This window comes from Primulina eburnea, unplaced genomic scaffold, assembly GCF_022965805.1.
Source record: "Primulina eburnea isolate SZY01 unplaced genomic scaffold, ASM2296580v1 ctg128_ERROPOS2300000, whole genome shotgun sequence".
Classification (NCBI taxonomy): domain Eukaryota; kingdom Viridiplantae; phylum Streptophyta; class Magnoliopsida; order Lamiales; family Gesneriaceae; genus Primulina; species Primulina eburnea.
This window is the reverse complement of record NW_027330812.1, coordinates 525335-597423: the sequence shown is the minus strand read 5'-3', so window position 1 is coordinate 597423 and position 72089 is coordinate 525335. Positions and strand designations below refer to the sequence as shown.

Here is a 72089-nt window from a genome sequence, read left to right as displayed (position 1 = left end):
TTACAACAACTGAGGCAGCGAGATGAAGAAAAAGAAAATTTGAACTTTGAATTGGATGGGGAAGGAATATGGACATATCAAGGGAGATTGTGTGTGCCAAAGCAAGGAACGATCAGAACCGACATTCTTATTGATGCTCATGCTACTCCCTATTCGATCCATCCAAGAGGCACATAAATGTACAAGGATTTGAAACCATTATTTTGGTGGCCAAGTATGAAAAGGGATATTGTTCAATTTGTTGCACAATGTCTAACTTGTCAACAGGTCAAAACTGAACATCAAAGACCAGCAGGACTTCTGAAACCACTACCCATTCCTGATTGGAAATGGGGACACATCACGATGGATTTCATCCTTGGTTTTCCAAGAACACAAAGAGGATTCAATGCTACATGGGTTATTGTGGATCGACTTACGAAATCAGCTCACTTTCTTCCGGTGAAGACCACATACATGATGAATCAATATGCTGAAGAATACATCAAAGAGACAGTGAGGCTTCATGGCATCCCAGTGTCCATTGTATCAGATAGAGATCCCAAATTTACATCTGCATTTTGGAAAAGTTTGCATCATGCTATGGGAAATCGATTGTCATTCAGCACAGCATTCCACCCTCAAACTGATGGACAATCAGAACGAGTGAATCAGATCTTAAAAGATATGTTGAGGCCTATACTATTGACTTCCCAGGTAGTTGGGACACTAAACTACCATTGGCTGAGTTTACATATAACAATAGCTATCAGTCCAGCATTGGAATGGCACCATATACTGCATTATATGGTAGAAAATGTCGCTCTCCTGTACATTGGGATGAAGTAGGAGAACGAAAGTTATTAGGCCCTGAATTGGTACAACAGACAGCTGAATTGGTAACCAAGATCAGGGAACGAATGCACACTGCCCAGAGTCGACAGAAAAGTTATGCTGATGTGCGACGTCGTCGATTGGAATTTCAGGGTGGTGACCATGTGTTTATATAGATATCACCATTGAAGGGCATTTTACGTTTTGGCAAGAAAGGAAAATTGAGTCCAAGATATATAGGTCCATTTGAAATCTTGGAAAGAATAGGAGACAGAGCCTACCGAGTTGCATTACCACCGAGTTTATCAAACGTTCATAATGTTTTCACGTTTCCTTGCTACGAAAGTATTTAGCAAATCCTTCTCACGTTCTTCATTATGAATCATTGGAGCTTGAATCAAATCTCTCATATGAAGAACGACCGGTCCAAATCCTTGATAGGAAATCAAAAGTGTTACGAGGCAAGGAAATACCCTTGGTGAAATTATTATGGTGCAATCATGCGATTGAAGAAGCAACTTGGAAGCGGGAAGACGAGATCCAACAGAGATATCCTGAACTATATGGTACGTCAAATTTCGAGGACGAAATTCTTTGAAGGAGGGGAGAATTGTAATGCCCGGTTACTCGTACAAATGATTAGTAATACGTTTATGTCATTATAGATAGTTATTTAGCTCATTATGTTTTACATATTGGTTGAGGTATAAATATTGAGATTGAACATGACTTTTATGTGGTCCATGGTATATTGAGAATGAATATATGACTAAATAGTTGTAGTAAGATGTGTAGGTGATGGTAGTGTAATGGAATTTGTGGGAAATGAGATGTAAATATGGTAGTTTGTACGGGTTTTAGCATAATGATTTGAATATTGATCCAAATGGAGTGAGGCCTTAACCATTAGAAAGCTAAGATATAATGCTACAACTTTCACGTTTTATGTTTTGTCCAAATCATTGTGAAAGACAAGTCAAAAGTGCCCCGAAGTGTGTCGTGTATACCGTCATTCCTTCACTGACACATGTTGGGCGAATGGGCATAACTTTTTACTCAGACCTCCAAATGACCTGAAAATAGTGGTATATTCAAGCCAAGACATAGAGCTACAACTTCCTAGTTTACCACTGTTCCAGATTATGAACGGAAGAGATGTTTCTGGAGCGATCTTTGATGAAGCAGTGCGCAGAAGCAGAATAGGTGGCGCCCAAGCGGTAAGATTTTACCGCCCGAGCGCCGGTGCATTACCATTCCGACATTTTTACAGAACATGTGGTGCTCGAGCGGTAGAAAATGACTGTCCGAGCGCCGGTGCACGAATTTTTCACCTTTTGGGCAGAAAGTTCCGCGCTCGAGCGGTAATTTATTACCGCCAGAGCGCCGCCTTGCATATAAGATGATAAGTTTCGAAAGTTTAAGCACATCCATCAGCTTCCTTCATTTCCTTACAGCATAGGCTCGACAGAAACAAGAAACCTACCTCCCAAAAAGTCCTTTTCTTCTTCTCCTTCATCATTTTGAGGTTAGAAGTTTATTCTCCATCCCAAGAACTTCATAAGAGTGTAAGTTTTCTTCTCTTTTAGTTAGGGTACATGTAGATGACAATAAAGAGAAGGTTTTCATTTAGTTTATACAATAGTGACTGAATTATTGATGTATTTGATAGTATAAGAGCGAGAAACACCGTCTCAAACCAGTGTTCTTAAGTTTGGACCGTAAGTTGGCATGTTCTTTAAGTAATACAAGAGTAATATTATGGTTTCAAATACTTCCCATTGATTATTGCTATATGTACATTGTTAGTATCTTATTGATGAAAACATAGCACCATATTCCATTGTTATGTATTAAATATGTAAGAAACTCATGAATATTGATTATGGGTGCTAGGCATGCTTATCAGACCGATTCGACCCGGAACTGACCCGTAACCGGTCCGATAAGCCCGGAACCGGAACCCGTATGTGAGAACCGGACCCGAAACCATGTCCAATCCCTTAATTTGTGGGTTGAACCGGTTCAGCATATTCTGAACCGGTTCAACCGGTTCCGGGTCCGGTTTCGGGCCGGTTCCGGACCGGATCCGGAACCGACCCGGAACCGGACCCATACCCGATTTTCGAAAATTTTTTAAAAAAAAAAATTTGGGCCAACGGCTGCCTTTGCAACCGTTGGCCCAAAGGCAGCCCACGGCTGCATTGGGCTGCAAATGCAGCCGTTGGATGCTGCAGATTTCAGTAGCCGTTGCTACTGAAATCTGCAGATTATTTATCTCAATTTGGCCCCCAATTTTGGGGGCCAAATTGCAAATAATTTTTTTTTTTAACCCCCAAAAATCACCTATAAATACAAGTCATTTTTCTCATTTCATATATCAATTTTCTCTCAACTTTCATTTCCCTACAAGCAATATATTTCGTAATTTACTCATATAAATATTTCGAATTTCAATGGCATCATCTTCAAACCATCGTGGTGGTCGTGGCGAATACGCTCCCGACTTTGGTGAACATTATGGCTACATCCCCGACTATGATGAAGTCGAACCTGGCCACGAGGATGAAGAACCCATGGAACTCCCCAACAAAGAAGTAGGGACGCCATCGTCTACTCGAGCAAGCAACACAATTTCTACGAGCACGACGACGGCCCGTGCAAAGCGAAGCAAAGTTTGGGATCACTTTGATATTGAACAACAAGGTACGAATAACTCTTTTGTCGTTTGTAAAATTTGCAAAACGAGGTATTCTTACAAAACAGGTGGTGGTTCCGGTGGAACCGGCACTTTGAAAGAACATTTAGTTAAAATACATAAACTTGACCCTGATACGCTACAACCATTCGGTAGGGAATTAACACAACAACAAATTAATCCTTCAAGTGGTAAAGCTTTCACAATTACAAAAGAAATTTCTAGGAAAGCTATCGTAAAGTTTGTTACCAAATGTTGTCAACCTTTTATATTAGCTGAACAAGAAGGTTTTGTTGAATTTACTAGTACTATCCAACCTGGTTTTCACAATATTTCTAGGCACACACTTAAGAAATATTGTTTTGATATTTATAAAGAATATAAAGAAACACTAAAATCGCATCTTTCAAATATTTCTTGTAGAGTTAGTTTAACAACTGATATTTGGACTAATTTAAAATATGAATCATATCTTGTTGTTACATGTCATTGGATTGACGAAACTTGGACGATGCAAAAAAGAATTTTAGCGCTAGATCATTTAGAATCGTCTCACAATGCATACACTATTGCTAGATATGTTTTAAATGTTGTGAAGATTTATGGCATACAAAATAAAATAATGTCGATCACGTTAGATAATGCGAGTGCCAATACTCTTGCAATTAAATATCTTAAAGATTCATTAAAACCAATTTTAGAAGGTAATTTGCTTCATGTTAGATGTGCGTGTCATATTATCAACTTATGTGTTAAATGTGCATGTGATGAGCAAATGTCCACTGTTATAGAAAAGTTCAAATTATGTGGGAAATTATTACGTGAAAGGAGATATGGACGTGACTGGAAAACACTAGTCGAATCAACCGGAATTAAATTTAAAAAATTTCCACTTCCAATTGATACTAGATGGAATTCTTTATATCACTTGCTTCATACTTTATTACGTTTTCAAGATTTAGTTATCCCATATTATAATAATATTGCGATAGAAAGTTTGATGCTAAATGACGATGATTGGATTGTTTTGAGTAAATGTGTTTCTTTTTTAGAAATTTTTAAAGAAGCAACCGAAAAATTTTCTGGCATTAACTACCCTACTTCAACGATGTTTCTACCTTTGCTTTTCAATATGTTTTATAAATTTATTGAATATCGTAATGATTCTGTTATGCGTGATTTTGTTTCAAATATGGAAGATAAATTTAGAAAATATTGGGAAACTATACCAATTGTGCATGGTTTAGCAACATTACTTGATCCTACTCAAAATCAAGGAGGATTAGACATTTTTTTTGAATATTATGCTAAATTTCTTGGGAAGAATGTTGACGATCAAAAGAAGTCAATCACGCATTCTATCCAAGAATTGTTTGATTTGTATGCTAGCGAACAATGTGATGAACCGAGCGCGCAGCCGGAGGAGATGCCGACATATAAAAGCAAAAGTGGAGCACTTAACTTCTTTCAAAGTTTGAAACGACAAAAGTTCAAAGGAAAATCGGTGACAACAACCAATTACAATGAGATCCAAATTTATCTAAGCCAATATATTGAGACGACGGAGAATTTCGATGTTCTTGATTGGTGGAAAGTAAATTCTAAACTTTATCCAGTTTTAGCTGCAATCGCAAGAGATGTCCTACCAATTCAAAGTTCAAGTGTTGCTTCCGAATCAGCATTTTCAGTATGTGGAAGGATCATTGGTGATCAAAGAACTAATTTAAAGCCAGAAACACTTTCCATGCTAACATGCCTACAAGATTGGTTTGCTGCAGAAAAATAGAATAGGACATCTGGCGCGATCGACGAATTTCAAAGTTCAAGCTCCGACGAAGATCCAGAATATTCAAAATATATTTTAATAAATCGTGATGAATTTTAGATGTTCAATTGTAAAAATAAATGTTTAAGTTATGTTGTTAAATTTTTTTAAATGTAATGCACATTTATTTGCACCGAAATATAAAATAAAAAATTGTCCCTTAATAATTTTTATTTTAATTATATAATAAATTAAGTTCGGAACCGGTTCGACCCGAACCGGAACCGGTTTATAAAAGCCCGAACCGGTCTAGGTTTGGATTGGTTCCAAATATTTCTCCTTGGAACCGGAACCGGTTAGAACCGGTTCCTTACCAGTTCAGACCGGTTCCGAACTTACCGGACCGAGAACCGGTAGGAACCGGTCCGGAACCGGTCCGATGGACCCGATAAGCATGTCTAATGGGTGCTATGTTATGAACACAAACATGAACATGAAAGGAAAAAGACTGATTTTACATGATATAGAGCTTGTTGACATCATGGGTGGTTTTAAGTCCACCAAACCTATTGGCCAATATATGTTCATGGGGCGTAGGGTTGCCAAAGGTTGATCCCTGACGTCCAACACAGTAGTAGCTATATAATAAAGCAAGCACGGTAGTACAGGTCAACTAATGAGGCTCAAGTACAAAAATGAACATGAATATATGATATGATATGACATGTTTTAAAGATTCATTGTTGACCACGACTTGATATGTATGTTCCTTCGATGCATGTTGATACGTATAAGTGCCAACTTATTGAGTTTTATAAACTCACGTAGCTCATGTATTACAGGATCAGGTAGTGAAGATGCGTAAGATGCCGGTTCGCCAATGGATGCTTGTGAATTGCCTCACCTCGACAAGAACTGGGACTTATTATTGTATAGCTTCCGCATATTTATTATAATGAGTGAAATGTTAGGGTTTGAAACAAATATCATATTATGTTTATGATGATACATAGTATGCATGTATATGAGAATATGGACAATATGGTGCATAGTTTTATATGAAAATATAGTTGATATTGTTGTATATATGGTATTGCTTGAGGTTTGGTTTAAACAAAATGTAGGGACATCATGCCAAAAATTTTATAAACCATCAAAGTGATGCCTTTTGTTTGATTTGCTTCATAATATAGTTATATCATTCAAATCTTATTTTAATTATGGTAATTATGCTAAGTATAGAGTAAGGGTGTGACACAACTGCTCTGGGTTCAGCATCAATTGAGAGATTATGGAGTTGACGCTAAAGAATCGCCCATATTCTTTGATAATACAAGCACGATTGCTATCACCTACAATCCAGTTCTTCACTCGAGGACCAAGCACATAGATGTCAGACATCACTTCATCAGAGATCATGCCTTGAAAAAGGACATCAGACTGGAATACTTCTAAACCGAGCATCAAGCAGCAGATATATTCACCAAACCACTGCCAGAGACTAAGTTTTCTCACTTTCGAAATACACTTGGTTTAATTGATTTATCTTAATCAGTTTTATTGCTTATATATCTGCTGTTAACTAATTTATGTCATCTATCAGTTTGTTATTTTTTATGATTCAGTTAGTCATTTGTATTTCAACTGATGAGATTAACCGTTGCAGGAAAATAAAAAGACAAAGACAAACTGAAATAAGCCTTTATTTATTTAAATAAATTGGTTCGGATTACATTAAAATACTCTTCCTCAACAAAAGACCTCCACTTGTTCATCCTATATCTCCAGTGGTAGTCTTGTGGAAGCTATCAGAGTCAGCTATATGCTCCAGGATCCTCCTTTCTTTTAAGAGCATCAGCTTGTAGACATAGTCATCCTCAAAGATGTTCACCTTCTCGGAAACATGCAAGCACTCCCAAAATTTATCAAATTTCGCCATCTGAGTGGGATAGAGAGCTTCTGCACTGTCATAAAGGAACTAAAGTCCTTGCAGCTCCTCCCAATAGCGAAGGATCTTATGGAAGAATTCATCTTCCATATCAGCTTTTCGTTGTTCCAAAGATGCCTTCATGAATTCTTCAGCCATATCTGGAGTCCTTGAGCTACCCGTACCTGCCATTTTAAGATGCTGAATATTATTAGCTGATATGTTTGAAACTAACTGAGCTACTCCTATTTATAGCGCAAGGTCAAGGAAGATGAAAGGAAAAAGTCATTACAGCAGACGATTAACCTTCTAAGCATAAGATTTAATTTGATTAAGTTCTCATAATATGCATCTATTTAGGGGGAATATTGGTTTTTAGAGGTTAACTGAGAAGACAGTGGTAAGTAAATCTTCAACTGAAAGGACACAGTTTCACAACTGATCGTTCAGTTGGTTATGTTTCTAATCTTCTCACGTTTTCGTATTATCAGCAATGGCAAACCAGATTCCCGCTCACGTATTGAACGCTATGGCTATCAATTTTGGATCAGTTCTGTCAACCGAAGAAGCCGATGTCAAGAATGTCTTTCTGAAGCTCGAATCAGCTGGGCAGAGGACATTCTTGGGGCAATCTTCACAGGAGATTTACCCAAAGGAACTTCAAGACTTCTACTCCAATGGCTACATCAATTCTGAAGGAAGAATCATTTCTACTGTCAATAGTCAGTTGTTGACACTCTCTGAAGACTCTTTTGGAGAATTATTCTTATTTTCTTCTGATGGATTAGCACATCTTGCTGATATCAAAGCATCTGATGTTGAATAGATGCAGACCCTACTCTCTGCTGATGGACGGAAAATCAAAGTTACGATCCTAAGAAATAACTGAAGCACAAAGTTCAGTTGCTGGCTGATATTGTTGCCAAGGGGCAATTGGCTAAGGCAGGATCTTTTCATGCACTAACTTTGGAGAAATTACAAGCCATCACTGTTATCATGGCTGGCGGAGACTTAACTGGAAGAACCTTATCTTCAACACCTTGAAGAATATGTTTTTATCCACCAAGCAGTCCAAAGGATTTGCAGTGCAGCTCATTCATTTAATAAAAGTGAAAGAGTTGGTGGCTGATGATTCAGAGAGATTATCGAAATTCAAAATTTTCAATGCCAAAAATATTTTGCCACCAAAGACTAAACTAGGCTTGTCTTCTGATCAATTCGTGAAGAACAAAAGGAAATTGGGACGCAGCAGGCCGCTCCCAAATCAGTCAAGAAAGCCAAGACTTTGAAGACTACCAAGCGGAAATTGATTGTGAGTGAATCTGATATAGAGAAGACTCCGTCTCCTCAAATTGTCAAGAAACCACGGACATTTAAGACCAAACCTGCTGCTACAGTTAAAGTCATACCAACTGATAGTATGATGGAATCAACAGCTCAACAGCCAATCCAGGCTGTTCCGTTAAAGGCATTCCCAACTGCATCCTCAGCAGAGGATCAGTTACCCTTGTCCAACAATTTACCGCAGAGGACAATCACTGAACCTAGTGATCAGACCAAACTGGCTGGAGTCAAAGCTCCATTAATCACTGTTTCTCGTCACATTCCTCTACCATTTTCTAGACCTACAGGGGTGGTGCTCAGAGAGGGGGTTGATGCAACTACTTCTGGATTAAACATCCCTCATATTCTAACTGACCCCAAGGACAAGAGTAAAATACAAGAAGAGCCCAGACCTACTAATGCCATTCAAACTCATACTGATCTTATTTGGTAAGAGGTTAATGAATTTTCAGCAATGAAACTCAAAATTTATGAGGAATGGGTAAGATTCCGAGCTCATGTTTTCGCTAAGGAGCTCCAGAAGAAATCTAAGCTGAAAAGATTTACTGAGCTGGAGAAAGTGGTGTTGAAAATGGTCAAAGATTCCTCAATCTCTCAAGCCTTGGAGAGGAAGAAATATTTTTTGATCTTACAAGAGAGAAGAAGCTGCAAAAGATTGTTGCTGAGCTGCGACAAAATTTCAATCCCTCAAGTCCAACTGCATTCAATGATAAATCAGTATATGCTCAACTGGAAGCAGCTTTGATTGGACTACAGGCAGAAATTAAACATTGGTAAATGCTAATCATCCCAGCAGTGTCTCAAGAGTTTGTGACTGAAGAGCTAGCTGAACAGTCAGCTGGGGAACTATCTAAGGACACTGTTGCTACTTTTTCGCAGAAAGCAGCAGTTCCTTCATCTTCAATAGCTCCATATTCATTTATGTCAGCGCCTCCTTCCAATGATCCAAATATTTATTCAGAAGCTGACTTGACACTCGCTCATATTGATGAAATTATTCAGTCAGTGGTTCAAGAAGCTCCAACAGATGAACCTATTTCAGTTGATCACTCCGCTTATCAAGCAGCTCAAGAGGTTCTCATTTCAACTGAAGAGCCAGTTCCGCCTCTTGTCACTGATGAACCAGATAATCAAAATGTTGTGCCTGCTCAATCACCAGATCATCGAATTGCTGCAAATATGGAGGCTCAGTTGTTCATTTCTGAAAATATTCCAACTGACGAGCCAGCCCAAGTTTCAGCTGACTGTCAAGCAGAAGCACCAGTTCATGACCCTCCATCTGTCAATCCCGAAGATTCTCACGTTCAGCAGGAAAGTTCAGTTGCTGCTCCGGATCAGTCTTCAACTCATCCGACTCAAATATAAGTAACTGAAACAGATGTTCTAGAACAGACTGTCACTGAAACGATAATATCTAACAGGACCTTGGTGGTTTTTTATCAAGTCTATCAGGAACCTGAAACATCTAGACAATCACCTCCTCATTCATCTACAGATTTTGAATTATTTCTTGAAGAAATTCAGGAGATTCAGAAAAACTTGAATAAAATGATCACTGATATGTACAAGATTCAGCACACTCAATTAGAGCACACTCTGAAGCTGGAACATTATGAAGAATTCAACTCAGCGAAACTGAAGGCAATTCAAGATGCTATAACCTCTATATCTCATACAGTAGAAGAAATTCAAAAGAACAAAGGTTTGGCTAAGAGTCTCTCCGTAACTCAAGACTCTATCTGAAAACGAGTTGACAGTTTGGAGACGCTCGTATCCAGAAAAATGAACTCGCTACAAACCATAATGACTTCTGCTGTCTCCAGCATTTCCACTACTGTCAGCATCCTATCAACTGATTTTCGGAGATTATCTGTTAAGATGGAACTGTTTGACAAAAAGAGGAAAGAGATTAAAGAGATGCTAGAACAACAAAAGAAGAGCAGTTAGTTTCGAGTTGCTATTTTTGGAGACTATCAGTTGATCAAATTCTTATATTATCTACAATGAGTTCAGTTGTTCAGCTATTATTTGCTTATTTTTGTCAAACGCCATAAAGGGGGAAATTTTTGAAAACTAAGTTTCGGCGTTTGACAAAGTGCGAACCTTCTGTTTATGTAAATAACTGAACATGATAAAACTGAACTACGCGACTGCGTCTAGCTGAACTGAACTCTTGAAGAGAACTGACTAATCAGTTGATTTATTCAATTGTGAACATAATAAGCGTTTTGCCCAACAGCATATCATTCAGCTGAAACATGTCAACCGAAAAATAGTACAACAGACTGCAACTAGTAGTGGAACGCCGCATTTCAGAGTCTGCAATGTATTGACGTGGCAAATCAACGGATATAAAAATCAAATCACATTTAATTGTTTCCGTTGAAAGGGAATTCTACAAATAAGTGAAGAGGCCAGCTGAAAAAGGCAGAACACACGAACTATCATTCAAGCTTGTTGTCACTCTGCTGAAATCACTACGCTCACACTTACTCGCTTATCAGTAGCATTCAAAGCTACATTCTTGAGCTTGTTAGCATGATTGTAATATTTGCTTTATTCGTTAAGTTGTGCTTCATTCAGTTGAGAAATATAAAAGCCGTTTGTAACTAAGAGTTTTAGTGTTGGCAGTGATAAGTCCAAACTGAAGTGGGTCGGTGCAACTGTAGTATTTGATCAAAGTCTTTTAGTGGAAATCCTATCCTCGTGATAAAAGGGGTGACGTAGGAGTTATTCTATTCTTCGAACATCCAGAAACAAATTGTGTGCATACTATTTCAGTTATTATTTTTCATTCAGTTATTCTATCTTTCAGTCAGTTTACTTCCTTAACTATTTTTTAGTTAAACTGATTGTCATCGACTGAGCATCAGTTTTTCACTAAACTGAAATCATTTTTCGAAGAAAATATATAATCTGTGAGTGTTTATTCAACCCTCCCTTCTAAACACTTATCAGCTTTCCAATCGATCCTTTCAAGTGTGAAATTTTTGCAAGAAACAAGCTCTAAGTGTATGAATTTGATTTTTTTAAAAATTGATATGCGCGTAAGGAAAAACTGAATTGAAGCTGAGAATGGTACATATGTACGTGACTATTCAAATTCGGGACACGTGTCAATCCCTGAAAATTTTGGATGAAAACGTGTGTACGTGTGATGTAAGCGTGATAAACTTTCAAATTTCGGTCCACAATCAATTGATAAACTGATCATTCAAAACATTTGCAACAAAAAGATCACAAATGAAGTTGTTTAAATATCGTAAACAATAACGCGAAATCAGAGTATTTGAACATTTCATAATTTCTAAAAAAACATGGACGGTCCTCGGGTTTAGCCTCTTGCTCAGTCCAAGCCGGCTTACTGGTCCCCACCCCTCGTCTCCTCAAAGTCATCCTCACCTGCATCGACCAAATCTAGTGAGTCTGAAGACTCAACATGTATAAATTGGAGATAGCAAGTACTACATAATAAAACCACATGCATCTTTAAAGTAGGGCTTACATAATTAAAATTTGAACGTGCATATATAAGCTTGAACCTACATACATAACATAGACGTGCCATCATCGTAAAAATTTTCTTAAACATGCTTCCATCATACATACTTGAACATACATAAACTTCATCATTTTTTGTAGAGATATGTTTCAAAGCAAGTGACCCATACATAAAAGTGCCTGATCAGACTAAACCACAGTACTGGGCTTGCAGTGAATGTCCACTACCACATACATGAAATCCCCGTTCATGCTTTAACGGGAGGATTGGTCCCTGGTCATGCTTTACCGCTTTCCAATGCTGATCTAGACCCGATCATGTTTTACCGAGGTGGAGAGGTCATCGACCACGTTCACCGACTTCCAAACACATTCATAATTTGGTCACAAGATATTTAGCATACCTAAAAAACTTAAAAATATTTTCTTTTGCGCGTCGAACATACTTACTTGGCGTTGAGGGATTCGTTGGATCTCGATCGAGTCCTTGCTGCACATGCTAACGCTCTACCATGAACCTTAACTTCCACCACTTAGTCATGCCTATCGAATGCATCGCCCATTGACTTACTAACGTATGACTTTCTGGAGATGCTCGGGACTTGACCGTGAAAAATAACATGTTAACCCCCGACTCGACCCCAAAACAAATCTTGTCAAAAAGTATGAATTTCCCCAAACAATAGGAGGCATGGACCTTGCTTAAAACATAGTTCGACGTTCCCCAATCAAACTTCAAAACATCTAAATTAATTTTTAGTATACTAGGACAAAACGACTTAATAGTACCCAAAAGAAGCAAGAGCACCTAAATTCGAAGACTAAAATTGGCAGTGCAGCGTCAGAATGGCTCCTAGGCGCTGCACTGCAGCGCTTCCTGGTGCGTACTAGCAGCACTGCGGCGCTGCGGCGCAAGTTCTGCCCAACTCTGCCCAAAATTCTGCACAAGAGTTCCCTATGACTTCTAATGCATGCACAACCTCACCAACTCGAGACAACACCCCAAAATTCACATGATCACCCCATTGAACACTCATAAACACAGCAAGGAACACTCGGCGATTTCCAACGTGCCTGCAACACAAGAAACTCAAGAACATGTCAAGAACAAATTTTCAGAAAAACGTAGTTTGAGCAGTCCCACGAAAACGATCATAACTCACTCATTTCTTATCCAAATATTTTGAATATACTGTCAGATCAAAAGTATCGAAAAGTTCTATGTTTTATATGTGGAAAGTCTTTCCAGAAAATCGACCAAAAAGTCGCCATATTTAAAATGACAACAAATTTCGAGTTTTCAGATCTAAAATCGTTTCAAACCCATCCAACCAATTTCTGCTCAAACGTTTTACAACATACATGGGTTTTTACGCATAATAAACATATGAAATAATATAACAAGATCGATGCAGAAACAAAAGATTACACATGCTTTTGATATTTAAAAATACCGAAACGATGACACCGAAGCGGGAAGGATGCGAGGGTTGATCCGGGACGATCGTGGAACGATTTTCTTAAAGAAAACTCAACGAAAATCTTCTGGAAAACTGAAGAGGGAGGGACAGCTGCTCTCTAGTTCTAAGAACTCTGATTTTCTCTTTAAAAAAACTGAAAATGTTAGTTTGTGTTGTGTGTCGTGTAATTGTATGTGTGAGTGTGTGTGTGTGCGCGTGTGTTTGGCTTAATTAGGGGGAATTAATTGCTTAAATAAAAAATCAACATGCTAATAAAATGCTAACCCACCTATACTTTACTAACAAATCCCAAATTGAAATTTAAAACACAACATGGATAAATTTTAAAGGTTTTAAATTCCTAAATCACCAACTAAATAAATTTTGGGTTTAAAATGATAAAAACTAAATAATTTATTTAAAATGTCCCTTTATAACTTAAAATAAATTACCACATTTTAAAATCGCCAAAAATCGTCGTCGGTCTCTTTTCCTCGATCCCGCATCGAATAATCTTTGAAACATTAAATTCAAGAAAACATTTAACGTGCATTACATAAACATAAATATTTAAAATAATACAAATTAAATAGGTCATGCATCGCTATAAATCATTTTAAACTTAAATAAATAATTTAACAATTAAATAAATGCATGAGTTATACGTGTACTGATTTTGGGCTCCACATATATACTTTAAAATACCATGACACCATTTTTAGTATAAAACAACGAACTAATATTGCAACTCAAATGAAATTAGTACAAATCGTAAAATCGCCAAACATTTACCAAACCTAAAAACATTATTTGAAATGTATAGCAATACCATAAATAAAAATCATAAAATATCTTTAACCTGCTTAAAATCATAAATCATAAACTAGTGCGGAAACTATCGTCGGTCCTCGGATTATGTGCACCTTCAGTCCAACAAAGTCAACCATCAAGACCTCGATAAACATTATTATCATAATCACCTGCATCAATCACACTTAGTGAGTCTAAAGACTCAACACACCATAATCTTGATAACAAGTACTACATATACAGATCACATACAACAGTGAAAATACTTGTACTTAAAATATCGTTTTCATGAAGATGCATAAACTTTAACCATGAACATTTTCATAAACATTTTCATGATACATAAACTTTAAACATAAAAGTTTTAATAAACATTTTCATGATGAATATCTTTAAATAAAAGCATTTTCATGATGATGCATCATCTTTAAACGTAAGCATTTTCATGTCATCTTCAACATATTCATATACACTAGCCACCGAGGCACACGCGTTGCGTGTGTCATGAATATATTGAGCTAATATATTAAACATTCATGAAATTACAACAGCATGACATTGAAACATTTTGTACGTGAATCATTGAAGGCAATGGATTCCAGCGCTTAAAAAAATCTGCCAAACTCAATTTTTTACCTTATTAATGACACACTGTAAAATGCAGTAAGATTGCAGAAGCCTCGAATCCCATGTCCTCTTCTAATTGCATAGATCAGCCGGCAAATATTATCACGAAGAATACATTGGAACACTGTAGCTAAGCACGCATATCGATTATCAAAGTTCCAAAACAAAAAGAATAAACAGTTGTAAATTCATCTCAGATTAATGAAAGCTATCCAAAACTAAGCACCTGCTTAAATACATAACCGCGAAGTACCTCGCATGGCATAAAACCATTCAAAAGAACCAACTGATCAATGACGGACACCAAATTTGACTCAGTGGAGAAGATCAGAAAAAAGGACCAGCCAACTTCTATCTGACAAAAAGAGAGAATGAGCGACTGAAGTAAAAAAAAAAATGGAGTGAGCTCTCTGCCATTGTGAGGATTCAATGAAGTGATGCAAGGCCTTCATTAGGTCACCGTTGTAACTGAAGTATATGGCCTGCATTTAAAAAACAAAGAAGAGAAAAACCCATGAGAAAAAATTCAATAGTTGACACCGTCAGTGGAAGTAAATAAGAAGCACTCCCAACCTATTGCAAGCATTTTTACGAAAAAGTTATTTAACTGAGGCCTTCATTTAATTGACTCATTCAATATTCCTAGTAAAACATGAGCATATGATGCAATCTCAACAATACCGGCAATCAATAAGAACCAAATTTTAGTAATACTGGTCATGATGAGGTTTCAAGTAAGGCAAAGCAAAACCATTAATCTACGAACATATTCAAATTGGTTCAAGAAACACCAACTCACCAAAGCTTCGTGCAACCACGAAGAAGGAACACCTAGGTCTTCAATGAAGCTCCATTGTGAGTCCTGTGCACTCCAAACTTGACAGTACTGGAAGAGAATTTCCCTTATGACTGTAGTTTGCAGATAAGGATAATCTTGACGATGTGTCATATGAAGCACCACGTATATGGCCCAGTGGCATTGCCCTACACAGAGTAACTGAGAAATAAATCCCATGTCGAGAACATGGAGATCATTTGAACTAAAAATTCCGATGGCTTCTAAAACTGCGCGGTGATGCCAAATTTGCATCATCGGTGGTCTTGCGGACCTGCCAATTTGCATCATCCCTGCCTCTCAATTCATCTATTATTCAAAATCGGTTGCACACACCACGCTCTTCAACCAATCATATTTAATCCCAAATCCAGCACAAAGAATAGGACAAAGTTTAAAACCAGAAGACGTAGGAATCTAAAATTCATCTTCCACGTTGATTCATCATCCCTGCCTCTCAATTCATCTATTTTCCAAAATCACACGCACACCACGCTGTTCAACCAATGATATATAATCCCAAATCCAGCACAAAATATAAAACCAGAAGACGTAGGAATCGAAATTTCATGTTCGACGGTGATTCGAAAATATAAAACCTTGATCTAGAATAAAAATTTGGAGAACATTCATAAGGGGAAAACTGAAACTAACATTCGAAAGAGGGGGAAATTCAAATTAACATTCAAAACGTGCATCCTTTTTTGAGAATCTTGAATTCAAACGATAAATAAAAAAAGTGAAAAGTGATCATAAGGTGTAAAATTAATACAGAATAGAGAAAGAGATAAAAATCAAACCTTCAAAATTTGATGGATTTGAAGCGGGATAAAGATCTGTCAAATTCTGAGAACCATAAATTTTCAGAGAAGAGAAGATCGTCACTCTGGGTGGGAAGTTGAACATGAGAAAATCTAAGTGATGCCTTTAAGAACGGTGTGATTTAGTGGAGGTGAAGGGTATTTTAGGTATTTTAAAAAACAGACCAAGGAAGTTACTCTAACCTACTCAGCTTTAATAAATAGTAAGAGATATTATCATCAACATATACGTATTCCTTTTCCTTTTTGTTGAATTCAGATCGTTAATTGTGACTTTCGTGTTCATCTACGTCTACGTGATGGGCGATGGATCCATCTACATGTAACCACAGTACTGGACGGCGAGGACACCAGAAACACTCTCACCGGTCAACTAGGCCTCGGCCTATCCTCATCGAATGGAAATACGATCTTCGGGGCTCCCTCTGGGGCCTTTTCCCATAATTGGGTTCCCTCTGGGGCCTTATCCCGTAAACGGGCTTCCTCTGGGGCCTTCTCCCCTCACGACATACTCATTCATATCATCGTATTCGTATCAATGGAAATACGATTGTCAGGCTCCGACTGAGACCATAGCCCTCACGATATCTCCCACATATCATTGTATTAGTCACAATTACTTCACTTCCTTCAACGTTTAATATTATCATCACTTTATAAAATTTAAACATGCATATAATGTTTTACTTTTAAGTCGCATGCAACATATCTTTTAACGTTATTGTTTAATCATAAAAATCCATAAACATTTAAAATAAGCGTTTTAACATATAAAATCATAGAAAGCCATAAATGTTTTAAAATCAACATTTTAACATATTAACTCATCAACATTTAAAATAACACTTTGACATATTAAATTTTAAACATTTACAATAACATTTTGACATATTAAATCCATAAACATTAAAAATACATATTTTAACATATAAACATCATAAAAATTCATAAACATATAAAATTATCATATTAGCATATAAAACAACATTCAGGACACTTCCATGACGTTTACTAATTTTCGGGTGTAAAATGACAGTTTTACCCCTAGCAGCATAATTTTTCGTATTTATCCTTAGACCTCAAAACACATCCTAAATCATTCCAAACTTAACATATAACCTTAAAACACTCCCATAAATATTCCTTAGGTTTAAAACTTAGCTTTTGATAGATTCCCCGATTCGTTTTTAAACTTAGGCGTCCTTCCCGGTTTTGACTCGTTTGGACTCGAAACTTAAACAAATTTTACCAAACTTGAACCAAAGCTTAACAACACCTAATTAAACCATATTCTACCCAAATCAAGGCCATGAAGTCCCTTGAACACGTCTAGGAAGCTACTGAATTTTTCTGCACCAAGAGTTCTAGTCCTAATATGATTCGAACCTAGGAAAATATCGACTCCAGCCCTTAACCACCATGTCCAGCCTCTACCCAACAATCCTAGGACCTAGAACAAACCCATGAAATGCTGCTGCACCGAACCTACCAGCACCAAACACGCCTAGCCCTTCAACCGTACCCTAGGACTCTAAAACATACAATTTTCATTCATAATGGTGTCCTACATTTTTCCAGCATTTAAACATACATCTAGGGACCCTTAAACATGTGGAAAAACATCCCTTCAAGTATCCCTACCATGGCAGTCCCTTTGTGCATCATTATGAAGAGTTTAAAAAAAAGAAAACTCTAGTTTTATGCATAATAAGCCATAAAAACGAAAATACAAGGTAGTGTTTGATATTTTTCATGCAAACATGCATCAAACATATAATATGGTTTGATAGATAGAAAAAAGAAGATTAAGGTGTGCCTTTGCATATTTAACGCACAATTTTATGTTGACAATTGCGAAGAACGGCGACGAAAACCTTGGCTTGATTTTCCTTGAAGAACTTTGATGCTTTCCCTTGATTTTTTTTTGTGTGTCGTGGGGTGGTTTTGGTGAGAAAATAATCCTTGTTAATTTTTTTGTGGAAGGGGGCGTGTGATAATATGGGGTTTAGGGTATGTTTTTTGTAAATTAAATACTTAATTAAAAACTAATAAAGCTTAGGCCCATTAAGAAGGTTAATAAGCCCATTATTGCTTAACTAAAATATTAAAAATTATTTTGTTTAATAAAGTTTGTGAATCTATTAGCGGGTTGCCAAAACGTTCGCGTTTTTGTTGAAAAACTAACACCGATAAAATTTACGTCCCGGCGTATAAAATCACTCAAAACCCATATTTTCGAAAATAAGAAAAAGCATAACCCTTAATTTAAATAATTAAAAACAATTAACCAAAAAAAACGTTTTCTATTTTCAGCCATCGGTCTTCGTTCCTCGATCGCAACTCGAATAACCTTTAAAAATATATTTTATGCAACCAGGTAGAAAAATATATTTTAAATATGCAAATATGCACAACATGACTAATTTATGCAATTAAAACAAGTAATTAAAATACAAGAGAATTTAATAACTTGTGTGCATGTGGTTAGTGTGGACCTTTAAGTTTTTGGGGCGTTACATGAAGTGTAGAAATAAGTTCATCTCGTGTGAAGTCAGTTGAACCAAAGTCTAATACCGGTTGACTCCAGTTCTGTGTCATCAACCATCAGACACTTGACCTCCTCATCATCATCACTGGAGCATCTTTAGCTCTCAGGTTCTCGTTCAGTTTGTTTCTGTATACCGACTTTATACCTATAATGGTTTTAGAAATTGGTATTGGAACAAAGTTCCAGACATTGTTATGGGTAAACTGATTTAGTTCTTCTTGCATTGCATTTATCCAGTTAGGATCAGCAAGAGCATCATCAGTTTTCTTAGGTTCCAGTTAAGAAACAAAAGAAGAACGAACAAATAAATTAAACATTTGATTTTGACTTCTTACCGGATCAGATGGATTAGCTATCACCAGTTCTGGTTGATGTGATTTCTTCCATCTGTATTCAGTATTTGTTGCATCCATCTCAGCAACTGCTTCAGTTGGCAACTGAATGTTTTCTTCAGCTTCAGTTGTTGCTGTATCAGTTGGTAACTGATTGTTATCATTTTGCTCCATCAATTGATTGTCAATAATAATTTCTTGTTCAACTGATTAATATGATTCTCCTCTTCATTATCATCCTCCAAACTGATATCTGTAAATCAATCAACTATCTCAACTGGATTAGTTGGCTTATCAATTAGCACAGATTCATCAAATAGAACATGAATAGACTCTTCTATATAGAAAGTGCATTTGTTAAAAACTCTGTAAGCTTTACCAACTGAATAATATCCCAGAAATAATCCCTCTGCAGATTTAGCATGAAAGGCTTTTAAATGATTTTTGTCATTGTCAAGAATAAAACATCTGCAGCCGAATATCTTGAAATAAGAAACCACACTTTTGCGTCAATGCCAGATCTCATACGGTGTTTTCACATGATTCTTGTTAATCATTGATCTGTTCTGAGTGTAACATGCAGTGTTTACTGCTTCTGTCCAAAATCTTTGAGAAATACCAGAATCAGCAAGCATTGTTCTAGCAGCTTCTTTAAGTGTCCGATTTCTTCTCTTAGCTACACCATTTTGCTGAGGAGTTCTTGCTGCTGAGAGCCCATGCTTGATTCCAGCATTTTCTAAAAATTGTGAAAGATTTTGATTGATTAATTCAGTCCCTCGATCAGACATTATTCGATCAATCCCAACTGATTTTTCATTTAAAAGTCGTTTAAAAAGCTTACTCAGTTATACAGCAGTTTGGTCTTTGGATTTGATAAAAATAACCCAAGTAAATCTTGAAAAATCATCCATGACTACTAGAGTGTATTTAATTCCCCCAAACTCAGGACTGATATAGGACCGAAAAGATCCATATGTTGCGGTTCTAAGCATCGGGAAGATGATTTACAACCCTTGTTTTTAAATGAAGATCTTACTTGTTTACCAAACCAACATGCTGAACAAATTTTATCTTTTGAAAAATTTATTTTGGGCAAACCAGTTACAAGATCATGGTTACTCAGATAGGCAATAGTTTTAAAGTTTAGGTAGTTCAATCTCTTATGCCCTAACCAGTTTTTAGAAGATTTGGAAGCTTTAAGACAAAGGGGTGCATAAGGTTGTTCAGTCCAACTGACTTTGTAGGTATTCCCACAACGATTGCCAGTTAGGATGTTTCATTAGTTAATTCTCTAACTGAACAAGTGTGTCTGTCAAACTGAACAGAGAATTTATTGTCGCATACCTGCTTATGCTAATCAAGTTATACTTCAAATTCCCAACTAATAAAACATCTTTAATCATAAAATTAACATGGATAAGCTTACCCTTACCCACAATTTTATCTTTGGAGTTGTCTCCAAAACTGATGTTTGGACCAGTGTATTTGATCAGTTGGGATAGCAAACTTGCATCCCCTGTCATATGACGCGAGCATCCACTGTTCATATACCGGATTGATTCTTTGTTTGTACATGTCATCTGCAATCACACACAATATATATAATCTTTGTACCCACAACTATTTGGGTCCTAAACGTATCAGTCCTTTAGGAACCTAGACTTGGACAAATCTAACTGACTTTCCAGTTGCTGTGTTCCAGATAGTTTTTCTCTGCTTGTGTGTGCTTGATGTGTAGTGTGCAGATGAAGCAATATGATTTTTAGACTTTTTCAACTGGTTATTCACCCGATATCTTTTCTTTACTGGCCTACTGTTATAGTAATTGGAGTAGCCATTTGAATAGTTCAATTATTTATTACTAAATCTTTTTGATGACTGGGTTTTTGGGTCAGTTGAAATTTTTGGCCTATAACCAATAGCATATCTTGTAGTCTTGTTCTTATTTCAATAGGCTGTATAGCTAGTTTACTTGGTTCTAGCTGTTCTTGTACCAAAACTTATTTTACAAAGTGGTTCCTAAAGGACTAATCAGTTTTAAAAAGTGGAAATTTCATCTTGGTCGCTGAACCCTAAACCAGTTTTATCAGTAACTGACTTTTGCTTATTTTGTATTTCAGCTAATGCAACAGATGATTTGTTCCATGCTTTAATAAGCTCAGTTTGCTTTGAATTTTAAAGTATCAAATGCTGAATCATTGATCGATTCTTTCATCTTTCAGAATTAAGCTCACCAATCTCCCTTTTAAGACTCAACAGATCAACTGATTCATCAGTTCCAGTTTTGTTTTCTATGGGATCAGTTTGCTTTGCTCTGGCCTTCTCAAAAGATAAGGTAAGCTTTTGATATTATTTACTATGTCATGAAGTGTAGAAATGAGCTCATCTCGTGTGAAATCAGTTGAACAAAATTCAAATACCTCTTGACTAGTTTACTCCAGTTCAGTGTCATCAGCCATTAGACACTTGACTTCTTCATCACCGTCACTGGAGCATCTCAAGCTCTCAGAATCTGAATCATCACTCTCAGATTCTACCCATTTTGACTTGCTTTTCTCAGCTAGAAGCACCTCATGCTTCTTTCTATAAGATTTCTTGTCATTTTTCGACCTTCTTTTGTGCTCATAGGATTTCTTTCCTTTCTCAGTTGAGCCACGACTGTCCTTCTTAGGCTTGGGACAGTCAGCAATGAAATGACCAGTTTTTCCACAGTTGTAGCAAGCATTAGGTTCTTCTTTGGAATGACTCTTCTGATACCGTCTTTGGAAACTTCCTTGGTTTCTTCTCATGAATCTTCCAAATTTTTTGACGAATAATGACATAGGATCATTACTTAACTGATCAGTAGATTAGTCAACTGAACCAGTTGGCTCCAGTTTGACAGCAGTTAAGGTAGTTATAGCAGTTGGTGTAGAAGGTTATCCTTCTCTGGTTTGCAACTCAAACTATTAGGCTTTTATGTCAAAAAATAATTCATGAAGTTCGACCTTGTTCAGGTCCTTTGACTCTCTCATTGCAATGGTCTTAACATCTCATTCCTTGGGAAGGCCTCTGACTTCTTCAGTGCTACCTCGTTGTTTGAATACACCTTTCTGAGTGCATTCAGTTCGTTTATAATATTGCTGATTCTTTCATCATACTCATGCATGGATTAACCATTCTTCATCTTGATGTTGTCAAACTTTTGAACAACAACAGATATCTTATTCTCTTTGATTTGCTCATTGCCCTCACAAAGTTGTATTAGTTTCTCTCATATTTCCTTGGCGGATTTGCACATTTTTATCTTCCTGAAAGTGACTTTATCCAGCGTTTTGTATATGATGACTTTAACCACGTGGTCCAGATTGTCTTTTCTCTTATCAATAGCTGTCCATTCATCTCGGGGTTTTTCAATACTATGTGGTACCCCATCGATTATGGCAACAACTGTGTTTACCTTCAATATCTTCATGGGACTGTTCGTGATAACGTACCACATGTCATCATCTTGTGCAGTTAGATGAGCCTGTATTCTAATTATCCAATCATCAAAGTTGGAACAAGATTCAACCGCTCTGATACCACTTGATAGGATAAGTTAAGGGTGAAAGAGTGTTTAGATTGGGGCGGGGGGTGGTTCAACAAACACTCACAATTTTCAAAACCTTTTCGATTGATGAGTCAGTTTAGTGATAAACTGATACTCAGGAATCTTGTAAGTCAATATCAATCAGTTAACAAAATAGTTGTGCAGAAATAAACTGACTGATAGATAGAATAAAAACTGAAATAATAAGACACTGGATTTTATGGATGTTCGGAGATTTCAAACACTCCTACGTCAAACCTTCTTCTCAAGGATAGGATATACACTAAAAGACTTTGATTGATACAAACACTTGTACAAACCCACTTCATTTTTGGACTTAACAATGCCAAACTGAAACTCTTAGTTACAAACTAGTTTTCAGAACTCAATAGAACTGAATGAATCTAACATAACAGATCTCTTCTAAATCGAGTAATACAGTTTGTGTTGAAATTTCTAATTATAGCCTAGCAGCTATGAATGTATACAATAAGCCTGAGATTTTCTGTTTACAAAAATTTCAGTAGAGTAACTGAATAGATTTCGAGTGCTCAAGAGTTCAGATGTTCAATTATTCAGTAGTTCGAGTGTTTCAAAAGTTCAAGAGTTCTTCTTCAGTTGCTCTTCTCTGCTATTTATAGGCCTCCCTCCAACGGTAACATTAAATACAATTTGAACCTTTCTATCGGTTGCATGCCACGTCAACATTTTTTTGACAGTCGTACACTGCAGATTTTCTGTAATTCATCGATCCCACTACTTGTTGCAGTCAGCTTTTGTCAGTTGAATGTCTTAACTGATGACGTGTATAGTTGAGGGATCAAAATGTAGTTGAGAAGCACACAACTGTTTGTAGTAACTGATCAGTTCCTAACTGATCAGTCAGTTGTCTGCGTAGTTCAATTGCTGGTTCAGTTGCCTTCGAAAGTCTTCGTGTTTTTCTTCAGTTAATGGCAACATGTTTTAGATCAGTTATCAATCTTTTTAGATCAGTTAGACGCTCAGTTTGTCAAACATTCAAAATTCAGTTTCCAACACATTATTTCATGTATTCATGCGAAGAAGCTTATCCGGCGAGGCTGCCAAGGTTTTCTTACTATTATTATATCCGTACCTAACACTGGCAGTCCATTGATAGAAGATATGGAAGTTTTCAAGGACTTTCCGGATGTGTTCTCTGACGACATTTCTGGTATCCCACCCGAGAGAGAGGTGAAATTTTCTATTGAGTTGATGCATGGTACTGTGTCAATCTCTAAGGCACCATACCGTCTAGCACCTGCTGAGATAAAAGAATTGAAAGATCAAATTCAAGAGCTGCATGACAAAGGATTTATTCGCCCTAGTTTCTCTCCATGAGGCACACCGGTACTGTTTATGAGGAAAAAAGACGGGAGTATGAGACTGTGTATCAATTATAGATAACTGAATAGAGTCACAGAGAAGATTAAGTATCCATTACCCCGAATCGAGGAATTTTTTGATCAACTGCAAGGAGATTATTTATTTTCAGAGATAGATCTTCGGTCGATATATCACCAGCTGAGTTTGAAGGAGGTAGATGTACATAAGACGGCTTTCAGAATGCGCTATGGAAATTACGAGTTTCTAGTGATGCCTTTTGGACTGACTAATTCCCCAGCAATCTTCATGGATCTCATAAATCACATATTCCAGCCATATGTCGATCAGTTTATTTTTTCTTCATCGATGATATTTTGATCTATTCATGAGTCAAGAGGAGCATGATCAGCACTTGAAGACGACGTTGCAAGTATTACGAGATCGGAAATTATATGCAACGTTCAACAAGTGTGAGTTTTGGCTAGAAAATGTGGCATTCCTACGTGACATAATTTCAAGTGAAGGAATAGAAGTTGACCCATCTAAGGTCGAGACAATTAAAGAGTTGTCAGTGCTTAAAATTGTAACGAAAATCCGCAGTTTCTTGGGTTTGGCTAGCTACTATCGCAAGTTCATCAAGAGTTTTTCATCCATGTACCCTTGACATCCTTGACGAGGAAGAATGCGAAATTTGTATGAGGACCGGAGTGTAAAAACAGTTTTGATCAGTTGAATCAAGCGCTCACTATCGCGCCAGTTCTAGAGATGCCGACAGAACAAGGGGAATATGTGCTATATATACATGCTCAAAGCTATGATTGGGCGCAGTTCTCATGCAACGCGATCTAGTCATAGCGTATGAATCTAGGCAGTTGAAAATCCACGAGAAAAAATATCTTACGCATGATCTTGAACTTGCAGCAGTCGTGTTTGCGCTTAAAATTTGGAGACACTACCGATATGGTGAGAAATGCAAGATCTTTATGGACCACAAAATCTCAAATATTTCTTAACTCAAAAAGAGTTGAACATGAGACAAAAACGATTGCTAGAACTTGTAAAGGACTACGACTGTGACATTAGCTATCATTCTGGTAAAGCTAATGTAGTTGCAGACGCTTTGAGAAGAAAAAAGACTGTCTTGGCCCAATTATCAGTGCAGAAACCTCTACAAATGGAAATTCAAATGTTTGATTTTCGAAGTTTATGCTAGGTGAAAGACCCTTAATCTCGCTACTTTAACAGTACAGCCAACTCCGCGAGACAGAATTCGAGCCGAATAGTCTAACAATGAGCAACTACAGAAATGGAGACAACGAGATGAATCAAAAGGCAGAATGTTATATTCAGTCGAAGATGACATTGTCAAATATCGAGGACGACTATAGGTTCTTGTTAGGATTGGTTGAGATGTGTTGAATGGGGGAGAGGGGTTGAATAAACACTCACGGCTTTACAATCTTTTTGAATGAAGATTCAGTTTTGTGACAAACTGAAACTAGGAATATTTTCACTCAATAACAATCAGTTTAACTGATAACAGTTGCGAAAATAAACTGACTGAAAGATAGAATAAATAACTGAAGTAAGAACACACAAAGATTTATGGATGTTCAGAGATTTTAATTACTCATACATCACCCCTTCTATCACAAGGATATGATATGCACTAAAAGACTTTGATTGATACAAAACTTGTACATACCCACTTCAGTTTGGACTTAGCACTACCAAAACTGAAACTCTTAGTTTACAAAATATCTCACAGTTCTTCAACTGAATTTAGCACAACTGATCTATTTGAAGATCAAATGAATAACAAAACAGCATGTGCTTATAAGCTCGAAAGGTAGCCTCAAATGCTACAAATAAATATGATAAGTGTGAGCTTTTTGATTTTTGAGTAAGAGCGATGATTTCAGCAGGGTAACAGCAAGCTTAAGAGAATAGATGGATCGATCCTTTCCTCAACTGCTCTTCTCACCTATTTATAGGCTTTTCATCAACGGTAAAATTAAATATAATTTGAATCTTTATACCCGTTGGTTGCCACGTCAATATTCCTCTGACATTCGTACACTGTAAGCTCTGAAATGTGTCGTTCCACTTTGAGTTGCAGTCTTATTTGTACTGTTGTCGGTTGAATGTCCTTCTCAAAAACTAATGACGTGTACAGCAGATAAGCAATCACTGGTAAGCTCACAACTGAATATATCAACTGATCAATTGTCTTCGTATGTTCAGTTCAGCTGGTTTTAGTTGCCATCGACAAACTGCGCATTAATTTTCAGTTAGGAAACTGTCAGTTGAATTATGTAGTTCAGTTACTTCAAGCTATTTGATCAGCTAGTCCAATAAATAAAACAAATAGTTTGTTAAAAAACCGAAATTAAGTTTCCAACAATTTCCCCCTTTTCGGTGTTGGACAAAACTTGTAAAGCATGAACTGATCAACTGAACTCAAAAAAAATATTCTTCGAACTCATTGTAGATAAATAATTCTTCTAATGTACAGATTCGTAAAAAGAATAAAATCAGGAACTAATCTATGTACATACTCGTACAAAGAATAAAAGAATAGGGATTTCCTGCCATAATCTTCAACAAATAATTGAAGTCAGTTGATCTTCATTTTTTTCTTCTTTCCTTTTTCTTCTCCTTTTTGATCTTTTAACTCTTCTATCTCTCCTATTTCTCCCTTTTTGTCAAGTACATCAACTTTCTTGGATAAGATTCGAACATCCGCTGTGATATCTGACACCGCATTCATCACAATGTTTTGCAGCATATCAATCTAGCAGCAAGGTATTCTGCTTCAGTTGTTGAAGTAGCTATGGATGTTTGCTTCTTGCTGAACCATGAGATCAGTCTGTCTCCTAGAAACTGACAAGATCCACTGGTCATTTTACGATCTAGCTTACATCCTGCATCTGAATATCCAAATAAATTGAAATAAGATTCTTTAGCGTACCATAATCCCACATTTTGAGTGTCTTTTAGATATTTTAAAATTCTTTTGGCAACTGAAAAATGTGATTGCTTGGGATTTGCTTGAAATCTAGTACACATGCAAACAACAAATACAATATCAGGACGACTAGCAGTTAGGTACAATAATGTACCTATTAAACCTCTGTAGAGTGTCGTCTCAACTGATATTCCTCCTTGATCATTTTCCTGTTTGACTGATGAACTCATGTGAGTACTTGCAGCTGAACATGTTTCCATGCCAAATTTCTTGAGCAATTTCTTCGTGTATTTGGTCTGACTGATAAAAATACCAGTGTCCAGTTGCTTCACTTGTAGTCCGAGAAAGAATGTCAATTCACCCATCATACTCATCTCAAATTTGTCCTGCATTAACTTGGAAAATTTCTCACATAATTTGGGATTACTTGACCAAAATATAATATCATCAACATATATTTACACAAGTAAAATGTGATCATTCTGAGAAAATTTGAACAAGGTCTTGTCAACTGATCCAACAGTAAAATCATGATAAGTTAAGAATTTTGAAAGTGTCTCATACCAAGCTCTTGGAGCTTGTTTAAGACCATATAAAGCTTTGTTCAAATGATAGACATGATCAGGAAATGAGTGATTGATATAACATGATGGTTGTTCAACATAAACTTCTTCCAGCAACTGACTATTCATAAATGTGCTTTTTACATCATTTTGGTAAACTTTAAAGTTTTTGAATGATGCATTGGCAAGGAAAATTCTGATTGCTTCCAATCTTGCAACTGGTGCATAAGTTTCATCGTAGTCAATTCCTTTTTCTTGCATGTATCTTTGAGCTACAAGTCTTGATTTGTTGCGTGCAACTGAACCATCTTCGTTCAATTTATTTCTGAATACCCACTTTGTATCTATAATTGTTTTACAAACTGGTCTTGGAACTTAGTTCCAGAGATTTTTATGGGTAAACTGATTTAGCTCCTCTAACATTGCATTGATCCAGTTAGGATCAGTAAGAGCTTCATTAGTTTTCTTTGGTTCCAGTTGTGAGACAAAAGCAGAATGAATGAACAAATTAAGAATTTGATTTCTTGTTCTTACCGGGTCAGATGGATTACTATCACCAATTCTGGAGGATGTGATTTCTTCCATATGAACTCAGTATTTGTTGCTTCCATATCAGCAACTGCTTCTGTTGACAAGTGAATGTTTTAAGTTTTAGGTGGAGCTGTATCAGTTAGTAACTGAATATCATCTGTTTGCTCCACCAACTTATTATCATGAGCAGGTTCCTCTTCAACTGATTGATCTAGTATTTCTGGTTCAGGTTTTTGAAGGATATTTCTATTGATATTATTTTCTTCTTCATTATCATCCTCCAAACTGATCTCTGTAAAATGATCAACTAGCTTAACTGGATCAGTTGGCTTATCAGTTAGCACAGTTTCATCAAAAAGAGCATGAATAGATTCTTCGACATTTAAAAAGCTTTTATTAAAAACTCTATATGCTTTGCTAACTGAAAAATATACAAGAAATACTCCCTCTGCAGATTTAGCATCAAAGTCTTTTAAATGATTTTTACTATTATCAAGAATAAAACATCTGCAGCCAAATATTCTGAAATAAGAAACCACACTTTTTCTTCCATGCCATATCTCATATGGTGTTTTCACATGATTCTTATTAATCATTGATCTGTTTTGAGTGTAACATGCAGTGTTTACTGCTTCAGCCCAAAACCTTTGAGAAATACCAGAATCATCAAGCATTGTTCTAGCAGCTTCTTTAAGGGTCCAATTTCTTCTCTCAACTACACCATTTTGCTGAGAATTTCTAGCTGCTGAGAGCTCATGCTTGATTCCGGTATTTTCTAAAAAAGTTGAAAATTTTTGATTGATGAATTCAGTCCCTCTGTCAGACCTCATTCGATCAATCCCAATTGATTTTTAATTTTAAAGTCTTTTGAAGAGCATAATCAGTTGTGCAGCAGTTTGGTCTTTGGATCTGAGAAAAATAACCCAAGTAAATCTTGAAAAATCATCCACAACTACTAAGGTGTATTTCATTCCCCCTAAACTCATTACTGGTATTGTACCAAAAAGATCCATATGTAACAGTTCTAAGCATCGAGAAGATGATTTACAACCTCTGTTTTTGAATGAAGATCTTACATTTTTACCAAACTGACATGCTGAACAAACTTTATCTTTTGAAAAATATATTTTGGGCAAAGAAATTACAAGATCATGATTACTCAGATAGGCAATAGATTTAAAGTTTAAGTAGTTCAACCTCTTATGCCACAACCAGTTTTTAGAAGACTTGGAAACAATGAAACAAACTGGTGTATAAGGTTGTTCTCTCTAACTTACTTTGTAAGTGTTTCCACAACGATTTCCAGTTAGGATGAGCTCATTAGTTGAGTCTCTAACTGAACAAGTGTGTCTGTCAAACTGAACTGAGAAATTATTGTCGCATAACTAACTGATGCTTATCAAGTTATACTTAAAATTCTCAACTAGAAAAACATCTTTAATTGTAAAGTTACCATGAATAAGGTTACTCTTACCCACAGTTTTACCTTTGGAGTTGTCTACAAAACTGATGTTTGGTCCAGTAAATTTGATCAGTTGAGATAGCAAATTTGCATCTCCTGTCATATCCCATGAACAGCCACTGTCTAGATATCAAGTTGATTACTTGTTTTTTCCTGTTACCTGCAATCACACATAGTATATAATTTTGGTACCCATATTCATTTGGGTCCTAAACTGATTAGTCCTTTAGGAACCCAGACTTGGACCAGTCTAACTGACTTTCCAGTTGTTGTGTTCCAAGTGGTTTTTCTCGAATTCTTGGCAATATGTGTGTGATGTGAGGATGAAACAGTATTGAAAGGAGATCGGTTAAGTTGCCCGCCTGCGCAACAGAAGTTTCAAAATTATTTTTGTGTCAAGAAAATCGAGCACCCCAAACTATATGTGTAGCAAATACAATAAAACACAAAATGACATTCATAGGGTGTTTTAAGATTTTACCTATCAATCTTAAAAGATTGATGATTGTTTCAACTAAGTTGTAAACAACTTAGCTCTTCGATTGCAAGACAAATCTTCAAGCCTCCTTTGAGCACTCCTAGCTCAAAAATTAAGCCCACCACCAACAAGGAAGATCCCCTCTAATTTTTCACTAGAAAAATTAGAGGATTTTTCTTTGAGAAGGTTGTGCTGTGAAAAATTAAAGAATTTTTCTTTGAGAAGGTTGTGCTATCCTCGACAATTGAAAAATCAAATGAAGGAGAATTGGGAAGAAAATTTTCGGCCATTTCTTGTGAGGAGAGATGGGAGAACAATTTCCTCGGTGCTTCAAAAAGTGATAAAGTGCATGAGCATGCCATGCATTGTTTAATGAAAAAGTTGCCTCCAATCCTTCACCTCACTTGCATGCTTTTTACTTGGGCTTGTAACAATTACAAGGCCCATTGATTTTTATTTAAATGTCTCAAACACATTTGAGACCATTTAAACTTTACTTGATTTTACTCAAGCCCACTACTTTATTAATTATCTCTAAATAGGCTCTACGAGGCCCAATGTTATTTAATTAATTCAACACTTGAACTAATTTAATTATTTGGACTCTACTAGGTTCACTAGCGTTTAATTAATTCAACACTTGAATTAATTTAATTTAGTCCATAATAATGTTTATGAAAATCATAATTTTCGAATACATTATTTATTTGACCAACTTTCCCATAATTATCTTATAGAAGTCATAAACTAAAAGTTACATTTCCCATAATTCTCTTATAGAAGTCATACTTCTATTTTTCTTTGTGCTTATAAACTCCTCTATAAGCCGTTCAACACATTGAACTAGTTTTCTTCTCAACGAGATCTAGAAAGTTAGCACTTGTGTGGCCCTCAATGGTTCATTAATACAACTAGCCGTGAGTTCACATCTTAATGTGATTCGGGACTAAACATGTCCTTATATGAGCATACCCCAATTGCTCCATTCTTAATTGTCAGCTGCTTGATAATAAGAACGTCAGAACTCAAGTCTGATAGTACCAAACCAATCATGTTAAACACCTAGCAGCATCGCTTACATGGATTCCTAGGTATCAAATGATAGTGCCTGCAAGAACCATTCTATTATGGTTAGCGTACAGTACGGTCCCTTCATCGCATATATGTCGACCGATTCGACAGCTATTGGTATATCGAGAGCTGTCAAAGAATCGATACTATGTGTCATGTTGTAGTTGCATCGATGGTGTAATCTATGAAACCACTTTCATAATAACCACCATAGTCTGATCAGAGATTTCATACTACATATACATGAGATCACGTAGGATATCCATACCCCGAAGGTAAGCGATGAATCCCTGACTACAATGCATTGACTCCTATATGTTTCTTCAAAACACCCAACCTTTCCATCTGATGACCCCGTGAGAGTCGGTAAACAAGTCAAAGTGCAATGCTAGCACATAGAGTCTCAATGTTGTCCCGGGTCATAAGGACTAATGGTGTACAATCATAAACTAGTATGTTTGTACTCGATAAGTGAGAACCACTTGGAAAGTCCTTTATGGAGGTTGTTCAGTGCAGTCTACAAGGAGCACCTATCTGCATGTTCGGATATCATAATTTCCCCTACCAATGAAACATGATACTCACATCGTAGATACTAGTCTCGAACTTGAGCGACCTATATCCTTCTTAGCGGCGGCTGAATCGACTAGGAACTATTTAGAATATACAGTTTTGCAAATATGATTTTCATGATGCTCATCATATGAGCATCTCATATTCTTTCTACTATTTGTATATTCAAGGACTTTATCTATACAACTAGCATGGGTATACATATAAAGGTGTGCCAAAAAATAATTTCAAATATTATTAAAATAAAGATTGTTTATACATAGAGTTTCAACATGAACCCTAGGCCAACACTTGGCTCGACGGGCACCTACTCTAACAAGTATGATTAGTATCTATTTTCAGCTGACTGTTCTTTTGATATTGTTTCTGAACTGGCTTAGAGTTGTAGTAATTGTAATAGCCATTCCTTGAATACTGATTTTTGTAACTGAATCGTTTAGGTGAAAAGTTTCTTGAATTAGTTGAACTCTCAGAGCTATTTCAAATTCCATATCATTTGCTTTTGTTCTTACTTTCAGTCAATTGAACAGCTAGTTTACTTGGTTCTGGGAATTCATTTACCATAGTTGATTTTACAAAGTTAATATACTTTCCTTTGTTTTCATTCAACCTTGTCTGTGTATCACTTGCAGAATTTTCATCATGACTGTTAAAGCCTAAACCAGTTTTATCAGCAACTGATTTTTGTGAATTCTGCATTTCAGTCAATGCAACTGAAGACTTGTTCCAAGCTTGAATCAGTTTAGTATGTTTTGAATTTTTTTTAAATGACATGTCAAAGCTTGATTTTCAATCATTTCAGCTTTTTTCTATGCAATCTCCCTTTTTAGACTCAACAGTTCATCTGACTCATCAGTTTCTGTTTTATTTTCATTGGGATCAGTTTGCTCAGTTCCAACCTTCTCAAATGATCGAGCAAGTTTGTGATACTCATTTACCATGTCATACAATATGGTAATGAGTTCCTCACGAGTGAAATTAGTAGAGCTGAAGTCAAATACATGTTCACTTGCTAACTCCAGTTCAGCATCATCTGCCATTAAGCACTTGACTTCCTCTTCATCTTCATTTGAACAGATTGTGCTTTCTAGTTTTGACTCGTCACTGTCAGTTTCTGTCCACTTAGATTTTCTCTCTTCAGCCAAAAGCACTTCATGTTTCTTTTTGGATGATTTCTTTTCATCCTTGGTAAAGCTTCGGGTGGGAAAGAGATTCGCTCGTTGTCGTGTATCCCATTGCTCTTATTACAGTGGTTGACAGTGGCTTATTCTTCTGTGCTCATAGGGCTTCTTTCCCTTTTCATTTGATCCTCGACTATCCTTCTTCTCGACTGTCCTTCTTTGGCTTAGGACAGTCTGCTATGAAATGACCAGATTTTCCACAGTTGTAACAGGCATAGGATTCTTCTTTAGACTTATTTTTCTGGTATAGCTTCTTGAAGTTTCCTTGATTCCTCCTCATAAAACTTCCAAATTTCTTAACAAACAATGACATAGCACCATTGCTCACTTTATCAGCAGATTAGTCAACTGAACCAGTTGGTTCTAGTCTGACATCAGTTAAAGCAGTTGTGGTAGTTGGTGTAGAAGGTTCTCCTTCTCTGGTTTGTAGTTCAAACTCGTAAGCCTTTAGATCAGCAAACATGTCATGAAGTTCGATCTTGTTAAGATCCTTTAACTCTCTCATTGCCATGGACTTAACATCCCATTCTTTGGGAAGACCTCTGACCACCTTCAGTGCCATTTCTTTGTTCGAATACACTTTCCAAGTGCATTCAGCTCATTGATAATACCACCGATCCTCTCATCATATTCGTGCATGGATTCTCCAGCCTTCATCTTGATGTTGTCAAATTTCTGAAAAACAACTTATAGCTTGTTCTCTTTTGTTTGCTCGTTTTCTTCACACAGTTGGATCAGTTTCTCCCATATCTCTTTGCCAGTTTTGCACATCTTGATTTTGCTAAAAGTAACTTTATCCAGCGTTTTATATAAGATATTTTTATCCACATTATCTAGGTTGGCTTTCTCTTATCCTCAGTTGTCCATTCCTCTCTGGGCTTTTCTATGCGATGAAGTGCTCCATCAGTAATGGCAACTACTTTATTTGCTTTTAGGATCTTCATAGGACCTTTAGTAATGATACACCACATGTCGTCATATTGTGCAGCTAAATGAGCCCGCATTCTGATTTTCCAGTCGTCAAAATCTTCTCTGGAAAACATCGGTATTTTATTGAATGAAGACATGTTGATCAGTTTTGTGAATAAGAGTATTCTGAGACAAGATTCAACTGCTCTAATACCACTTTTTAGGATCGGTTGATTGGTTGAGATGTGTTTATAAGGGGAGTTAAATAAACACTCATGATTTTAGAATCTTTTCAAATGAAGTGTCATTTTGTGACAAACTGAAAGTAGAAATCTTGTCATTCAATAACAATCAGTTTAACTGATAACAGTTGCGAAAATAAAACTGAGTAAAAGATAGAATAAATAACTGAAGAAAGAACACACAAAGATTTATGGATGTTCGGAGATTTTAATTACTCCTACGTCACCCCTTCTATCACAAAGATGTGATATGCGCTAAAAGACTTTGATTGATACAAAACTTGTATAGACCCACTTTAATTTGGACTTAACACTGCCAAAACTGAAATTCTTAGTTAAGAAAATATCTCACAGTTCTTCGACTGAACTTAGCACAACTGATCTATTTGAAGATCAAATGAATAAAAAAACATTTGGTGCTTATAAGCTCAAAAGGTAGCCTTAAATGCTACAAATAAATCTGATAAGTGTGAGCTTTTTGAGTTTTGAGTAAGAGCAATGATTTCAGCAGGGTAACAGCAAACTTAAGAGAATAGATGAATCAATCCTTTCCTCAACTGCTCTTCTTACCTATTTATAGGCTTTTCTTCAACGGTAACATTAAATATAATTGGAATCTTTATACCCGTTGATTGCCACGTCAATAGTCCTCTGACATTTGTACACTGTAAACTCTGAAATGCGGCGTTCCACTATGAGTTGCAGTCAACAACTGATGACGTGTACAGCTGAATGATCAGCTGATAAGCAATCGCTGGTAAGCTCACAACTGAATATATCAACTGATCAGTTGTCTTCGTAAGTTCGTTCAACTTGTTTCAGTTTCCTTCGATAAACTGCACATTAATCTTCAGTTAGGCAACCTTCAATTGAATTATGTAGTTCAGTTACTTTAAGCTACTTGATCAGCTAGTCCAATAAATTAAACATTTAATTTGTCAAACAATCGAAATTAAGTTTCCAACACTAGTTCCTAGTGGAGATTCACTTAAAGTTGATATTATCATAGAAGCCCACAGTACACCTTATTCTATACACCTCGCAAGTGAAAAAATGTACAAGGACTTGCAGCTCTTATATTGGTGGCCGAGAATGAAACGAGATATTACTCACTTCGTATCCAGATGTGTGACGTGTTAACAAGTGAAGGCAGAGCATGAAAGACCATCGGGAATGCCCCGACCACTTCCAATTTCCAAGTGGAAGTGGGAGAACATTACAATGGACTTTTTGATAGGTTTCCCAAAGACGGTGAAAGGGTTCAATGAAATTTGGGTAATTGTAAACCGTCTTTTTAAGTCAACACATTTCAAATGAGTAAATACGACTTTTTCCATGACGCAGTATGCGGAGCTATATATTCGAGAGATAGTCATACTGCTTGAAATTCCAGTTTCTATAGTGTCGGAAAGAGACACATGTTTCACTTCATCATTATGGAAGAGTTTGCAAGCAGCCTTGGGAACCAAGCTACTTTTCAGCACCGCATTTCATCCTCAGACAGACGGTTAGTCTGAGAGAGTCATACATGTTTTTCAGGATCTACTCCGATCATGCGTGATAGATTAGTTGGGAACCGAAGCTACCTTTAGTGGATTTTACTTACAACGACAGTTATCAGTCATCTATGGCTCCATACGAGACAATTTACGGAAGGAAATGTAGATCACCATTAGGAAAAAGAGCTACGATGGGACCCGAGATAGTTCAGAACCTCATTAGTAGATAGAAAAGCTACGTGGACAAAATAAGATGAGATCTCGAGTTTGCATTCGGTGACCATTTCCAAACTTAATATTTTCTTCCCAAAATTTAACCATGGACTTTTCATACCTAAACAACCCCGTGAGCCACAAACCACACCGTGGACCATGATTCGAGTCACTTTCCTTCCTAGCCCAAAACAGATCCTTAAATCTCCAACCCAAGCCGCGCCCTTACACTACACAAGCCATCCTCAGGCCAACCTTGGATGGACCATGACCTGGCCTTATTCTACCCTCCTGGACCCTACCTGAACTTCCTGGACCAGCAAACCAGCCCCTAGCCCCAAGACAAGCCGCACACCGCTTTCCTTTAACCCTCAAAGTCTCGGCTCTCATCATACCGAGCCACCTTGGACCACGGCTGCAATAGACCATGTCTCGACCACGAGCCATCCTCCCTAGACCTTACTGGACCAGCCTATTCACCCAGCCAGCCTTGCGCCCAACCCTTGCAACCAGCCGCGAATAACTATTGGTTTATGCATGCGGCCGCCTTCAATCTTCGAACCCTGAGAAGTCTGGTCACCTTATGACTCTTCTTAGACTCTTAACCAAGCCATTCACAAGCTCTGACCAAGCACTGTCCGAGCCCTGGTGCAGTTCCTCCCTAGCCGATACATGACCACAAGGAAAACTCATGAAGAAACCCTAGGTTTATCCTCCCTTAGCCATGCACGATTCTAGCCTCGTTTTGATACCTAAAAGTCTTTGTTCCCATCCCTTAATCATACTCTAATGGAAGCTTGCCCTTTGGAATCCATAACATAACTCACATATGCATTTAAACGTCAAATTTTGTAAAATATACGTCTAATCGTTAAATAATTTGATATAAACGTGTTCTTCATAAAAACACATAAATCATGCATAATATGATTTGAATGGTTCAAAAGAAAGAATAGTTGTGTGCCTTTGTGTTAAAAACGCTCGAATATTTGATCGTTGGCGTGGTTGCGAAGAAGGACGAACAGGCAACAAAAATCCTTGAACTTCGGTCTCCAATTTTTTGAAATTTTTTTTATATGTGGTGTGTGAAGTGGGTGGCTGCTATGATGTTTTAAAACCATAGGATTAGTTTTAAATTTTTTATTTTTTTAGTTGTTGAAATGTTAGGGTTTTGGGCTTTTAAGTTTAGCAATAATTAGGCCCACTAATCTTAGATAAATTAGGCCCATGAAGACCTGTTTAATTGTAAACTAAAAGTTTACAAAAATTTATTTTCAAAAATAATAATTTTTCGGCCTTTAAAAATCCTTTGTTTGACTAAAATCGACATCTCGGATAAAATCGAGTTCGTCTTGTAGAATAATTTGGGCTCCAACATTTTAATTTTTTTTAATGATATTTTATCATATTATCGAGCTTTAAAAAACATTTATCGAAAAATATTTTTATCTTGGTCGTACCCGATCTCTTTTCCCCAGCCTAATATCGAATGTTCGTATAAAATATTTAATTTTCATGAAGTCATGCAATTAAACCTTCAATCATATACTATGTATAATAAAAAATTTAAAATCAATTAAATAAAATAAATAAGCAAATTAAATAATTTTCATCATCTCTGACTCGGTCTCCCAAGTAGCTTCTTCCTCCAAGTGATTCAACCATTTGACCTTGACCATCTTTATCACCTTGTTCGGCAGCCTTATCTTCTGTCTGCCCAAGATTTGAGTAGGCCTCTCCTCATAGGACAAGTTTGGTATAAGTTGTAGTGCCTCAAAGTTCAGTTAATGTGAAGGGTTTGTTGCGGACCATCGATAGGTGGAAGATATTGTGATCTCCTGTGAGATTAGGTGGCAACACCACTCGATATGCTAACGCTCCCACTCTTTCAAGTATTTCGAATGGTTCGATGAATCTCAAACTGAGTTTGCCTTTCTTGTCAAATCTCATAACACCTTTCATGGGTACTATCATTATAAATAGCGGTAAAATGATCATTTTATGTCCCGGGTAGTATGAATGGTCTAACAATGAATTGAAAAATCATAATACATGGTAAATGATATTTTAAATGTTTAGGATGAAAATATGATGTTTATAAAATATATGCTAAAGTTGTACGATTTTTCCTGAAAAGTACTATTTTACGATTTTTGAAAGAAACGATAATTTATACATAAAAGAAAAGAAAATATTTTGAAGGATGTGAATTGAATGTGACAAACATGATATGATATGAAATGATTTGGGATATCATGAGGGATAAGGCCATAGAGAGAGTCTGTTTACGGGAGAAGGCCTCACAGAGAGCCCGACTATCGTATTTCCATATCTTGGTGAGCTGAGACTTATTAGTCGACCGCATTATGATACGATTATAGCTAGTAATTTCAAGGATCAAACTTCACACAAAATGACATATGATGATGGAAAGTTTTATAAATTACTAATTTATGATATATTTACACTTACAAATTTATGCTAGCTTATTTTAAATAAAAATATGATTTTAATGCATGTCCCTATATATTTATTATTTGCTACGTATGCTTAGAACATTATGAGTCATTAGACTCACTAGGTTTGGATGGTTGCAGGTGAGGATGATTTTGAAGGAGGCACTGACTCTTGAGTGGATCGAGTCCGACAGTACATTCCCAAGAGACATTTATTTTTCGCATGTACTTAGTATTTAAAAGTTTTACGTAAATATTTTGAGGATTATTTATTTAGATATTTTATGTCTTATTTTGAAAGTCTAGTTTTGGATTATGTTAAAGGCGAACATATGATTTTTGGTGATTGATGATTTATGGATTATTGTGCATTTAAGATTTTTAAATGTTGAGTTATTTTAAAAGGAATGGTTCGAATTTTATGATTTATAAAGAAAAAAAATTTAGTAGGATTTTAAAGTTTAAAAGTAAGGGACTTTTCAAATATGAAATGAAAAAATTAATATAAATTTTTTTTTGGAAGATTAAGACATAAATTGTATGTAATTAAAATAAAATGATAGTTAGAACTCTGAATAATGTCGTATATTAGGAGAAGAGATATTAGAAAAGTATTTGAAGAGATATTAATTAAGTGTATAAGTTATTTATATAAGTGAAAAATATCGATAATATTATTTAAACATTCGAATTTGAAAATTTTAATTGCATGTAATAATTGAACATTTCTCAGGAGCGTCTGTATGTTTGCCAATTGGAATATAGACGTTTGCGGCTTCCATCATATTACAAAATTCTGAAATGAACCATTCATTCATGATACCCTATGGATGAGTCCATTATTCTTGGCCCATTCCTAGCCCAAATGGAAGACAGGCTCATCAAGGCTCAGGTATTCTCCTATAAATACCAGGTTTGAGCATATGATAATTCATTCACTATATTGTTTTTCAGCAGCACCCTTAGCTGCTCTCTACTTATATCCTCAGTCTCTGACTTGAGCATCGGAGGGGCTACGCCAGGACACCCTCCTGGACCTCTTCTAACGGTCTTATTCGTGATTTCAGGCTCGGGACCATTTTGAAACATGTATCTGGACTACTGACACTTGCTGGAAGTGGACCATAAATTCCCGTAAGTATCACTTGGCACCGTCTGTGGGAATATTTGAGTTGAGACGTAGAGATGGTAGGCAAGAGAGGGAGTAGAATAGCTATTTCAGCATTCTCGCGTCCTCAGACGGGACCCGAGCAATCTCATGTTGAGACAAGACAAGAACAACCGCATCTTGAGACGAGACATGAACAACCTCGTCAAGAGACAGGAGCAGAGCAGCCCCTTCACGAGACAAGGGTCGAGCAAACCCGTCCCAATGAGAATGTGGAGAACTTGGCCCTAGAACAGTTGGGCCAATTTATCACCCGAATAGTGGATGAGGCCATGAAGAGGAATCAAGAGTCTATGTTTGTAGAAGAGCAGGCCGCTGGACAGGAGCAACAGGAGAATGTGGAGGGCCACCAGAGCCGGGTTGAAGAGACGGAGAACCTCCCAAGTGGGGAATTTAGTGAGATAGGGGAGATGTGGAAGGAGATAGGGATGTTGAGGCAGCAGGTAGGAAGCCGAGCGCCGGTACCCAAGAGAGGAAGTCCTTTCTCACTAGCCATCTTGGAAGACGGGCTTCCTCCAAATTTCCAACAATCAAACGTGGGAGAGTATGACGGACATACGGGCCCGAAGAACACTTGGGGAGATTTGAGAATGCGGCTCTGTTGCACAAATATTCGGATGGAGTCAAGTGCAGGGTGTTTATGGGCACGTTGGTAAGGTCATCCCAGAAATGGTTTAACACCTTGCAGCCCAACTCCATACAGCCTTTCGAGGATTTTTCTGTGGCTTTCCTGCACCGATTTTCTAGCAGTAAAAGACACAAGAAAAATTATTTGAGCATGTTCGTGATGAAACATCAAGAGAATGAAAGTTGCGAGAATATATCCAGCGTTTCAACAGTGCAGAGCTGGAAATACTAGAGGCTACCCCTCACATCATAAAAAGTGTATTCACACAAGGATTGAGAGGAGGGGAGTTTTTTAAGACGCTGGTCAAGAAGCCTCCGTCGAGCTATGATGATCTGTTGGCTCGAGCTGAGAAATATACAACAAGAAATTTTACATTTTACAACAGTGAAAAGACAACGGTTTTATCAGAAACTGTTGTCTTTTTCCTTTCAAAACCGTTGTCTTGTTGCTTGTTTTTTTATTTAGATAAGACAACGGTTTTTGTTAAAACTGTTGTCTTTTATGGGTAACAACAACGGTTTTTATACCGTTGTCTATAACGGGTTTTTTAGTAGCTACGACAACGGTTTTTAATAAGCGTTTTCTATGAGCGCGTTTTTATGTAGCTACAACAACAGTGTTAAAAACCGTTGTATATTAACGTCAGTGAAAATCAACTTTTTTTATTAGCTACGACAACGGTTTATAAAATCGTTGTCTATGTACATTTTTTGGGCCTAAGACAACGGTTTTGATAAAACCATTGTTGTATTATTAAAAAAAATAACTTCCAAAGCAATACTTTAAATCATTTAACAACAGGGTTTAAAAAACTGATGTTAAAAAAACCAATTACCCCAATTAACTATTTATCCCCCACTGATCAGTAGTACTTCTGGCTTTAATACATGTCACACACTTTAAATTTACACAATAATAAAATCACAGCACATTATCGCGATTAACACACACACACACACACCAAACCCTCTCCCGTCGCGCGCCCTCCTTTTTCCCAGCCGAATCAAAGCCGCCGCTCGTCCGTTCGTCGTCACCGAGGACCCGCGAAGGTAGCCCAGGTCCGGTCGACCTTGATTGCAACTTTAATTGGGATTTTTGAGCAAGGCAGGGTCGTGAATCTTAGTCCTATTGTGCGCGCGATTTGTCATCCGTTTGGGTAAGAATTTCACTCGATTATTTGGGTAATTTGAGGTTGTTTGAGATGTATTATATTAGTTTTAAGTAGCTGCTGGATCTGGCACTGGATAAGAACAGGGCAAATATTGTGAATTTATGTTATGAGTATGCTTTTAAAATTTTATTTTATCGGTAATATGCTCTCCCTGAAGCATTTGAATTTTGTACATTGTTTGAGCTTTGTCACACGTCCTTGCTCTTCTCCCAGGATTAACATAGTTGCTTAAAATATCAATTTTTTTCATTAAATTTTGTTATTGTATATACATTCACAGTAAATACACATATATGCTGATTCATAAAGTTTTAGCCCGTTCATATTGATTTTCTGAATAATCGTTCATTTTTCTGAATAAAATTGTGTTGCTTGAGTTAGGCATAAGGTTGCTGCCAGAGCCATTCTTTGCATTTGAATCTCATTGATATTGCCATCCAAATTTGGGTCCAATATGCTGTTGAAATCCCCATTTTCTAGTTTGGGTTTTGCCTAAATCCGAAAAAGCAGTTTAGTATAATGCTTTGAAAAACTTAGAAACAGAGGAAATTTCAGTAAGACATCTACACCAAGTTATGCCGGTGTAAAAAATTTCATGAAGAAATCTCATTGGCACTAATTAACTTTTTAATTACTTAAATATATAAAAATAATTGCCCAAAGTATGAGGATTGAGTTAACTGTAAGATTATAAAAAATTTCAGTAAGAAATCTAATTGGTTCTTTACGTGCTTGAGTTAACTGTAAGATTAAATTTTATATAAATCTTGTAAAACTTTTGGTCGTTATTTTTAAAGCAAATATAAATAGAGCCTCATTTTCACAATCCAAGACATGAAATTAAATGTGATCAAACACAATACAAATATTTTTTAAGTTCATACGGGTGCATTTGTCAAGATTTTGTAATCATTTAGGGAGTTCAAAAATAATTCTAAAGTTGGTCGTTTTTTGTAATTTTGAGTATTACTATCACAATAAAGAATGTGTTGTATCTTAAGAAACTATTGATATGTAACATCGACATCATGTGTGAGACAAATTTGTCTTAAAAGCATAAAATATTCCTTGTAATTTCCTCCATCTGTTTCTTCTTCTCCTTTTCCTTTCTCTGAAGTTCATTTTTCTTCTTCTTTATCTCTGTTACATTCTTCTCCTTCTCCTTCTCCTTTAACCAAAAATGTACCTGTTGCTGGTCTTGCAGGAATGTGAACTACTTCCAGCGCCTTTAGGTGTATGCTGATCTGGGAAGTTTACAGGAGTTTTACCAGCCTACTTTGGGTAAGGAGTAGCTACATGAATTCTGTTTATGTATACATGTGTGTGTATATATATTTAAAAGATAGGCTATCAATAAAAGATTTTTTTTTATTATTTAAAATTGTTTTGAAGGGTTTGGGCTCATTGTTAGCTGAGTAATTGTACCAACAATGGACAAAGAATGGATATCAAAAGATAGGCTATCACATGAATTTGATGTTGGAGTAGAGTCTTTATTGCAGTTTGCAATAAAAAATGCTTCCCATTCTGATGCAATACCTTGTCCATGTGCAAGATGTTGTAATCTAAGGAAGAAAAATGTTGAAACTATCAGGGCACATTTGTATTGTAATGGTATGGATTTGACATATCATACATGGATATGACATGGGGAAAGATCTACAAAAGGGAACTCAATGAATGATAATGATCGAGTAGGACAAGATGAACACAAATTATTTAGTGAGGAACCTACAGATATGGTGCATTGTGTATATGAAAGTTATGCTGAGAATCCAAGCCAATTCAATAAGCTACTTGAAGATGCAGATAAACTTTTATATCCTGGATGTGCTAAATTCACAAAGTTATCTGCAGTTGTGAAATTATTTAACTTGAAGGCAAAATATAGTTGGAGTGATAAAAGTTTCACTGATCTACTTATTTTTTTTGGAGAAATGCTTCCAGATCACAATGAATTGCCTTCATCTTTGTATGATGCAAAGAAAAGCTTACGCACATTAGGGATGGACTATGTGAAAATTCATGCTTGTCCTAATGATTGTATCTTATACCGAAAGGAGTACGAAGATTTTGCAAATTGCCCTAATTGCGGGACGTCAAGGTGGAAGTTGGGCAACAAATCGAAGGTAAATGAAGGAATTCCTGCAAAGGTCTTGTGGTATTTCCCACCTATTCCAAGATTTCAAAGAATGTTTCGGAATAAGGCGATATCCAAGGAGTTAACTTGGCATGCTGATAAAAGAATTCGTGATGGATACTTGCGTCATCCAGCTGATTTGCCCTCTTGGAAATTAGTTGATCGCATGTGGCCAGATTTTGATTATGAGCCAAGAAATCTTAGATTGGCTATATCAGCAGATGGGATCAATCCTCATATTTTGATGAGTTCTGCATATAGTTGGCCTATTTTAATGGTGACATACAATCTTTCACCATGGTTGTGTATGAAGAGAAAATTTGTGATGCTCACTTTGTTGATATCTGGTCCTAGACAGCCGGGTAATGATATTGATGTGTACTTGGCACCTCTTATTGACGACTTAAAATGCTTATGGGATAAAGGTGTTGAAGCATATGATGCATATCGAGAAGAAAGTTTCTCTCTTAGAGATGTTCTACTATGGACAATCAATGATTTTCCTGCATATGGGAACATGTCAGGATGTGTTGTGAAAGGATATCATGCATGTTCTATTTGCGCAGAAGAAAAATATTCGACAAGGTTGAAGCATTCTAGAAAAATGTCATATACAGGCCATAGAAGGTTTCTACCTTTAAGTCATCCTTATCGAAGACAAAAAAAGGCATTTAATGGGAAGCAAGAATTTAACCTCGCATCAAAACCATTGAGTGGCAATGAAATTTTAGAAAGAGTTCAAAGAATTAATTATCATTGTGGAAAATTCAGCGGAAAGCTTCAGTCAGAACGATGACGGGATAACATGCTGGAAAAAGAAATCAATATTCTTTGAACTTGAGTATTGGAAAGATCTACATATTCAAAATGTTCTTGATGTGATGAATATTGAAAAAAAAAATGTTTGTGAAAGTCTCATTGGCACGTTACTTGACGTTCCAGGAAAAACAAAGGATGGAGTAGCAGCAAGATTAGATCTTTTGGAACTGAATTTAAGGGCTGAATTGGCACCAAGGATTGGGGAGAAAAAAACGTTTTTGCCAGCAGCATGTTACACACTAAGTAAGGATGAGAAAAGAAGTATTTGCAATTCTTTGTCAAGAGTAAAGGTACATGTAGGTTACTCATCCAACGTTAGAAACCTTGTGTCGATGAAGGATTTGAAACTTGTTGGCCTGAAGTCACACGACTATCACACTTTAATGCAACAATTGCTTCCAGTGGCCATCCGCGGTGTCTTGCCAAAACATGTCAGAGATACTATCACCCGGCTGTGTTTCTTCTTCAATGTGTTATATAGTAAAGTGATAGACGTCTTAAAGTTGGATGACTTGCAAAGAGAGGTTGTGTTGATATTGTGTTCACTTGAAAACTACTTTCCCCCTTCATTTTTTGACATAATGATTCATTTAACTGTTCATCTTGTGCGGGAGGTCAAATTGTGAGGACCGGTTTTATAGGCACATGTACCCATTTGAAAGATTCATGAAGATTTTGAAAGGTTATGTGCACAATTACAATCGGCCTAAAGGGTGTATAGCCGAATGTTACATTGCTGAAGAGGCTGTCGAATTTTGCTCAGATTATCTATCTAATGTCCACACAATTGGGATACCATCAAGGAATCGAGAAGTAGAACTTACTAAGCCTTTATCGGGAGCAGTTGTGCACTCCACTAGTCATGATGAGCTGGGACAAGCACATCGTTATGTATTGACAAATGATGTTGAGATTGATCCTTATGTCGAGTAAGATCTCCAAACTATCAATTCTTTCATGCACTTTTCATACATTCTATTGGTTTATCAATTAGAAATTATTTCATTAGGGCACACATGTTGGATTTAAAATCAAGATTTCCTCATAAAGCCAAGTCCAAAAGGTTGTTACAAGATGAGCATAACCGAACGTTTACTAACTGGTTGCGTGATACTGCAAGTTTCAAAATACTTGATATTAACATGTATACAACTCTTGGTATCTTTTGTAAAATCTAAATTTTTGGCATTGTGAAATATAGGTTGCACATTTAGTTGACCATTCCACCCATCAAATATCAGAAAGATTGAAGTGGATGGCGCGTGGACCTAGCAACAAAGTGTTAAAGTATTCTAGTTATATGATTGATGGGGTTACATATGCTACAAAAGAACATGATGATATACGAGTTACTTAAAACTCTGGAGTAAGCTTAGTCGCAAAGACAATGCAAGTAACCAGTGCAAAGGATAAAAACCCAATTGTTTCCGACATGGTTTTTTATGGAGTTATTGAGGAAATATGGGAACTCGATTACCACAAATTTCAAATTCCAATATTCAAATTTAATTGGGCGGAGAATAATAATGGTATTAAAGTAGATGATCTTGGTTTCACATTGGTAAATTTGAGAAGAATTGGATTCAAATCCGACTCTTTTATATTGGTAAGTCAAGCAAAGCAAGTATTTTACATTGAAGATCCTGAATGGAGTATTGTACTTGCAACTCCTACTAGGGAGCCATTTGAACACGTTAATGGCAATGAATTGGAAGACACTTTAATTCACTATCAATCTTTTACCAGAGGGTTACCATCAATGGGTGTTGACGGAGCACATGACAATGAACCATCATGCCTTCGTGAAGATTGTGATGGGACTTGGGTCGACAATGTTTAAACAAAGATATTTTACTTTTGGTAGACAATATTGATATGTATTTTGCTTTTGAATAGGAGTTTGTAGACAATATTGAACTTATACTTTTATTTATCTTTGTATTTGTTGGATTTCTATTGAAGATGAATTTTTTATCCTATTTTTTGTTGTATTTCTTGTGTAATTATTTCTATATTGATATGTTTTTTTCACTTTTTTGTTGAACAGGTTAAACCTGGACTCTATGACATCCTTTAGAAAGCTTAAAATTGGGTCTAATGATGATGATACAATTCATGAATCGAGCAAGAGATTAGGACAGCATGCATTGATTGGGAAGGGCAAAGGAAAAATTGCATCTACTTCTACTGACAAGAGTTTTGATGGAAAGGAAATGTTGGGATCTACAGACACTGAAACAACAAGAACATCTAGAGGTCGTACACATCTAGATAAGATTTGTAGGCAGAGGGTTCAAGGAATTCGAAAGGAGGTAAGATTCAATCTACTTGGACAACCAGTAGGAGAAGCTGCTGCTGAAATGCAGAGTTATATTTGTGTGCTTGCTCGAGAAAAAGTTAAGATAACTTACAAGACATGGAAGCCAGTTCCAAGTGAAGTGAAAGAATTGATATGGGAATCTGTTAATGTAAGTTCAATTGTTTTTTCACAATTAATATTCATATTGTTTATATATATCTTATGTTATGTCATTCTTTTTAATGTATTTCCAATTTTGATGTTTTACAGTTGACGTTTGATGTTTCCCCAAGCTAGAAAAAAGGATGTTTAAGTTCAGCAAATAATAAGTGGCGTCAATTTAAATCACATCTCACTCAAACGTTCATTTCGAACAAGGTTGATAAACTAGAGGAGTTGGATCAACCACCTACTGGCTATGGTCTTGCACGAGATGACTGGATTTCTTTTGTCATGTCTCAAATGTCTGATAAATTCATTGGAAGTATCTTTTTTTGTTTTTTGAAAATAAATCCACCATGAAGTATTTGACGAATTAAAAAAAAAATTGATATCTGTTATTCTTCACTTGACTAGGAACTAAGTGATCAACAGAAGGAAAGAAGGAAGAAGAACATATACCCTCATCGCCTTGCTCGTAAGGGATATGCACGATTTGCTGAAGAAATAGTAAGTATATTTCAACATTTATCCAAGAAATTAATGTTTCTTTCCTACACATGAAAACTTGTAACATGGGTGTTTTTTTTCCTAGCATGTGATATATATCATTGCATTTGCTGTTTTTTTTTTCAAATTTTAACCTATTTGACAAACATCATTTGATTGTTCTTTTATGTAGGCAAGTGAATTTTGTGACGATGATGATATCAACAGAGCTATTATTTGGAAAAAAGGGCGAGTGAATAAAGAAGGGGATTTTGATGGCCATGAGTTGCAAATAATAGTATAAAAGATTGTGAGCAAACTATACAAAAAAATCAATTATTTTATTTTAATGAAACCTTTTGAAGTAATTAATATTTTCAAGTGGATGACAGGATGATTACATACAACAAAAGCGTTAGGGGAAACTTGAAATAAAAGGGACAAAAAACGATATTCTCACGAAAGCACTCAATTCAGATGAACATGGTAGACGTGTGAGAGCTGTTGGAGGTCACATCACTCCAACATTATATTTCAATGTTGGTAGAAGTTGGAAGACTGAGGATGTTGAGCAAAAGAAAGAGTTGATAGAGGCTAGAAAATTAATTCAAGAGCAAGATACACGCATACAAAAACTTGAAGCAATTGTCTACAAAAAGGGTGCATGGGACAGTGAGATTGATGACAAAGGAAGTTGCTCGGTAAAATTGCATCAAGTGAATGAAAGTGAAATGAAAATCGAGAACTTTTTCCCCAGTTATGAAGATTTGAATGATGTCGAAATGAAAGTTGTGGAAAAATCTGTTGCTTTACAAGTATATAATTGGTTGTGGTTATATATAGTACTTTATATTTTTTAACAAATTGTTAGTACAATTCATTGACATAACTATTTGTCTGTTAGGGAAACCTGTTATTTTTACATTGGAGTCTGGCACAGACATTGTTGCATATGGAACAGTTGTTGAGGTCAATGGAGCTAATAACTTGCTTCATGGTGTTCCATTACCTCAAAATTGCATGTGTGTATCCATTGATGAAGCAATGTAAAAATCAGCACTTTTGCCAGTTCCGATTCCCAATGAATGTGAAAATGTTGGTGATGCCCTAGGAACACATGTGGCTTGGCCAAATCATTTGATAATGCTACGACAAGAGGTCTACATATGCCTATATTTCGAAGTAAATATCTGTCCAATTCTCCAGTATTGCACCTATCTAACATGTTTACAATACAATTATCAGAATCGTCATAGGAACAAAACTATCAATGTCTAAAGAAACCAGACTTTTTCATCAGATGTTCCAAGAGCAGTGCTCATGGTGTATTGTTATTGTAAGAGAGCCCTTGAAAATGGAAGGAAATTAGCATTTCTTTTAGATCATGAAGTATTTGCAGATGATTATGAAGTTAACTTGCACATTGAGGACATCAGTCCTTTGTATCACTTGGAACCAATTTCAGCAAATTGCATAGTCGTCTACATTTGGTAAGTCTTCGAACAACTTAAAGTTTGTTTGTTCTTTTCTTATATTATTATATAAGATGCATATAATTTGTTAGTTTAGTATGTAGTGTAGTTTTGATTTTCTTTTACTTGAAATGACAAGCATCTTTATAAAAAGATGGTGAAAGAAAACAAGATTGACAAATTCAGATTCGTTAATCCACACAGCATCCCAAATTTGCAAAAAAATACACACGACAAAACAAGTAAAACTGAAAGATTGAACAAGAGGGCGAGTTCTTTAGCGGATAGGCTAAGTGGTGTAGCCATGGATTAATTGGTTTTGGTTCCAAGTTGTTGTGGGTAAGTAAGATCCTAATATAATTTTCCATTGTTTTTTTAGTGAATTGCATACACTTATAATGTTCGTGTGTAGTTTTCATTGGATTCTCACTGTCATCGAGCCTTATAAGGAGATTGTTTATTTGGTGGATTCACTAAGTCATCGCATTCGCGATGAGGATTGGAAATATGTTGTGGAAATGTGAGTTCATATTCCATTTTAATGATTCATTTCATTTAATGAAAAAACACTCATATTTCAACTATGTTCAATATTAATGAAGGGCGTTGACATTGTTTAACTCAACTAAGGGAAGGAAAGGAAGAAAGCGTGTACAATGGGAAGTCATAAAGGCATGTGTATTTCTCATTCGAGCTAATTTTTTAATGTATATATTTGTCATTAACAATTTGACATTTTTTAAAGGCTCCTAGGCAGCCGGATGCGAAACAATGTGGTTTATTACGTGATGAGATTCATGAGGCAGATTACTGAAGAAGCTGCAACTCTTGAGGGGGATTCACTACGATCGATAGTAATATTTTCTTGCCTATCTAAAATAATTAAAAGCTATCTAGCTACTTATCATTTTGAAAATTCATTAAGTTGTGTTTTTTTACTAATATACTTTTTGTGTGTTCATAGTTCACAAAAACGGAGTATTCTATGGAAGAAATTGATGAGGTGAGCACCGAGCTGGCCGAATGCATACAGGATCATATTTATGAATAGGTAGGACATGATTTCATCTTATTTGAAAAAATACAGTTCATATTGAACGGATTTTTACTTTATTGTTATACTTTTTAACATGTTTACGGGCTCTTTCAGAAATATTCATTTTGCACATTATTTAGCTTCTAAATTGGGTGAAATTCTTGTTTCTACTTTAAGATTTTTATAACATCTTCTCTGTGTATTTCAAAAGTGATTATTTTGGTTTCTTGCATTTTTCCTTTCAGTTTGTGGATCAACAATACAAATGATACTGGATTGACGTGTGATTTTTTTGTTGCACGTTTGTTGGTTCATAACATGTGGATCTCTTCATTGCTTTCGGGATATGTTGAAAGAATCTGATAATTATAGGTGATAGGTGTGTTGTATGGTCTGGCTGTGTAGGTGATAGGTGTGATGTATGGTCTGGCTGCGTAGGTGATAGGTATGGTGTATGGTCGTATTAAAATTTATTTCGAATATATATTGTTTTTGCGTGTTTTAAAATTTTCTGGTATGTTCTACTTGAGGGGAGGTTATGGCAAAAATATTTTAGGCCCTGAGGTCCGTTTTAAAGTATTTTAAACTATTTTTTGTTGCAAATTTTAATCCAACCATTAAAATTATGTGGTTTTTATTTTCACAGGCACTGTAGTGATGTTTTGGAAGATGCACCAGCAGAGAAATTCATTCCAACAAGCTACAGAAGATATTTTGGAGTTGATATGCATGTGCAAGTCTTGGTTTAGGGTATTTTTATTTTTGTGAACTTGACTAAGTTTTTGGAATATGGTTACATACTTTTTTTTAATTGTTGGTTTGGTAGATTACAAGTGTATGAATTTAATGACATATTTCTGTTGTATGCATCTAGTTCTTGATCAAGTACATTTATATTGATGTTTGGATTGATTTTATGGATAAAATGATTATATAAATAAGACAACAGTTTAAAATGATTTAACAACGGTTTGTAAAATGATCATATATATCACAATAGTTTTAAAATGATGTAAATCAAATATAAAGACAACAGATTTAAAATGTTGTAAAACTGTTGTATATTGTAGCGAAAGACATCGGTTTAAAAACATTGACAAATTGTTGTCGAATGCGATACAATACAACAGTTAAAAACCATTGCCGTTGCTATAAGACAACGGTTTTAAAGAGGTACGACAACGGTTTTTCACTGTTGTCTTCGAGCGTCCATAAAACCTTTAACAACGTTTTTTTTGGTGCTACGACAACGGTTTTTCACCGTTGTCTTTGAGCTCACTCTTTAACCACAGAGCCTTTAACAACGGTTTTACAAGACCTAAGACAATGGGTTTTCACCGTTGTCTTTAGTCATCTACGACAACGGTGTTTCACCGTTGTCTTCAACCGCACCATTTGACCACATGGCCTTTAACAATGGTTTTACAAGACCTACGACAACGGTTTTTCACCGTTGTCTTTAGCCGTCTACGACAACGATTTTTTCACCGTTGTCTTTGACCGCACTCTTTAACAACAGGGCTTTTAACAACGGTTTTTAAATACCTACAACAAGGTTTTTCACCGTTGTCTATCGCCTTTTTTCTTGTAGTGATATATAAACTTGGAAGATGCCCAACGATACAGAAGGATGGAGAATCGGCCCAGAGGAAGTAAAGTTGAGGGAGCGGAGAAAGGAGGAAGGAAACGGGCACAGGGTAGAGAGAGGAGGACGGAACTAGAAGTAGAGGACAATTCTCATCACATGTTCCTCTGAATAGGAATCGGGATAAAGTGATGGAGGTGAGGGAGTCAGGGGAGAGAAGTTGCAGAGGGTTGAGAGCAGTGCTCGACCTCCGCCGCAAGGCAAAAGAGACGTTGATTTTGAGATGAAGCATAAGCGGCATCAAACCAGTCTAGCTCCCAGCTGCAGAAAAGCATTTTCCAAGGCTGCAGAGGAAATAGGGACAACAGAAGCCCCAGGGACAGGTTAATAGGCCCCAACAACAGAGACCACCGCAGGCGCCAGGGGAGCCTAAGCCAGAGGACCGTCAGGCATGCAAGCGGTGCAACCGGTTCCACCTCGGTAAGTGTTTATGGGGAATCTACAAATGCATAATTTGCGGGCAGGAGGGTCTCAAGGCCGCAGACTGCCCTAGGAACCAGGGTCTCACTACTGGCAGGGCATATGTGATTCATGCCAAGGATGCTGAGGCGGAGCCAGACTCTACGTTGATAACTGGTAACCCTTTTGTTTAAAATTTTAATATACCGCTTGATTGCCTGGGTTATATGCTTGTTATGAGAACTAGCTTATGAGATTGATAACATAGAGTAAATTAGGATGCATGCTCTATCTAGGCGGATTTAAGGATCGAATTGCATGAATTAAAAATATTTAAGGACCTAAGTGTAGTAACCGATAATATGAGGACTTTTTTTGCAAAAAATTAATTTTTAAGGCTATTTTCAAATTTTCTGAATTTATTTTTTGTAGTTTTCGAGAAATTTTTGGATAGGGGGCAAAAAAAATTGAAATTTGTGACGGGTCAAAGATGCAATTTTCAAAAATTTATGTAGGGACAAAATGTAATTTTCAAAATTGTAAGGGGCATTTGGCAATTTCTGAAATTTTGTGGTTCATATTCAAAATTTTTGAAGAATGCTTGGGTTAAGTTAGTAATTTTTCGAGGATTTTGGGATAATTGATGTCAGAATATTTCTTAAGTTCCAACGCGAACATACTTGATGGTATGTTTTGTTGCAGGAAGGATATATGTTTCAAGTGTAGCCACGCATGCATTGCTAGATTATGGAGCTACACATTCGTTTATATCCTAGACGTTCGTTGCGTACCAGTTGTGATGGATTCAGGATACAGAGTATCGATTCCATCCAGGGATCAGATGTTCACTTCTCAGATAGTGAAGGGATTGGAGTTCGGCTACAGAAATATGCGGTGCAGGTAGATTTGATTGTGCTACTGTTGCCGGATTTTGATATTATATTGGGTATGGATTGGCTTTCCTTGAACGGAGCTGTGATAAATTTCCGATAGATATAAGTATCTGTCAGACCGCCCAGCGATAAGCCGTTTATTTTTTAGGCAGCCAAACACCAGTAGATACCGCACATCATTTCCTGCATGTGTGCGAGGAAGCTCATGAAGAGAGGTTGCCAGGCGTTTTTGGCCAGTATTGTATCAGTTACAGAGCAACCCAGTCAGAGGCTAGAGGACGTTGACGTGGTCAGATATTTCCTAGTGTTTTCCCTGATGATGTTGCAGGCATTCCACCAGACAGGGAGGTGTATTTCTCTATCGAGCTTATGCCAGGTACCGTGCCTATCTCTAAGGCACCATACAGTGTAGCACTTGCAGAGATGACAAAACTGAAAAATTAGATATATGATTTTCTAGATAATGGTTTCATTCGCCCTAACTTTTCCCCGTGGGGTGCACCGGTACTGTTTGGCAAGAAGAAAGATGCCGCATGCGACTCTGCATTGATTACCGAGAGTTGAACAGGGTCACCATAAAAAACAAGTATCTATTGCCGAGGATTGAGGATTTGTTTGATCCGCTTCAGAGAGTGTCAGTGTTATCAAAGATAAACCTCTTGTCCGGATACTATCAGCTGAAGGTTAGAGAGTCTGACGTACATAAGACAGCATTCAGGACACTTTATGGGCACTACGAGTTTTTGGTGATGCCCTTCGGTTTGACGAACACGCCAGCGATCTTCATGTATCTCATGAATCGCGTGTTTCAGCCATATCTAGATCAATTTTTTCTTAGATTTTATATACGAAATACTGATTTATTCGAGGAGCTGAGAGGAACACAGTAAGCATCTGAGGGCCGTACTTCAGACTCTACGAGACAGACGGCTCTATGCCAAATTCAGTAAGTGCGAGTTCTGGCTTGACAAAGTGGCATTATTGGGCCACGTTGTATCTCGGGATGGTATACAGGTTGACCACAAAAAAGTGGAGGCAGTCAGAGATTGGCCAGTGCCCAAAAGCGTCACAGAGATCCGTATCTTCTTGGGATTGACTGGTTATTATAGTAAATTTATTCAGGGCTTGTTTTCTATTGCGGTGCCTATGACCACCTTGAAGAAGAAGAATGGCAATTTTATCCGGCGATCTGAGTGCTAGGAGAGCTTTGACCGACTGAAACAAGCATTAAACACAGCACCGGTTCTAGCTAGGCCATCGGGTCAAGGTGAGTTGTGGTATATACAGATTCTTCGATGATAGGGTTGGGCACAGTGTTGATGCAGCATGAAATAATTATAGCTTATGGGTCCAGACAGCTGAAGGTCCATGAGAAGAATTATCTGACTCATGACCTCGAGTTAGCAGCAGTGGTTTTTGCCTTGAAGATTTGGAGACATTATCTGTATAGGGAGAAGTGTAGGATTTTCACTGACCACAAATCTTGCTACTCTGACAGTACAGCCGACTTTGAGAGACAGAATCTGGGCAGGGAAAACTTGTTACGAGCAGTTGCAGAAGTGGAGACAGAGGGATGAGGCTAAGGGCAGGAGACTGTATACAGTTGTAAATGGCATAGTTAGATATAGGTACTGAATCTGGGTTCCTGACAGTGAGTCCTTGAGAGCAGATATCTTGAGCAAGACCCACAACACCCCGTACTCCATCCATTCAGGGAGTACAAAGATGTATAAGAATCTTCAGACTCTTTCTTGGTGGTCGTGCATGAAGAGAGATATTATGCTATTTGTCTCCGAGTGTTTGACTTGTCAGCAGGTCAAGGCAGAGCATCAGAGACCTATAGGGAATCTTAGACCACTCCCTATTCCAGATTGGAAATGGGAGAACATCACTATGGATTTCGTGACAAGGCTTCCGAGGACGACTGGTGGATATAATGCCATATGGGTGATTGTTGATCAGCTCATTTCATACCGATCAAGAATACTTTAAGCTGTACACCATAGAGATAGCCAGACTGCATGGGATTCCAATGTTCATCGTGCCAGACAGGGATTCGAGTTTCACGTCTGTGTTATGCAAGAGTCTACACCAGACCTAGGGTACTTAGATTCTATTCAGTAATGCCTTCCATCCTCAGACAGATGGACATTTAGAGACGGTGATTCGGATCCTGGAGGACCTACTCAGAGCTTGCATGATGTTCTCCAGCTGGGAGCCGAAGTTGCCTCTTGTGGAATACACGTACAACAACAGTTATCAGGAGTCTATCGGTGTGGCTTCTTATGAGGCATTGTATGGGAGGAAGTGTAGGTTTAAAGTGTATTGGGATGAGGTAGGAGATAGGGTAGAGTTGGGAACTGATATTATCAGACAGACCGTAGAGTTAGTGGTCAAGATCCAAGACAGGATGAAGACCGCTCAGAGCCAGCAGATTAAGGGCACCGAGATCTTGAGTTTGCCGTAGGTCGCACTGATGAGTGGTGTGATGGGATTTGGTAATAAGGGCAAGCTCAATTGAGATACATATAGCCGTTTGAGATACTGGAGAGAGTTGGAACACTTGCATACAGAGTTGCATTACCGCCGAATCTGGTGGGAGTTTATAATGCGTTCTATGTCTCCATGCTGCGGAAGTATATGTCAAATTCTTCACATGTATTGAACTATGAGCCACTTCAGCTGACACCGAACCTGTCATTTGAGGAGAGACCCACTCAGATTTTGGACAGGTAGGAGAGGAGACTCCGGAACAAGGTAATCCACATGGTCAAAGTTAAGTGGCTGAATCATTCCGAGGAGGAGGCTACTTGGGAGACTGAGGCCGAGATGAGGAGTCGCTACCCGGAATTATTTTGTATGTTCTGAATTTCGAGGACGAAATTTTATTTAAAGGGGGGAGAGTTGTAAGGCCCAAAAAATTTAACAATGTAACCTGAATGAATGCAATCTAGGGTTTTTAATTAAATCATGTGTTTGTTGATTTTATGCATTTAGTGCATAATTATTGCATAATTAGGATTTAATTAACAAAAATTTTAAAGTTTCATGCATTAGGATTTAAGTTGCATTTTACGCTCGAACGAGGAACGGAGATCAGGGATATTCATGAAAAATATTTTTATTGAATAATTATTTTATAGAAGGTGTTTTATGTATGATTTTTGAAAATGGGTCTTGGTTGAGTATTTTACCCGTCAGATTATATTTTTAACTGGTAGGCAAATTTTAACGATTCAAATGACTTTTTGAGGGCTAGGGCAATATTTTCTAAAACGTATCAAAACGAAATATTTTCGAGAACTTTTTCTGGCTTGTTGGGTTTGTTTTGATGATTAAGCCCATTAGTGCATGTTTAAAATCAAAATCAAAATCAAAATCCCTTTTAATCATTTTAAAATGATTAGTAGTATTCTCGAATCCCTAATTATCAAAATCAAAATCCCTTTTAATCATTTTAAAATGTAGATTAAGCCCATTAGTGCATGTTTTAATTATTTAAATACTACACTAAACAAACCCTAACTTTACCTAAACCCTTGGCCTCCCCTACCCTCAATTAGCAGCCTCCCTCACGTAACTCAGCAGCAGCCCCATCGGTTTCCTCCATTTTCTTTCAAGCAAGTCTTCTCCCCGCTCCTCTGTTGCTTCCACGACGCGCATTTCTTCGAGTTTTTGAGCACCTATACATAAAGGCATGACATGTATCTTTATTTTTGCTTCTTTCACGTTGTATACTTGCTGTCATGTGTGATGTATTATATGGTTTCTCAGTTATTTAATGATTGTTGAGTTTTTGGCTTTGAAGGTGCATGCAAACGATTTTTCCTCGTTCACAACTCACGTGTTTGTTACCATGGTGCAAGGGGCTTCCGAGCAAGGGTCCTAAGGGGCTTATTATGTTTAGGAGTATGATGTATACAGGCTGGAGTTGAGATTGGGCGGTGTATGTTGGAGGGCGTGGGTTTTTTTGTCAAGGGCGGTGCAAGGACAGATCCAAGCCATTGACCAGACCCTGGTGGGTCTGAGACAAGGCCTAGAATGGTTCGACCCCTGCTGGAACAAACCCCGAAGCCGGCCGATCATGTGGGGGGGGCAGATGAGGCTCGTTTGTTGCGGTTTCGGGAAATTGCGAGCTTGTGAGCCTTGCTGCATGCATTGGGCTGAGTGATTGTGATGGGTCGGTACAGGAGGGGCCTATTGATGTGAATCTTTGTACGAATGAAATGCAAACACGATTATAATCGAATCGCGCCCTCAAGTCAATAACAAACAAGGAATCATTGTTTGTCCCGATTTTTTGAATCAAGTTTTGGAGTTGTGATATTCACCTCTAAATTATAAAAACTTAGCAATAAATATTCATGATTAAACAATTGAGAAACAGACGAACCTTCAAAGAACTTGCCCTTGACAATCCTTATGAAATCAACCGACAAACGCCACAAAGTTAAAAACTTTGATAAGTTTGATTTGAATAACAAAGCTAAAGCCTTGAAAAATTTTTGAGAGTAAACTCAAAAGTTTGATAAAATATCAATAATAAAATCTAAATTGTATCTAAGATTTCATTCACATATTTTTACATATCAAAAGATTTTAAATCTAGTTACCAAAATAATCAAAACTCTAAACTAGGAAACTACGATTTTCCCGCAACTGGCTCGCGCTCGGGCGGTAGAATATGACCGCTCGGGCGCGAGGTGTTCTGGAAATTTTCTCCTTGGACAATAAGTTTGGCACTCGGGCGGTAATATTTTGCCGCTCGGGCGCCGATGCTTCTGGACTCCTCTTCATTTATCACTTGAATAATGTTCCTTTGGCTCCCAACCTTACTCCCATGCATCACAAACCCTCCAGCACTTTGCACCCCGCTTGTAAGTCGTTCTTCCTTGCTCATAAGCACCTGCAACGCTTCCTTGAATCTCTTTAGTCGTCCCCTCGTGATTGGTCCCTCCGGCAACTCTAAAGGGTCCCTTGCTTTCCTTGGGGCTTGATCATCCGTGTTCGCATCATCCTCCCCTTCTTGAAAAGGATTTGTCCTAAAATCTCGTTCATCACCTACATCAAACAACGGCAAGTCACTAACATTAAAAAGTAGAACTCACGTTATACTCACCTGGTAGATCGAGTTTGTAGGCGTTGTCATTGATCCTTTCAAGGACTTGAAATGGTCCATCACCCCTAGGTAATAGCTTTGAACGTTTCTTCTCGGGGAACCTTTGCTTCCTCAAGTGTAGCCACACCCAATCTCCCTTCTCAAAGATCACCTTCTTCTTCCCCTTGTTGGCTTACTTGGCATATCGCTCATTCTTCTTTTCAATATTGGCCTTGACCTTTTCATGCAAACTCCTAACAAATTCAGCTTTCTTTTTGCCATTCATGTTTAACCTTTCACTCACAGGTAAAGACATCAAATCCAACGGAGTCAAAGGATTAAAACCATAAACAATCTCAAACGGCGAATGATTTGTAGTTGAATGCATGCAACGATTATATGCAAACTTAACAAATGGGAAACAATCTTCCCAATTCATTAAGTTCTTTTTAAGTATTGCACGCAAAATTGTTCCTAAGGTTCTATTAACAACCTCAGTTTATCCATCCGTTTGAGGATGACAAGTGGTAGAAAACAACAATTTTGTGCCAAGTTTAGCCCACAATGCTTTCACAAAGTAACTCAAGAATTTAACATCACGGTCAGAAACAATAATCCTAGGCATACTATGCAACCTAACGACTTCTCTAAAGAACAAATCAGCAATGTGAGAAGCATCATCAGTTTTGTGACAAGCAATAAAATGTGTCATCATAGAAAATCTATCAACAAAAAAAAATATCGAATCCCTCCCCTTCTTAGTCCTAGGCAACCCCAAAACAAAGTCCATAGATATGTCAATCCAAGGTTCACTAGGGACAGGAAGTGGTGTATACAATCCATTTGGTTGTGTTTTAGATTTAGCTTCTCTACAAGTTATGCACTTTTCACAAACTCGTTCAACATCACGCTTCATATGTGGCCAATAGAAATGTTCATGCAATGCGCTTAAAGTCTTAGCCACACCAAAATGTCCCATTAATCCAACCCCATGTGCTTCCCTAACAAGTAACTCACGAATGGATGATTTAGGGATGCACAATCTATCTTCTCTAATAGTGAAAAAAATATCTATTCTTGTCTTGGTCGTCCTTGGCCTACTTTCCGCAGCGTATTATCGAATATTCGGGTAAAATCCTTCAGTTTCATAAAATCATTGACATATAATCATTTAATCATGCAATCATACCTTTAATCATATAATATGCATCAAGTAAGCATATAAAATTAATTAAATAAATCAATTAAGCAATTTAAATAATTTGCATGCATGTGGTATGTAGGTTGGTTTTTCGGGCATTACACATTAACTTCGTGAAATGAATCATGGTACAAGAAATCTTTGAACCAAGTAAACCTATTGTCTAACAGATTGAAAGTAGGAACAAAGCTAAACGGTTTGGAATTGGATATAGCTCTGAGAGTTCAACTGATTCACAAAGCTGGTTACCTAAACGGTTCAACTACAAAAATCAGCACTCTTGGAATTACTATTACAATTATTACAATTGCAAGCCATTTCAGAAGAGATATCATAAGAACAATAAGTTTAAAAAGTTTAAAAATCATATTGTTTCTTCTACACACAACACACCACACACGCAAAATTCGAGAAAAACCATTTGGAACACAGCAGCTTGAAAGTCAGTTAGACTATTCCAATTCTGGGTTCCTAAAGTACTAATCAGTTTAGGACCAAATAGATGTGGGTACCAAAATCATTTATTGTGTGTGATTGCAGGTGACAGGTACAACAAAAGAATCAACTTGGTACTTGGACAGTGGATGCTCGCAACACATGACAGGGGATGTTGATTTGCAATCCCAACCGATCAAATATTCTGGTCCAAACATCAATTTTGGAAAAAACTCTAAAGGTCGAAATGTGGTAAGGTTAAGCTTATCCATCGTAACATTATTATTAATGATGTCTTGTTGATAATTTTAAGTATAACTTTATTAGTATCAGTCAGTTATGCGAAAGTTATTTTTCAGTTCAGTTCAACAAACACACATGCACATTTAAGAACTCAACTAATGAGATCATTATAACTGGCAATCGTTGTGGTAACACCTGCAAGGTGAGTTGGACTAATCAACCTAATGCACCAGTATGTTTTATAGCTTCAAAATCTTCTAAAAACTGATTGTGGTATAAAAGATTGAACCACTTGAATTTCAAGTCCATTGCTCATCTGAGTAACCATGATCTTGTAACTGGTCTGCCTAAAATATAGTTTTCAAAAAATAAAATTTGCTCGGCATATCAGTTTGATAAACAAATAAGATCGTCTTTCAAAAACAAAGGTATTAAATCTTCCACCTGATGCTTAGAACTGTTTCATATGTATCTTTTTGGTCCTATACCAGTCATGAGTTTAGGGGGAATGAAATACACCTTGGTAGTTGTTGATGATTTTTAATGACAGACCAAACTGCTGCACAACCGACTAAGATTTTCAAAGATTATTAAATAAAAAATCAGTTGGAATTGACAGAATAAGGTTTGATCGAGGGACTGAATTTATCAATCAAAATATTTCTTAATTTTTAGAAAATACTGGAATTAAGCATAAATTCTCAGCAGCTAGAACACCTCAACAAAATAGTGTAGCTGAAAGAAGAAATCGTACGCTTAAAGAAGCAGCTAGAACGATGCTTACTGATTCCAATATATCTCAAAAATTTTGGGGCAGAAGCAGTTAACACTGCGTGTTATACTCACAACAGCTCAATGATTAAAAAAATCATTTGACAACACCGTATGAGATTTGGCATGGAAAGAAAAGCGTGATGTCCTACTTAGGAATATTTGGCTCCAAATGTTTTATCCATAATAATGGTAAAAATCATTTGAAAACATTTGATGCTAAATCTTCAGAGGGATTATTTCTGGGTTATTCATCAGTTATTAAAGCTTATAGAGTGTTTAACAAATGTACTTTGAATATAGAAGAGTCAATTCATGTTGTATTTGATGAATCTGCACTAACTGATAAGCCAACTGATCCAGTTGAGCTACCTGATCGCTTTACATAAATTATTTTGGAGGATGATAGTGAAGAAGAAGTTCACATCAATCAACATATCCTTCAAACACCTGAACTAGAGATAGTTGATCAAACAGCTGAACAGGAAGCTGTTCCTAACCTCAGTTAGTGGAACAATGCGATAATATTCAAATACCAGCTGAAGCTGTTACAACTGAAACTCATGTTAACTTGCAAACTGAACCAGTTTCTGAAATTGATATGACGAATTCCAACTACAGATGGAAGAAATCACATCCACGAGAATTGGTTATAGGTAATCCATCTGATATGGTAAGAACTAGAAACCAAATGTTTAATTTATTTTTTCATTCAGCATTTGTTTCCCAACTGGAACCAAAAAAAACTGATGAATCTCTTGCTGATCCTAACTGTATAAATGCTATGCAAGAAGTGCTAAATCAGTTTACCCATAACAATGTCTGGACATCAGTTCCAAGACCAGTTTGTAAAACCATTATAGGTACAGAGTGGGTCTATAGGAAAAAAATTGAACGAAGATCGTTCAGTTGTGTACAACAAAGCGACGCTTGTAGCACAAGGATATAGGCAATAAAAAGGAATTGATTACGAAGAAATATATGCACCAGTTGCACGACTGAAAGCAATCAGAATATTCCTTGTCTACGCCTCATTCAAAGACTTCGAAGTTTACCAAATGGATGTCAAGAGTGAATTCCCGAATGGTCAGTTGCAAGAAGAAGTGTATGTTGAACAACCACAAGGTTTTGTTAATCACTCTCTTCATGATCATGTTTATCACTTGAACAAATCATTGTATGGTCTTAAACAAGCTTCCAGAGCTTGGTATGACACTTTATCAAAATTTTTAACTGATCATAATTTCACTGTTGGATCAGTTGATAAGACTTTGTTAAAATTTTAAAAGAATGATAATATTTTACATGTGCAAATATATGTTGATGATATTATTTTTGGGTCAAATTTTCTAAGTTAATCTAGGAAAAATTCGAGATGAGCATGATGGGTGAACTTACATTTTTCCTTGGTCTGCGAGTGAAGCAACTTGAAACTGGTACTTTTATCACTCAGACAAAATATACGAAGGAAGTGCTCAAGAAATTTGGCATGGAAACATGTTCAGCTGCAAATAATCCCATGAGCTCATCGTTTAAATTAGATAAAGATGAAGGAGGAATATCAGTTGAAACGGCACTCTACAGAGGTTTAATAGGTTCTTTATTATACATAACTACTAGCCGTCCTTATATTGTATTTGTTGTTTGCATGTGTGATATATTTCAAGCTGATCCTAAACAATTGCATTATTCAGCTGCCAAACGAATTTTAAAATATCTTAAAGGCGCAAAAAATGTGGGCTTATGGTATGCTAAGGACTCATATTTCAATTTAGTTGGCTATTCAGATGCACATTATGCAGGATGAAAGCTTGATCGTAAAAGCACTAGTGGATCATGTCAATTTCTATGAGACAGACTGATTTCATGGTTCAGCAAGATGAAAACTTCCACAGCAACTTCAACAACTGAAGTAGAATATCTAGCTGCTAGAAGCTGCTATGCTCAACTACTCTGGATTCAGCAAAAACTGAAAGATTATGGAGTTGTTGCAGAAGAATCGCCAATATTCTGTGATAATACAAGCACAATTGCGATTATATACAATCTAGTTCTTCATTCCAGGACCAAACAATTCGATGTCAGAAATCACTTCATCAGAGATCATACTCTAAAGAAGGAAATCAGGCTGGAGTACATATCAACTGAACAACAAGAATCTAACATCTTTACCAAGACACTTTCCGAGACTACGTTTTCTTATTTTCGCAATATTTTTTGTTTAATTGATTTTTATTAATCTTATTTGCATTATTTTATGTCAGTTATTGTTGTTATTAAGTTGTTATCAATTAGTTTGTAGAGAGAACATAGCAATAAAAAATAATGTATAGCAATGAATAAAAATAGAAATTTCATTGATAAAACATATTTGTTATTACACGATTTAGTTTTATTTCTATTGCATTTAGCCAGGAGGACATCCAACTGGATAATTCTTAAAAGGAAGTTCCCCTGAAGTCCTCTGATATGGCTATTCTCTCTAGAACTCTTTGCTCTTTGATGAGCATCAGGTAGTATAGTCCTTCATCAGTTGCGAGATCTGAAGTATGAATAACGGAGAGTCGTCGCTTTTACTTGATCTCAGTTGTTCTCTGGTGGCAACTCATCTCTCCAGTTGGATAGACTGCAGCTCTTGAACTTTTGTCCAGGTGGACAATGTTTTTTCGAAGACAAGGTCTTCAATTTCCATTTTCTTCGCTGCTACAGCTGGTATCTTACTACTATCTGCACGATTGGATTTCCTCGAACTACTTTCTTTGTCCATCTGCTCTTGATTAATATTATATGCTAAAATAGTTTGTATCTGATGAGTTTGATCCTATTTATAGATAGATAAAACCAAGTGAACAGAAGAAGATGAAGAGACATCAGTCAACCGTCTACAATTAATTCATCGACAATGAGTTTCCCTTAATATTTTAAATTTTATGCATTTATTTAGGGGGAATGTCTATTTTAATTTTATTAAAAGATAAGACAATTTTCAATTGGTCTTTAATTGAACTGATTCAATTTTCTACTGATCACTCAGTTATTGACTTAACTGATCTTATCATAGAGGTTAACTGATTATCGATAAAATTCCACATTAAATGATGTGACCGTTAAAATTACATATTTAATTATGTCATTCATTAAATAGTGATTGGTAACGTGGCCCCACGTAGTCCAAATGACTTTTATTCACATTTACATTGCACGTTCACACGTTTTTAATTCAAATTAATCTTTGAATGACACGTGTTCGAAATTTTGAACAATCACCAACATAAGTAATTGTGCCGCATCTATTCAGTTCCTTTACCAGCATTTCAAACTTCAGAGCAATTCGTACACTCAGATCTTTCTTCTTCGCAGAAACTCAAACATTCAAAAAAATTGACAAGCCAAACACCCACATATATTCTTAATTCGATGGCTATTGACTTCGAGCTACTCCTCTCTGTCAAGGAAAAACTGTTTGAGGTGTCTTTCTAAAATTGGAAGCAAAAAGGCTGAAGAAATTTCTTGGGTTATCAACTCAAGACAAGGAGATTCAAGATTTATACGCCAATAGCTACATCTCTGCTGACGGTAAAATCACAACAAATATCAACAGTAACTTGCTGATCGTAGACAAAGACTCCTTCAGCACTCTCTTCCAACTACATTCTGATATCTTAGCTCACTTCTCTGAAGTGAAACTTTTTGATATTGAGAAGATGCAGACATTGTTATCTGCTGGTGGACGAAAAATCAAGGTATCTGATTCAAAAAAAGAGCTGAAGCCAGAAATTTTGTTGCTGGCTAACATTGCGGCCAAGGGTGTACTCGCCAAGGCAGGCTCGTTTGCTGTGCTCATCCTTGAAAAATTTCAAGTTATAACTGCTATTATGAATGGACGGAAACTGAACTGGTCAGCTATCATTTTCAACATCTTGAAAAACATGATTCAGTCCTCCAAACAGCCCAAAGGTTTTGCTGTGCCACTCAGCTACCTTCTGAAGAAAAAAGATTTGGTGGATGACTATGCTGAAAAGTCATCCAGAGTCATCCAAATTTAAAGTCTTCAATGTCAAGAACGTTCAGCATATAAAAACGAAGATGGACATATCTCATGCGCAGTTTGTCAAGGTGAAAAAGGAGATTGGGATGCTGGCAGCTCTCAAATCAGTTTAGAAGGTGAAGACCAAGGAGTTGGCTCAGAAAAATACAACCAAGAGGAAACTGATTGTCAGTGAAACTGAATCGGATAAAAACCTTTGTCTGAAAATAATGAAGAAGCCAAGGTCCCAAAAGACCAAACCAATTGCTGCTGTGGAAACTGTCCTAGCCGAAAGATGAAGCCAACTGGAGCTGAACAACCTATCATTTCTTTAACAATCAGGGCAGTTCCAGTTGAATCTTCAACTGAACCTCAGCAACCTCCTCCAGCTGCTCCTCGAAAAAAGATAATCACCGAATCTAGTGAGAAACTATAACTAGTTTGAGTGAAAGCACCAATCATCACTTTTGCCGACCAACTATTCGCTAGATCGAAGGGATTGGTGATTCAAGAAAAGGTGGATGCCACCACCTCTGGGCTGAGCATTTCTCACGCCCTAACTGATCTTGAAGGCAAGTAAAAGTTAATTGAAGAGCCCAGGCCAACCAAACCCATTCATACTCATATCTATCTCATCTGGATTGAGATCAATGAGTTCTCTGAATTGAAGTTGGAAGTTTATAATGAATGGGCCAGATTTAGGACCGAAATATTTGCCAGGCATTTGCAGAAAACTTCAGTTCTGAATAAATTCATTTCCTTGGAGAAAATAGTCCTAATGACAGTCAAGCTGTCTCCATTTCTCAAGCACTGGAAAGAAAAGATTATTTATTTGATCTGATGCGTGTAAAGAAGCTAGCTGAAGTCACAGCTCAGCTTGAAAGAATTATGATCTGATCAGTCCAACTACCTAAAATGACAGAGCAGTTTTTTAGTAGCAAGACTCAGATCTCTTATCCCTACAGATGAAGATAAAAAAATTGGGAATTGGATCAACAATTATATATTCCAGTTGATTCCCAAAGCCCAACCATCGTCAGAGCAGGCTCCGACTTCTAGACCTCAATCAAAGCCATCCAATAAGAACAAAATGATGAGCAAGTAACTGTTCTTATCTCTCAGGATGCTCAATCATCTCCTCTTGCTCCTCCGAAATCTCCTCCAGTGAGTCTTCAGCTGTATACAAAAGACGAGTTGTCATTGGCAATATTGATGAACTTATCCAGTCAGTTGCCACTGACATCCAGCTGAATCTTACAACTGAGCAATCAGTTGAACACAAAAGCACAACAGAAAAAATAGCCTCAGAGGCTATATTAGTAGAAGTTGAAGAATTAGTTTAGTCGACTGCCACTACTGAACAACAAAATAAAGCCGAAGTGCCTCAGTTGCACTCAGAACAAATTAAATATGTGCAAGTGCCAAATGAAGAGCCAGTTAGCTCCACTGCTGATCAGCCCTCTCCCTCATCTCAAGAACATTCTCAGGAAGTAGTTGAAGAAATTATAACAGAATTAGCTGAAACTGAAACTGAATCACCAAAGCTAGATAGTTATTTTCAATGAAGAAGACAAGGATGAAAATCCAGATACATCTGAAGCCCTGTCTCCTCAAATACCTATGGCCGCTGATTTTATGTTTGAAGAAATTCAGTCCATTTTGAACAATTTATCTCAACTGGTTCTGATATGAAGTCAACCAAACTACTGCATACATTGAAGATTGATTCTATGAAGGAGAATTCCATGAAGAGCCTCTAGCATGTTACTAAGGATATCATTTCCTTATTTCTCCAAATAGATCAGTTGAAGAAGGACCGAGTGACAGTTCCATCACTTTTCCAAACTCAGGACATGCCGATCAATTGAATGGATTTCATACAAACAAACATGACAAAGAGGATGGATCTTATGCAAGAACAAATGCTACATGCTATATTTCAAGTCACTTCGGAAGTTCGAATCTTATCCAAGCGCGTTGGTGTTGAAAAAAAGGGGGAAGAGGAGCAGCAGTAGCTATCTAAGAAGAGACCTAGTCAACCAACTGATAAAAGAGCTAAGAAATGAAGATCAGTTGGAATGCGATCTCTATTCAATTATTATTTGATTTGGCATAGTATCAGTTAAAAGATAAAAGACTATTTTTTCATTCGTTAATGTTTTCATTCTTTGTAAAAATCTGTACAGTGAAATATTATTTTCAATGAAAAATTATTTTATCTACAAATTTCAGTTGTTATCAGCTATTGAATTATAAGTTTTGTCAAACACCAAAAAGGGGAAAATAGTTGGAATCAGAATTTTTGAGTTTGACAAATTGAGCGATTAAATACTACAGAACTGATCAACTCAACTGAACATATCGTAACTGAAATTACGTAACTGAAGTTACTTGAACTGATTATTAATGTGCTAAAAATCTAAGGCAACTGAATTGATAAAAGCTAACTGAAACTGTGTAGTTAACTAGACGATCAGTTAAAACTGATCAGTTACACAGTCAGTTCATCAATCGGCTACGAAAGTCAGCTGATATATCAGCTTGAGATGTCATCAATTAAGGAGCGTATCTATCAAGAGATAATTTGTACAAGAGCATACTTCAAATTATAGTGGGAACTTCGTATATCAGAATGCCACCATGTACGATTGTCATAAGTATGATGACGTGTCAACTAAGGACAAATCAATAGATATAATTATTTCAACGCATTCAATATTACTGTTGGGAAGAAAATCCTATAAATATCCGAGAAGATTAGTTGAGAAAAAGACTTTAGCGCGTACATTCATTGTAATGCCCCGGATTCGACGACTGTCCTCACTGTACCAAGATGAGTCTTTCCAGTGTGCTTATGTCTTCACTCACACACTCCCTAGGAAACTTCCCAGGAGGTCACCCATCCCATAATAGCCCAAAGTGAAGCATGCTTAACTTTGGAGTTCTTAAGTGATAAGCTACCGAAAAGAAGATGCACCTTCTTGATATGAGTAGTACCAATCAAATCTTTTAAACCTCCTCAACTGCACAGTCTCATACCTGAAAAGTTTTGGAATCCTTCTCCTTTCGGTGTAAGATCGGTTCATTCATGTTTACTCCGCCTAGAAGCGTTCTAGGAGCCGCTCATTGTCCGTGCAACCTCATGGCACCGGCGATCACCCCCGCCCTCTTCGGCCCCGGGCGTCACATGCCCACCAGCTTCCGCATGATTCGTCCCTGAACCACACCGTGCTAGGAGAGTTCGGCTCTGATACCAACTGTAACGTCTACCGTTTTTAAAAGTGCAGAATATATATTTTTCTAAAAAAAAAACTCGCATTTATATATTTATATTTAAAATAATCATATTTATTTGACCGTAAAAATAGCGCGGTTTAAAATAAACAAACTCATCCAAAATCATACGTAAATATAAACAATTAAAAATCTTCAAATCATCCACGTGTAAAAACATTCATCTCAATTTAATTTCATAAATCATAATGCAGAAAACATGCGGTTCTCGGGTCGTGTCGCCGCACCAGGCCTGCCTACTCAGAGTTCGGTACCTCCAGTGCACTAATCATGAAGCTCACCTGCATCACACATGCCTAGTGAGTCTAAAGACTCAACACACCTGTACTAGTAATAACAAGTACATATACATAGCACACAGCAGTGAAAAATAGCATAATCAACATACATTTCGTGCTTGCAGTAAAAATCGTATAAGTAAACGTGTCCTTTCAAAGCATGGTAATAATCATAGCATGTATCATCGTATCAGCATATACATGTTAAATCATGTCATTTCATGTCATCATAAATGTATACATTTTCTTTTGATTGAATTCAGTTCATTAGTTGTGAATTTCATATCAGCTCTATCGTATCAGCTCTATCGATTGATCCATCTACATATAACCTGAAACGTCTGCTTATTCGTTTTCTTAAAAAAGTACTAGAATTTTTTTTTTAAACATCACTTAGCATCAGCCGAACCATAAAATATATTTGACATCATTTTAAAAATAAACATCCAATTGACATTTAAAAATCAAAAGGAAAATATTTTAAAGCATAAAATCGTCAAATATTTTACCAACCTAAAAATATTATTTGAAAAGTATAGCCCATACTATAACCTCTCAAAAATCTCTCATATCATAAATAAAAGACATAAAAATATCTTTAACATTACTTAAAATCATAAATAATATCTAGTGCGGAAAACTAGCGTCGGTCCTCGGGTTATGTGCACCTCCAGTCCAGTCAGATTAACCATCAAGACCTCCATTATCATATTCATAATCGATATCACCTGCATCAATCACACCTAGTGAGTCTAAAGACTCAACACGTCATATCCTTGATAACGAGTAATACGTAATACAGTTAACATATAACAGTGAAAAATACTTGTACTTAAAATATCATTTTCATGAAGATGCATAAACATAAACATTTTCGTAAACATTTTCATGATGCATAAAAACATTTTCAAAAGACATAAACATATTCATATTCATATGCATATCCATATTCGTATCCATATTCATATTCATGTTCGTGTTTGTTGAATTTAGATCGTGATTGTGACTCGTATTCTTAAACGTATTGGGCGATGGATCCATCTACATGTAACCACAGTACTGGGCGGCGGGGGACACCAGCAACACTCTCACCGGTCAACTGGGCCCTGGCCTACGTATTAACATATCATGGCATTGGAAATACGATCGTCGGGGCTCCCTCTGGGGCCTTTTCCCATAAATGGGCTCCCTCTGGGGCTTTCTCCCCTCACGACATCTCCAATCATATTCATCATATTCGTATTCGTATCAACGGAAACACGATCTTCGGGCTCCCACTGGGACCATAACCCTCACGATATTTCCAACATATTGCAGTAGTCACAATCCCTTCACGTCCTTCAACATGTTATCATCACTTAATAAAAAAATGCATACAATATCATTTTTATTTTGAAACCAAGCATGCAACATGTCTTTTAAATATCCATATTTAAATCATAGATATTTAAAAATCATAACTTAACATATTAAAATCATAACATTTAAAATAAACGTTTTAACGTATAAAAATTCCATAAACATTTTAAAACAAACGTTTTAACATATTAAATCTTAAAAATCCGTAAACATAAACATTTAACATATTAAATCCATAAAAATTAAAATACATATTTTAAAAAATAAAAATTCATAAACATCCATAACCATTGAAAATAATCATATTAGCATAATAAACAGCATCCAAGGCACCTCCATGACGTTTACTAATTTCTAGATGTAAAAAGACTGTTTTACCCCTGGATGTAAAATTTCTCGTTTTTGACATTTTCTTAAATTCATTGACTCTAACATGTCCCAAATAATTATTTAAGTTTACCTGAATTTTCTCATATTTTTATTTAGCTTAATTCGATGACTTTTAAATTAATCTATAAATGTGACATATTAATGTGTTTTATTCTCGAATTAAACCAAACCTTAATATAAAATTCCCAAATTAAAAACTTAGACTTCTAATAATTATTTAAGCTTAAATATAATTTTTCTTAATTTTATAAAGCTTAAAACTAGGCGTTTCAATTAACTCGTTAATTGGCGTTTCGTGCGGCGATTAAATTCCGAATAAATCCAAAACTCGTTATTTTGATCTCAAATTTTAAACATAACCTTTTTTAAGATTTATTCTACCCTTCCAAGTCGTGAGCCACCCCCGTGGACCCTTGGATTTAATTTTTGTTTTATTATTTTCGTTTTGGACACCTTATCGAACACACCGAGCCATCTCCTAATTTTCTCGAGCCACCTTGAGCCAAATCCTAGCCAACCCATATATGAACCATACTGACCAGCCCCAAGCCTAAGAACCAGCCCCTGGCTCGTGATTAAGCCCCTGAACCATGGACCCAAGTGCATGCATGTGTACAAGTGTGTCTCCTAGTTGCATTAGGACTCCTAATTGGACTAGGACTCAACCAGCTGTGAACCACTCGACCTCTCATGCACCTAACCCTCCCTGGACCATGCCCAGACCCTGCTCAGACCAACCCAAGCCCCCAGACCCGAGCAGCGAACCCCTGCAGCTTGACAGCACCTCACGCCCCAGCTTGCTGCCATGCACTTTCCTCTCGTTTCTTGGACCAGCAGCCAACCCGTCTGTCCCAGCCCCTGGTCCGACCCATGCCCATTATCATAGGAACCTAAGGACCTAGCCTAGTTCGCTCCAAAGCCCCTGGACAATCCTTTCCCCCTGCAACAGCTATTGAAACTCACGCAGCCCCCTTGATGTGGTTCTCGGGTGGTGTCCTTCCCAACAAGGACTCCTCCCAGCCCACTTAACTCAAACCCTAGCATTATTAAGACCATACCCTTGACTCCCCCACGGCCCTGGCTAGCCCTGGAACCAAGCCAAGCAACCCAACTCACAAAGCCGAGCCCCTCATCTCCCATGACAGCAAAGTGATACCAGTTTTGTTTTTTTCTGTTTTGTGCAGTGTTTTTGTTGCTATTGTGTGTGATTCTAGGCCTTTAAACTTGTGTAAATACATGCTTATTCATATCCTAGTTCATGGCAGCCCCTTAAACATCATATAAACATGATTTGAATCCAATAACAAAGGTTTAAACACAAGCATGAGCATAGTTACGAAATTGTGAATTGTGTGACTTGTTTTCATGCAAAAATTCAATAAATAAAATACTATGGTGTGATGATGGTTTTTTTGAAAGAAAGAATAGGCGTGCCTTTGCGTAATTTACGCACGAAAAACCCGTTGACGATTTGCGAAGAACGGACGAGAAGACCTTGGCTTTGAACCTTTTTCTTAAGCTTCCACCGAAAATTTCTTCTACTTTGTTCTGTAAGTGTGTTCGTGTCTTGAAGAATGGGGTGGGGAGAGTTTTAGATTTTTAAAAGAGGGTGGTCGTGAGTTTTGATGCAAAGTGAAGGGTTTTAGTAAGGGATTACATAATATTATATATTAATCAATTCACTAATTAAGGCTTTAGGCCTATTAAGCATAAGTTTAGGCTCATTAGTGTTTGATTAGGATTTAATTAAAATATAAAAATAGTTTTGGTAAAATAAGTTTGTGAATTTATTAGCCGGGTTGTCAAAACGTCCATATTTTTGTTGAAAAACCAACAATGATAAAAATTACGTCCCGGCGTATAAAACCATCTCAAAACCCCATATTTTTAAAAATAAGAAAAAGCATCACCCTTAATTTAAATAATTAAAACAAATATTTAATAAAAAAAATTTCTCTTTTTCGGCCCTTGGTCCCCGTTCCTCGATCGCAACTCGAATAACCTTTTAAAAAAATATTTTAATGCTATCATGCAGAAAATATAATTTTAAACATGTAAATATGCACCACATAATTAATTTATGCAATCAAAGCATTTAATTAAAATACAAAAGAATTTAATAATGCATGCACGTGG

General features: G+C 36.7%; 1 protein-coding gene and 1 long non-coding RNA gene across 6 annotated transcripts; both read left to right on the top strand.

Moving 5' to 3' along the window:
* Positions 1-41263: 41263 nt before the first annotated feature.
* LOC140820621 (uncharacterized) lies at positions 41264-48220 on the top strand. 4 transcript variants are annotated; one of them, XR_012115537.1, is made up of 4 exons: positions 41264-41393; positions 42711-42787; positions 47341-47433; positions 47606-48220. XR_012115537.1 is itself a non-coding variant. In XM_073180928.1 (4 exons), the coding sequence occupies exons 1-2, from the start codon at positions 46529-46531 to the stop codon at positions 47059-47061; spliced, it is 432 nt and encodes a 143-aa protein (XP_073037029.1). In that variant the 5' UTR covers positions 46450-46528; the 3' UTR covers positions 47062-47433; positions 47606-47722; positions 47826-48220. The 4 variants fall into 4 exon arrangements, 2 of the variants coding, with proteins under 2 accessions (XP_073037029.1, XP_073037028.1); XM_073180928.1 differs by lacking the exons at positions 41264-41393; positions 42711-42787 and adding an exon at positions 46450-46933 and having other exon boundaries at positions 47035-47433; positions 47606-47722; positions 47826-48220; XR_012115536.1 differs by lacking the exons at positions 41264-41393; positions 42711-42787 and adding an exon at positions 46450-46777 and having other exon boundaries at positions 47035-47433.
* A 694-nt stretch (positions 48221-48914) lies between these two features.
* On the top strand, positions 48915-50757 carry LOC140820623 (uncharacterized). 2 transcript variants are annotated; one of them, XR_012115539.1, is made up of 5 exons: positions 48915-49223; positions 49297-49404; positions 49487-49738; positions 49849-49935; positions 50567-50757. It is a non-coding gene; the product is annotated as an uncharacterized lncRNA (long non-coding RNA). The 2 variants fall into 2 exon arrangements; XR_012115538.1 differs by having other exon boundaries at positions 49297-49738.
* The last annotated feature ends 21332 nt before the right edge of the window (positions 50758-72089 follow it).

What these genes read in the sequence shown, in the direction of transcription:
- LOC140820621 (XM_073180928.1), top strand. Translation starts at nt 46,529, where the DNA reads ATGACATCCTTTAGAAAGCTTAAAATTGGGTCTAATGATGATGATACA. An exon ending in TGATATGGGAATCTGTTAAT is followed by an intron (nt 46,934 to 47,034) that starts GTAAGTTCAATT and finishes GATGTTTTACAG; the next exon opens with TTGACGTTTGATGTTTCCCC.